This window comes from Trichomycterus rosablanca, chromosome 1, assembly GCF_030014385.1.
Source record: "Trichomycterus rosablanca isolate fTriRos1 chromosome 1, fTriRos1.hap1, whole genome shotgun sequence".
NCBI classification, from domain to species: Eukaryota; Metazoa; Chordata; class Actinopteri; order Siluriformes; family Trichomycteridae; genus Trichomycterus; species Trichomycterus rosablanca.
In genome coordinates, this window is record NC_085988.1 from 46,747,477 (window position 1) to 46,798,748 (window position 51,272).

At 39.9% G+C, this 51,272-nt stretch overlaps 2 protein-coding genes across 2 annotated transcripts; one reads left to right on the plus strand and one right to left on the minus strand.

Moving 5' to 3' along the window:
- The first annotated feature begins 19,353 nt into the window (after positions 1-19,353).
- oaz2a (ornithine decarboxylase antizyme 2a) lies at positions 19,354-32,743 on the plus strand. The gene is given in 6 exon segments (XM_062993624.1): positions 19,354-19,599; positions 24,367-24,433; positions 24,435-24,515; positions 25,453-25,625; positions 26,740-26,825; positions 30,009-32,743. Coding segments are annotated over 6 exon segments (642 nt in total). The 5' UTR covers positions 19,354-19,495; the 3' UTR covers positions 30,140-32,743.
- A 6,607-nt stretch (positions 32,744-39,350) lies between these two features.
- psma4 (proteasome 20S subunit alpha 4) lies at positions 39,351-49,523 on the minus strand. Its single transcript, XM_063003627.1, has 9 exons — positions 49,421-49,523; positions 48,890-48,937; positions 48,747-48,789; positions 46,364-46,526; positions 45,890-45,967; positions 45,663-45,751; positions 45,443-45,573; positions 40,715-40,838; positions 39,351-39,620 (listed from the first exon to the last, which is right to left on the minus strand). Exons 2-9 carry the CDS (start codon positions 48,890-48,892, stop codon positions 39,466-39,468), a joined length of 786 nt encoding a protein of 261 aa, XP_062859697.1. The 5' UTR covers positions 48,893-48,937; positions 49,421-49,523; the 3' UTR covers positions 39,351-39,465.
- Between the last annotated feature and the right edge of the window lie 1,749 nt (positions 49,524-51,272).

The following is a 51,272-nucleotide window of genomic DNA, read 5'->3' on the forward strand; positions in this document are numbered from 1 at the left end:
TCCATTTAAAATTGGGCATACATGGCAAAAAACGTTCAAATGGTCAAGAGGTCTGAATACTTTCTGAATCCACTGTACGTTGCACTTTATTTAGTACCAAGATTTAAAAAACAAATCATTTCTAGGTTATAAACAGTTTGATAAATAGCAACTAACAGGCACAGCTGTTGGAAAAAATATTGCTTGTATGAAATGTAGCTCATTCTGCCAAGCTCTCAAATACATTTAGAGCTGTGGCAGTATTACACATGGTACGTTTGTTTTCAATTTAGAAGTTAGGGTTCAATCTTGACATCCGTACAAACAACAGCTGGTCTTGGACTCATCTTAACCAATACCTAAAAAACCACTGACTCCAGTGGCCAGATTTAACAGTCCATGCTTAAAAAAAACATTGCAGGCATTCCTATCCATCATTCACACCAGTTACAGCTTTTTTCCAGTGCTGAACAAGGCATGCTGAACCAGTTATTTGTTTTGCCCAAACTCATTCATGCATATATTGCCTCATCAGTGCAACTATGGCAAGAATTCCCTCTGCTCTGCACAAATCTGTTCCTCTCTAAAACCTGTTGTTGTGAAGCTTGGCCTGCCAGGATTGTGTAGGTCCTGAGCTCTAACACTGTATTATTTCAATAAAGAATAAACCACTATTCTTCAGGCATAACTACAATAGCTTCAAGCTTTGTTTCATAAAATTCGAGATTAAATCTGTAACCCATGTTACCCTAGGACTATTTAACCACCCCAGCTTATGTGAAAAGTGAGTGAGTGAGTAAGTGAGTGAGTGAGTGAGTAGAAATTCATTAAAATATTGGCATGGTAAAACGTAGCAAACAACATTTTGATACCAGCATAATCACAGATTTTGAGTTTACTAATAAACATTGTGGGTGGATCGGTGGGTAGCACTGTCGCCTCACAGCAAGAAGGTCCTGGATTCGACCCCCAGGTAGAGCGGTCCTTTCTGTGTGGAGTTTGCATGTTCTCCCCGTGTCTGCATGGGTTTCCTCCGAGAGCTCAGGTTTCCTCCCACAGTCCAAAAACATGCAGTCAAGTTAACTGGAGACACTGAATTGCCCTATAGGTGAATGGGTGTGTGTATGTGTGTCTGCCCTGCGATGGACTGGCGCCCTGTCCAGGGTGTTACTGTGTGCCTTGCACCCATTGAAAAGCTGGGGTAGGCTCCAGCACCCCCCGCGACCCTAATTGGATAAGCGGTTATGAAAGTGAATGAGTGAGTAATAAACATTGTATTAGAATGGCATTGTTTACAAATACAGGAAAAGATACTTAATTCATAAATCATCTAATACACAAAAACTTGTAGAAATTGTAGCTAGCACATTGGTTCTGCAGTGTTCAGCCTATGTTGTGCTAATAGCTGGTTAATGCTTGTTGCCAGTCAGCATGCTTTAAGTAATGCTTTAGAAGTACCATGTTTTATCCAATTTAAGTTGATAAATAAGTTGGATCAAACAGGCATGATAAGGTGAAGCAGAGTGCCTTATTGTTAGGACTTAATTGTGTGTTTAATTTCACGGACCTCATTTTTCAAAAATCACAGATTTTACAGATAAATTACAGATAAATTACACTCATACATTGAATGATAGAATAAATTGAAGCTACAATACATAAAACAGCTACCTTAATAGTTAAATGTAAACTAGAACATCCAGCAACAATCTCAAATACGAAAATACTCATCTGTGTTTTGAAACACCCCTCTGTATCCACAGAATTGGTTGGGTGTTTTCCAAACTCAGTTACCTGAGTCGTGTTTTTAGCTGCTTTAGACTTTGATTGCTAACTGAATTGCCGTAGGATTGCTGGTGTAACAGACTTTTCTGTGGTGTAGTGTGCTGACAATGTTTGATGTTTGTGTTTATGTGTTTATGTGTTGAGTGCATTTTGTCCCTTTGCGAATTCCATAATCAATAGAAAACTGTGCTTCTCTATACACGTGATCATCCCTCTGTAGTCTGTGCTGCACCTCAAAAGAACAAGCCAGTAAAGTATTATGCTCCATATAGTTTGTCTATGTAGAGTTACTTATTGTAAGAGAATGAGGCTTCTGGCAGGAAGTGTATTAAAGATGACAACAATAGGAATGTCTGGGTTAACACTAGTTGTTTTACAGAATAAAGCAGTTCCACTGAGGAACACTGGGTAAAGAACCCTTATAGTTAAAGCAAAAAATATATAAATAATATACTATAAAAAGGGAGCTGTATGAAACAAACGAGTGTCATGGTTGGGGATGAGGAGTGACTAGCTGTACAAGCTACAAAATATTAAATGTTAAACAGTTATGTTATACATAACATTCATTATCTGATCTGCCAGAGATGTCTATTTTAGGACCCCTCTCACAAACAACTATAAAAACAGATGCCATCAGTCAAGGGCTTGAATGAAATCAGAGAACCCCATGACGATAAGGTTATGACACAGCGGGACAAACACGTACACACTGTCCCACTGCCAGCGTCAATCCTGTGCTAGAGGAAAGAGATTAACAAACAGCAACGTAAACAATAAGAGCTGTCATCGTGGGAGTCTATCCAGGGGAAACGGAATCATGGGAAAATGAACCTCGTTTTTGTTAAAAAGGGTTTCCAGGTTCACCAAAATGACTGAGTCATAAAGGCCTGGGTTTCCACACCCGCCTCAGCATTGTAGTGTGCTCCTGTATTTGTGTATGTGTGTGAAAAGCTTCCAGTGATTCTACATTGTTTTTCAGCTTCCCCACGTCTTTCTTCAAGGCTCTGTTCTGGTTTGTGATGTTTTCAACTGGAAGTGTACTACAAACCCTCCGGCTCAGGCCGTTGTTCCCATGACCTCGTGCCCTTCCGCTAGCTTCTCAGGCCACCGAGGGCCCAGCCTTCCATTACTTTCCCCTGCTGCACTGCATCAGCACAGGATATCACACGGTATTTTTACAAACACACACACAGAGCTGAACCCCTGCTACGCCGCAAAAAGTAGTTTCATCAATATTTAGTCAAAAGTGTTTACATTTTATTATTAAGATCAGTGTAAATATAGATAAGACACTGCTGGGAAATGATACATTTAGAAATCACAGGGAAAAACAAAATCTGTGGAATGATACTAAACAAGATCTAATTGATATGGGAAAATAATTTTGGGCCCCATTTCTGGTGCAAAAATTGATTCCATGATCACTAGAGTGGAGCAGCACTTTGACAGTGCATGAGCGGTGGATGCCTTCATGTCTTAGATTAGTAGTTGTCATATGCAATGCTACACTTTGCAAATTACTCATGACCATGTTTCAATCAAGCTAGATAGTGCTCCACTTCATTTCATTTGTTAATAAACATCCATTCCAGCTTTTCAGGCCTTCAACACATTCCATAAGATGTTGGGACCGGGGCAATTTAGGGCTAGTAATGGGGTGAAAAAACTAAATAATTATGTGATTCCAAACAGGTGATGTCAACAGGTGATTGTAATCATGGTTTGGTACAAAAGCAGCATCCAGGAAAGGTTGAGTCTTTGATGAGAAAAGGTAATCAGAGGATCTCCAGTCTGTCAACAAATGTGTGAGAAAATGATTGAAATGTTTAAAAACAATGTACCTCAAAGAAAGATTGGAAGGGATTTGCATATTTCTCCCTCTACAGTGCATAATATCATTAAACAAGTCAAGGAATCGGGAGGAATTTCAGTGCATAAAGACCAAGGGCGCAAGCTTAAGCTGAACGCCCGTGATCTTTGATCCCTCAAATGGCACTGGATCAAGAACCGCCACTCAACAACAGCTAATATAACCACATGGGCAAGGGATTACTTTGGCAAACCTTTGTCAAGCTCTACAATACAGAGTTACAAACTTTACTGTGCAAAAAAGAAGAAGAGATATTAACCATGTCCAGAAGCGGCGTCGACTTCTCTGGGCTCGAATGCATCTAGGATGGACCATCACACACTGTTTTTGGAAAAAATGGATGTTGTGTGCTCCAGACCAAAGACGAAAAGGACCATCCAGACTGTTATCAGCAACAAGTCTAAAAGCCAGGATCTGTCATGGTATGGGGCTGTGTCAGTGCCCCTGGCAAAGGTCATTTACACTTCAGCAGGCAGCATTAATGCAGAAAAGTACATTGAGATCTTAGAGCAACATATGCTGCCTTCAAGACGTCATCTTTTCCAGGGACGTCCATGCATTTTTCAACAAGACAATGCACATTACAAAGGCATGGCTGTGGAAGAAAAGGGTACAGGTACTGGACTGGCCTGCCTGCAGTCCTGACCTGTCCCCAATAGAGAATGTGTGGAGAATTTTAAAATGAAAAATGAGTTAATGACGATCCCGTACTGTTGCACATCTTAAGACGTTTTTGCAGGATGAATGGGACAAAATAAAAGCTGAAACACTAAATCACTTGGTATCCTCGGTGCCAAAACGTCTTTTAAGTGTGGTGAAAAGGAATGGTAACATTACAAAGTGGTGAAGTGTACATTTTCAACATCATAAGTAACCTCTTTAAGCTGATTAGGTTAACCATGGGTCTAAACACTAGTCTCAATGCAGGAAAACATCCTAAACAGGGCCCCAATTCATGCCATTTTATCACACAGATATTCATTCCCAAATGACGTTTTTGATTGTATGATGTGAATTGACAACTCTGAAGTTCCCCTTCAGTTAAAAACAAGCAGGCTCGTCTAATGTTCTTTTTAAGGTGCTCGTATCAGCTGTTCGTCTGTTTTAACAATGTGTTCTCTGTCTCACCTTAGCCTGTCATGGAAAGGCTCAAGTTTAATCTGCTATATGAACAATCCACGTGTGTAAAGCTGAGACTGCAGCGGTCGAAGTGGACAGATCGTGCTTGCGGTGGGATCGTATGAACAAGGTCAACATGCAGTTGCACTTTAGTGAAACCCAAGCACTGCATCAGGTAGCCGTGGATCACAGGGTCAGGCCTGCTGCTCTCATGGCATCTCACAAGAGATAAAATAGTAAATCCTGCAAATATTACTGGGAATGGTTAAATTTGCATTTATTCTTGTGAGCTCCCACTTAACATGAAATAAATGAGATTTTAAGCACCGGTAAAAAAAAAAAAAATGTCTCTGTAATTCCTCTGTAATAGCTTGACTCAACACTACAGTTTGACCTGACTAAGCAGTTTTATAAGCTTCCCTAATGGCCTATCAAAGTGCTCTCAGAGCAACATGTCAAGGTTACATAACAAAGCCACAAGCCAAGAGCTGAAATCCTCCTTTCTAGAAATCAGGGCAAACCAGGACCATAGGCAATATGGCTGGGGATCAGTGGTGCATGACCTAATCTGTCACGACTAGCAAGGCACAAATTTGTTTTAAAATAATGTTGCATTATACAAATTACTACAATAGGGGTAAACAGTAATGTTGGTGCACTTTAGAACTTCAGTTCAGTATCATTACCAGTCCACAAAGTATAATATAGCTGGGCTTTTGGCTATGAGCTACAGACATTACATAAAGCCTAATAATTACTAACCTCATAACACTGTTATAAGCATAAGCTAAAACAAAAAAAACCTTCTCCAGACTACAACCCAACACGACAATTTTTACTTTTAATTCTCCTATTTGGGAGTTGAGTAAGAAAGTATGCTCTTAGGTATTGCAGTATCAGCTGCATTTCATTTATTGACTTTAATTACCTGTTTGTCTTATTTAGCTACACAAAGCATTTTTGTGTACCAGCTAGTTAAAAGACAGTCATGTGCCAGTGTAAAATGCAGCTGGTGGCTTCACACATTTGCTTGGCCGCAAAACTCCTCAGCCACCTAGAGCGTGGTGCTGGTGGAAAAGGTCACCAGTATGCACAGGGAAATGAAGTATATCCAAATTCGGACAATGCAAAAAAGCATTGCAATGCTTGGTGAATTTAGATGATGTCCTCACTTAAGGATTTCATAAGGATTGGGGCGCTCAGGTGGCGCAGCGGTAAAACACGCTAGCACACCAGAGCTGACATTTCAAACTAGTCGGTTCGAATCTCAGCTCTGCTATCCGGCAGGCTGGGGCCTACATGAACAACGATTGGGAGCCGGACTCATAACTAATGCAATTACGACCCCTGCTGGCTGATTGATGGCGCCTGCACAGGGACGAGGGATAATGTGATCAAGGTGTGTCTCTCTGTACACAAAGCTGATCTGCATATAAACTCACCTTGTGCAGGTGAAAAGATGCAGTCGGCTACTGCACATGTCGGTGGGGAGTGTGTTAGTCATGACTCTCCTAAACCAGGGCGGAGATCAACATCAGTAGAGAGGAAGCATAATACAATTGGGTAATTGGATACGCTAAAATCAGGAGAAAGAGGGGAGAGAATGCATAAACAAAAATAATAATAATTCAAAAAGGATTTCATAAGGTTTTATAAGAGATATAATAGATATTTATTTTAAAGAGCTAAACAGCACAATGACATCCTTAGTAAGGACCAAATGTAACACTTTTTGCCCCTTTTTCCATTGTACGAAGGCCTACAGTACAATACAATACACATCCAAATGCAGAGCTATTTATGCTGTTCCTGGTACACTAATGTCCATTTCCAGCTGTACAAGGGTATTTCACAGTGCCGCTTTGCTGACCTCTGGTAACCCATGTATTGCATTCTTTGTGAAATTGTTTTAAAAACATTTTAATTTTGAATGCTAGACCTGAGGCGTCGTTGCACTTTCTGTTCTAATAACACAATGATGTGAGCTAGCACTTCATCCGCTGACCAATACCAGTTCTTTTCTAAAGCTCTAATGCACTTATCAATAAAAATCTATTGCAGTTAGTTTTTAAATATGGCACTTGCACCGTCTACTCTCAACTCTGTGAGTACTGAGTTTGACTAATCAGTGGTCCATTTTATCAGCTCCACTTACCATATAGGAGCACTTTGTAGTTCTACAATTACTGACTGTAGTCCATCTATTTCTCCATATATCTTTTTAGCCTGCTTTCACCCTGTTCTTCAATGGTCAGGAGCCCCACAGGACCACCACAGAGCAGGTATTATTTGGGTGGTGGATCATTCTCAGCACTGCAGTGACACTGACATGGTGGTGGTGTGTTAGTGTGTGTTGTGCTGGTATGAGTGGATCAGACACAGCAGTGCTGCTGGAGTTTTTAAATACCGTGTCCACTCACTGTCCACTCTATTAGACACTCCTACCTAGTTGGTCCACCTTGTAGATGTAAAGTCAGAGACGATCACTCATCTATTGCTGCTGTTTGAGTTGGTCATCTTCTAGACCTTCATCAGTGGTCACAGGACGCTGCCCACGGGGTGCTGTTGGCTGGATATATTTTTGGTTGGTGGACTATTCTCAGTCCAGCAGTGACAGTGATGTGTTTAAAAACTCCATCAGCGCTGCTGTGTCTTATCGTCTCATACCAGCACAACACACACTAACACACCACCACCATGTCAGTGTCACTGTAGTGCTGAGAATGATCCACCACCCAAATAATACCTGCTCTGTAGTGGTCCTGGGGGAGTCCTGACCATTGAAGAACAGCATGAAGGGGGGCTAACAAAGCATGCAGAGAAACAGATAAACTACAGTCAGTAACTGTAGAACTACAAAGTGCTTCTATATGGTAAGTGGAGCTGATAATATGGACAGTGAGTGTAGAAACAAGGAGGTGGTTTTAATGGTCTGGCTGATCGGTGTATATGGTCAGCTCTAGTCTGCTTTGTTCCTTGCCTAGAAGGGTAACCAAATTCAACACAGTTATTTGGGTACAATATGGGTCACTTGACCACTAAATGTGGAATCACAGATTTAAAAACATTCTGTACACAACATACCATACAGCATTGTGCAATAGAAAATGGGCATTTGTGTCCCACAGGAAGCGTAACACTGTTTGGGGACGTTCAAAACAAATTACTTGACAAAGCGTTTAAAGATTTACATCATTTTGAAAGGCCAGGACAGTCACAGAACAATAGCTAGTAAAATGCTAAATATATGAGTAACATATCTGTTAAATGTTGTTTTCCTCTGCTTGTGTACCCTGTGTGTGGTCCAGCATGGAAAATTTGAGCCTGAGCTTCAGGTGGCAATCAGCTTAAGGCTTTATGTTTTAACACACGGATTAAATACACCCCAGGTTCTTAACTTAGTGACAGTTTTAATCTTGTAGCAGTGACTTTTTTACCTTATATTATAAAGCTACCATTGATACCATTGTTTTCATATAAGGCTTTCTAGAAGTGGCACATAAATTCACAGTACAAACAAAAACAAGCAAAGGAATTCTTAAAGCACTTTACATAACATACATATCACTCACAATGCGAAGTAGTTTTATCAGAAGTGGCTTGGAGTGGTTATAATAACCTGCTTTTGTAGTCTTAAAGTCTTATTAATCCTTTAGGATTTCCACTGGAATTAGGGGCAGAGCTTGCCTCTTTAGTATATGGGTAATTTAGAAAGTGAGGTACAGAAACAGAATAGCACCTTAGTAACTAACAACATAACATGTTCATGTTAACACAGTCAAAAGGGCACTCTGCACAAGCTATCCACCCATGCACAATTCCCATTACAGTACACCCCTGAGTTACCATATTTTTCAACTTAATGTACACACAAATTTCGGATTACGAACAGAAATTCGTGAAACATGTGTCACGAACAAGTTGACTCCAACCATCCCTCTCTCTCTCTCTCTCTCTCTCTCTCTCTCTTTATATATACAGTATATATATATATATATACAGTGCCTTGCAAAAGTATTCAGCCCCCTTGAACTTTTCAACCTTTTGCCACATTTCAGGCTTCAAACATAACGATATGAAATTGTAATTTTTTGTGAAGAATCAACAACAAGTGGGACACAATCGTGAAGTGGAACGAAATTTATTGGATATTTTAAACTTTTTTTAGAAATAAAAAACTAAAAAGTGGGGCGTGCAATATTATTCAGCCCCTTTACTTTCAGTGCAGCAAACTCACTCCAGAAGTTCAGTGAGGATCTCTGAATGATCCAATGTTGACCTAAATGACTGATGGTGATAAATAGAATCCACCTGTGTGTAATCAAGTCTCCGTATAAATGCACCTGCTCTGTGACAGTCTCAGAGTTGTTTAAAGCGCAGAGAGCATCATGAAGACCAAGGAACACACCAGGCAGGTCCGAGATACTGTTGTGGAGAAGTTTAAAGCCGGATTTGGATACAAAAAGATTTCCCAAGCTTTAAACATCTCAAGGAGCACTGTGCAAGCGATCATATTGAAATGGAAGGAGTATCAGACCACTGCAAATCTACCAAGACCCGGCCGTCCCTCTAAACTTTCAGCTCAAACAAGGAGAAGACTGATCAGAGATGCAGCCAAGAGGCCCATGATCACTCTGAATGAACTGCAGAGATCTACAGCTGAGGTGGGAGACTCTGTCCATAGGACACAATCAGTCGTACACTGCACAAATCTGGCCTTTATGGAAGAGTGGCAAGAAGAAAGCCATTTCTCAAAGATATCTATAAAAAGTCACCTGGGAGACACACCAAACATGTGGAAGAAGGTGCTCTGGTCAGATGAAACCAAAATCGAACTTTTTGGCCACAATGCAAAACGTTATGTTTGGCGTAAAAGCAACACAGCTCATCACCCTGAACACACCATCCCCACTGTCAAACATGGTGGTGGCAGCATCATGGTTTGGGCCTGCTTTTCTTCAGCAGGGACAGGGAAGATGGTTAAAATTGATGGGAAGATGGATGGAGCCAAATACAGGACCATTCTGGAAGAAAACCTGTTGCAGTCTGCAAAAGACCTGAGACTGGGACGGAGATTTATCTTCCAACAAGACAATGATCCAAAACATAAAGCAAAATCTACAATGGAATGGTTCACAAATAAACGTATCCAGGTGTTAGAATGGCCAAGTCAAAGTCCAGACCTGAATCCCATCGAGAATCTGTGGAAAGAGCTGAAAACTGCTGTTCACAAACGCCCCCACTTTTCAGTTTTTTATTTCTAAAAAAAGTTTAAAATATCCAATAAATTTCGTTCCACTTCACGATTGTGTCCCACTTGTTGTTGATTCTTCACAAAAAATTACAATTTCATATCGTTATGTTTGAAGCCTGAAATGTGGCAAAAGGTTGAAAAGTTCAAGGGGGCTGAATACTTTTGCAAGGCACTGTACATCTACTGTGGTATGAGTGGATCAGACACAGCAGTGCTGCTGGAGTTTTTAATTAACGTGTCCACTCACTGTCCACTCTATTAGACACTCATACCTAGTTGGTCCACCTTGTAGATGTAAAGTCAGAGACGATCGCTCATCTATTGCTACTGTTTGAGTTGGTCATCTTCTAGACCTTCATCAGTGGTCACAGGACGCTGCCCATGGGGCACTGTTGGCTAGATATTTTTGGTTAGTGGACTATTCTCAGTCCAGCAGTGACAGTGAGGTGTTTAAAAACTCCAGCAGCGCTGCTGTGTCTGATCCACTCATACCAGCACAACACACACTAACACACCACCACCATGTCAGTGTCACTGCAGTGCTGAGAATGATCCACCATCTAAATTATACCTACTCTGTAGTGGTCCTGGGGGAGTCCTGACCATTGAAGAACAGGGATGAAAGCAGGCTAAAAAAGTATGTAGAGAAACAGATGGACAACAGTCAATAATTGTTGAACTACAAAGTGCTTCTATATGGTAAGTGGAGCTGATAAAATGGACAGTGAGCGTAGAAACAAGGAGGTGGTTTTAATGTTATGGCTGTATATTGCTCCCCTCAGCATTAATGTTAAAGTTACCCATGCAATTGGCACTAACACATCCCCCACACCAAGATAGACTTTTAGCATGATGAGCACAACATGCAATACAATCTGAAAGGTCGACTCAGCACAACACACGTTTTCACTTTGCAGTGTTTATGGATTTTCTTAACCTATGGCTTTATTTTGTGAAAAAGTCTCAGCTTGCATTTGTAAATGCAGTGGTGAACTATGTTTACTAACATAGGTTTTCTGAAGTGATTCCAAACCATGTGGTTCTACTCATTACAGTAACATGTTAGCTTCTGAAGCAGTACCATCTGAGGGATTAAGATCTCTGTTGGCCTGTTTGCTCATGCATATCTGTGGACAGTTCTAAAACAGGTGTTCCTAATCATTCTACACACTGCATGGTTTTACAATGTCCCCGTCCAAACTTCTGCAGGCATCAAATTAGAAATTAACATAGAAAAACTAAAAAAGTTGACATGTTGATTCTTTTCTTTGAACTATTTTCAACTAAATACCTGTTAAACCTGTTATTACAGCTTTTTTTTTTTTATATTTTAGTATTTTCCTTACTGTTCCAAACTTTCAGGTTGAATTCAGGTTATGTTTATTATTCCAAAATCAACCACTGAAGACATGACGTCAGTGAAATTCCAGGCAGTGCTTTTGGTCATTCTACTGCAGTGATAATGTCTGATCTTTACTCCTCAATTTCTGTTTGCTGTGATTACCTGATCCTGTAAATATACATTTCCCGGACATGAGAGCAAGCCAGAAGGGAAGAGATACAATGGGTTCTTTAATTAGATGAAGTCAAAGAAATGTCGTATAAGAGAAGACACGTACCCTGCATGTCAGCCTCATTTGCTAGCTGGCAGCTCTACTTAGTCAGTGTGGGTGTTGCGACATATGGTGGAGTAAATACAATGGGAAAATGGACAGGTCTAAATTGGGAACAAAGTTAAGCAAAGGCTAAATATTTGTCAGTTGCCAATTTTTGTGGTACTTCATTTGTGGATTTGTTGTTTTTCGTGGTTAGATTTCTCAATAATTCTCAGTGTATTGTTGTTTCATCAACAATTCTGGAACTAATGGTGAATGTGTACATATGAAAACCACAGAAACAGCACACTTCAAAAAAGAGGATGTTTTCATTGTACTTCAGCCCTTTTTTTTAAGTGTGTTGTTTATGAGGCAACACGGTGGCTCAGTTGGTAACATTGTTGCCTCACAGCAAGAAGGTCTTGGGTTCTATTTCCAGGTTGGTTGGTCTGGGTTTGCATGTTCTCCCCGTATCTGTGTAGGTTTTCTCCAGGAGCTCCAGTTTCCTCCCACAGTCCAAAGACATGCAAGTGAGGTGAATTAGAGATACAAAATTGACCATGAACGTGTTTGACATTAAACTTGAGAACTGATGAATCTTGTGTAACGAGTAACTACCGATTCTGTCATGAATGTAACCAAAGTGTGTAAACCATGACGTTAAAATCCTAATAAATAAATAATTGTTGTTTATGATCTCGTTTCATCTAGGAAAAACATGCCTGAACACACACCTTCAGTATCTAGTTTCCTGTGCTTTGTTTCTAAACTAGAACTGCTGAATATTTCATCCCGAAAGGTTAGTCCGGGTGCCATCAGCAGACAAGAGGTTGTGTTTCCAAAACTGAATAGTAGAAGCATGCCAGGCCAAGGCAAGAATGCAGCTCCATAAAATGATGCTCCCATTCCCATTTATAACAAAGGTGTTCTAAAGATTATGCACATAACCCTTTATACAACCCATTCACAACTGATTTGCTAAATGACTGCCAGTTATTTATATTTGTTCTATATTCACTGATCAGCCATAACATTAAAACCACCTCCTTGTTTCTACACTCACTGTCCATTTTATCAGCTCCACTTACCATATAGAAGCACTTTGTAATTCTACAATTACTGACTGTAGTCCATCTATTTCTCTACATACCTTTTTAGCCTGCTCGATGGTCAGGACCCCCACAGGACCACCACAGAGCAGATATTATTTAAGTGGTGGATCATTCTCAGCACTGCAGTGACAATAACATGGTGGTGGTGTGTTGTGCTGGTATGAGTGGATCAGACACCGCACCGTATGAGATGATCACTGCTCTATTAGTGCTGTTTGAGTTGGTCATCTTCTAGACCTTCATTAGTGGTCACAGGACGCTGTCCATGGGGCGCTGTTGGCTGGATATTTTAGGTTGGTGGACTATTCTCAGTACAGCAGTGACAGTGAGGTGTTGAAAAACTCGATCAACGTTGCTGTGTCTTATTCACTCATACCAGCACAACACACACTAACACACAACCACCATGTCAGCTGCAGTGCTGAGAATCATCCACCACCCAAATAATACCTACTCTGTAGTGGTCCTGGGAGAGTCCTGACCATTGAAGAACAGCATGAAAGGGGGCTAACAAAGCATGCAGAGAAACAGATGGACTACAGTCAGTAATTGTAGAACTACAAAGTGCTTCTATATGGCCAGTGGAGCTGATAAAATGGACAGTGGAGGTGGTTTTCTTGTTCTCTGTTGCTTTCAGGTTGTCCTGCACATCTTTCTAAGTGACTGTTGGCTTCTCTCAAGTATTCACTGTGTCAATATGGGTGATTAAGTGTGGCTTGATGGGTAAAATAGCAAATCCATTCAACAACAAATCCTCAATACAATCAAGTGTGCAAATATCTAAGGGTCTGAATAGTTTCTGAAACCACTGTATATTATTTGAATATATTGTCTAAATACTAAATAGGGCAGTTGTAGCCTAGTAGTTAAGGTACTGGACCAGTAATCAAAAGGTTGCCGGTTCAAACCCCCCACTGCCAGGTTGCCACTGTTGGGCCCTTGAGCAAGGCCATTAACTCTCAATTGCTTAGATTGTATACTGTCACAACTGTAAGTCGCTTTGGATAAAAGCGTCTGCTAAATGCCGAAAATATAAATATATAAATATACTGTCTAATATATTTATTAATAGTTTTTACTTCATACTTTTATGTTGATAGTTATAAGTCTTTAAGACTTTCAAATTCACATTATGTAAAAACATATTTAAGGTATGCTCAAATGAAATCTGATCCAAACATATTATTTTGAGCTGAAACCGTGTCTCATGCTGATAAACAATGGTTCCAGTTTCTATGGGAAATCTGTAGCAAACATACAATTAGTGCATTTATTTTTTTAAAGATTAGTTTCAGGTTGGGTAAACAATATTATCCAGGCTTATGTTTAAATCCACAACTTTCCCAATGAATAATATTGTTATAAATGACTGCAAAGCACTACCTGCTCACTATATTGTCTCAGTGTATGTAAGGGCTGAATGTCCATTGTGTATTACTCATGCTTAGTGGTTTCTTGTTTCTAGTGGCTGTTCTTCAGGCAGTAAAAGCTTCGACTGGAGAAACCACAGCAAGGGTGTGACCAGCCGCTGTGGCAACAATACACGTGCTTTTAATTGATGGCAAACTCAGACTGACAAACATGTTTATCTGTTTCTAAAAGAGAATAAGGTTTATCAAAACAGCCTGATTATAATCACTGTCATGGCTACATGGGTTTTTGAATGAAAAGAAATGTGATGTATTGATTTCCAGTCTTTCTAAGGAGTTATTCCTCTATTCCGCTTCAGGACCTGACAGGGTGCAGTCACATGTAGAATACATATTTTTGGGATATGTACATGCACAGATAGTATCCAAATGATAAAAAGGAAAAGCATACCAGTGAAATGTATTCATGCAGCCTTAATTTAAAGAATCTGTCTGGAAAAAATGACAGTGCTTACATTTGAAGGGAATGCTGAGACTCGCCAACAGATTCTACTTGGTGTTTTAAGAGTCTATTAGGGTCACTGTGCACCTTGCTTCTGCCCTACCATGATCAGATAACCAGCCTGGTATCCTGTTACTAATCTGTTCATTCACATGGCAGAGGGCCTTTTTTATCTCCAGGCTTACATAAGCAATTTCCTGGCACTTAAACAGAGCAAACAAAACAAACTACTTACCTCTTTAATTCTGCCAACTGTAGAGGAAGTACTGTGGTGTGAAAAATGTATTTTGCTTATTTCTGTACATTTGTCACATAGATTAAACAACTAAACAAATCATATCACACAAAGAGAATTTGGGAAAAGACACAACATATTTTGAAAAAAATATCTATATTATAGTTATCCAACACCTATATCACAATATGTTATATTCACTGGCCTGCCAGTACTCATACACTGAACCAGGAGTTCCCAGAGCTAGCCAAGCTTAAAAAGACTCCTTCTTTTACTTGACGGCTTCCCTCACCACTGGTGTCCACCAATGGGTTCTTGGGTTGCCCCATGACAGCCACACACAAGCTTTATGTAGCCACTTCCACAGTGGAGGTCTTGAACAGGATCCATTCAGACTCCATGTCCCCTACCTTCTCTGTAAATGAGAGCTGAAATCAGTCCAGACAGTCTTCTGCCAGCCTTCCTAGCAAAACCTCACTATATGTTTGGGCCTACCTGGCAGTCTGTCTCGCAGTTTTCCCCGCCATGTAATCCAACTCACCACCAGCTGGTGATCAGTTGACAGCTCAGCCACTCTCTGCCCGAGTGTCCAGAACATACGGCTTAACGTCAGCAGACATGACACAAAGTCAATCATCACCTTTGACCAACAGTGCACTTATGAGCAATCGTGTGTTTAACCATAGTGTTTTTAATAGACAAAAAATGACTAGCACAGAAGTCCAATACCATCCTGCCACTTGGAATTAGATCAGGCAGGCCATTCCTACCAATCACTCCCCTCCAAGTTTCCCAGTCATTGAAGCCCCCCAGCAAAACAATGAATGCAGTGCATAGATTTCCTCCCCAGCACTCCACCCACTATCTCCAAGAAGGCTGAATATTCTGAACAGCTCTACAGGTAGGGGGAGAGGTATGTACCAGACCATAGTGGTAAACAGTGATTTGAGCCATAAAGCAAAGCTCTCAGTTTACTGGTCAACCTACTGTATGTACCCTCACCTATGGTCATGGTCTTTGAGTGATGGCCGAAAGAATGAGATTGTGGATACAAGCAGCCAGAGCAGAGTTTTCTCTTGCTGGTTGCTGGGCATACTCTCCATGATTGAGTGAGGAGCTCAGCAAACTAGCCCTCTAGTTCTTAGCCTTAATGATTTTCTTTAGTAACTTCTCTGACTGAAGAATGTTGTTTAAACTTCTCTGTGGTGTCAGGTAGGACATACTGTAAATCTCAGAAAAGTGGAAATCCCCTTAAAATCCTTAATGAAACTGTGGGGGAGTCCAGTTGCTTGATGACACAGCTGACACTAGAACTCGGATCTCAGTGGAGGTATGTTAGCACATATGACCACTGTACCACCCAAGCAAACCAGTGCGGCTGTTTTTCATTGACTTTAATGTAACATTGGACAAAAACATCCAATAATACATCAATTTACAATTATAGCTAAGTGTCAGCTAAACAAGGTTAAAAAGACACTTTTGCATATAAATAATGTAAGAACCTTCTTGCTGTGAAGTGACAGTGCCACTGACTGAGCCACTGTGCCGTCTCACCAACTGAATTGTATTTTTTAAATATAAACTCATTTTTATAAAATGTAGTTTCTATGCCTTATGCCTTTAACACACAGAGTTGTGTTTACCACTGTGTTACATCTCCACCGTGTTGCAGATTTGCAAGTGAAATTTTTGCTTGATACAAGCCCCTAGTTGCTCAACAGTCCACGCTCCCCGTTGTCTGATTGTCATTTTCATTATACCTATGAAGCAACGCTGTTGTTGTGTGTACAGAATAATTTTGGATAGAATAAGGCATTGTCTTACTGAAATAACCATGGACTTCCTAGGAAAATATGTCACATTGATGGCAGCATGTGTCCCTCTAAAATTCCAATACATGTCTTTGCATCAAAGCCATGGGCAGTGATGCACGTCCATGACAGATGTTCACCATTTCATCATTTGCTAATAAATGTCTAGATATTCCTTTTCAACTTTGGCAGAGAGAAATTGATGTGTAAAGGACCTCAAGCCCATGTTTCCACTGTCTTTTGGTCCATCTTAGATGTGTTCAAGCCCAGAAAACGAGGTGGTGTTTGTGCATTAAACAGATGTTTGGCTTTCTCTTTGTGTAATAAAGTTTCAGATCACATTTCTTGATGCTGTGGTGAACTGTGTTAAGAGACAGTGTTTTTTCAAAGTACTCCTAAGCCCATGTGGCTATATTTTATCACAATAGCATGGTGGTGCCTGGTCTTGCTCTACACTGACTGAGATTTCTTTGAATTCCCTGAATCTGTTCACAATATTATGTATGGTAGACAGTGAAAGACCTTAATTATTTAGTGAGCCACAACGCATCTTTGTTCGCAAAGACTGAATCTTTAGTAAATTCTCAATTTATAGCACCTTTACAATACCTTTACCTATTACCACTTGTGGGACAAATACACAATATTGAAGTACCATTCAAATGCAAATCTGAAAATAATTTGACTGGCCCAGAAATTTGTTAGACCCACTCTCATTTTTTTTTCTATGCAAAATGCAAATATGCTGGATTCTTATGCAAAAGACAATGTTGCACAAGAACAAAACATGCTCTGCTACAAATATTTAATGATGCCAAAAGAAGTGAGAGTAGTGAATGTAAAAGAGATGGTTTCCAAGAATAGAAACATGTACTGTGGTTTGACAAATTTCTCTTTCAAATTGTTTTTGTAAATAATAGGCATCATGTTCTCTCGCTCAAGAAGGAAAAGGACCATTCTGCTTGTTACCAATAGAAAGTTCAACAGACAGCATCTGTGATAGTATGGGGTGTGTAAGTACTAGTGGCGTCTGTCACTGGCACATCTATGAAAGCACTGAGAATGCTGAGGGACACTTAAAATTTTTGCGGCGTATGCTGCTATCTAGACCATCTTTTTGAGGGATGTTCCTGCTTGTTTTAGCAAAACAATGACAAGCCACATTCTACAAGTATTTATTTTCCCAATTTTCAATCTAGTTGTATTCAATTACCCTATTGCATTATGCTTCCTCTGTACTGATGCTGATCTCCACCCTGGTTGAAAAGAGCCAAGACTAACACACGCCCCCTCCGACACCTGTGCAGTAGCCGACAGCATCTTTTCACCTACACGAGGCGAGTTCATATGCGGATCAGCTTTGTGTACAGAGAGACAAAGCCTAATCACTGCATTATTCCTCAACTCTGTGCAGGCGCCATCAATCAGCCAGCAGAGGTCGCAATTGCATCAGTTACAAGGTCCCAACCGGCACCCCCTAGAACAACAGCCAATCGTTGTTCATGTAGGCGCCCACAAATTCGAGTTCGAAATGTCAGCTCTGGTGTGGTAGCGTGTCTTACCGCTGCGCCACCTGAGCGCCTCTACATGTATTGTGATGAGTGCCGGTGCTTGACTGGCCTGCATGTAGTCCTAACCTGTCTCCTATTAAAAACTTATAGTGCATTATACTCCAGACTGTTGAGCAGTGTTTATTTATACAAGAATTTTAAAAAAATCCAGTCTCACAACTATAATTGGTGTCCAGAGTTCCCAAACGATTACAGAAACGGTGATAAATCACAGTTGTAAACATGCATCAGTCCATTTTTTTTTTTGGAGCATGTTGAATCCATTAAATATGAAATCATTGTATACATACAGTATATGTACAACAATACTCCATTAAGTTAATTTGTTAACATAATACTGTTTTTTAGTTAAATACAGAGTTTGTCAGGTATTTTCTAGCATCTTAGCTGCCTGTAACAAGGCTGTAATCACAACATATAGATTTATATATATATTGATATTTAAATCAAAATGCCCCCCCATATAGTGATGTACACCTATCAGCCATAACATTAAAACCACCTCCTTGTTTCTACAATCACTATCCATTTTATCAGCTCCGCTTACCATATAGAAGCACTTTGTAGTTCTACAATTATTGACTGTAGTCCATCTGTTTCTCTGCATGCTTTGTTAGCCCCCTTTCATGCTGTTCTTCAATGGTCAGGACTCTCCCAGGACCACCACAGAGCAGGTATTATTTAGGTGGTGGATGATTCTCAGCACTGCAGTGACACTGACATGGTGGTGGTGTGTTAGTGTGTGTTGTGCTGGTATGAATGGATCAGACACAGCAGCGCTGCTGGAGTTTTTAAATACCGTGTCCACTCACTGTCCACTCTATTAGACACTCCTACCTAGTTGATCCACCTTGTAGAGGTAAAGTCAGAGACGATCGCTCATCTATTGCTGCTGTTTGAGTTGCTCATCTTCTAGACCTTCATCAGGGGCGCTGTTAACTGGATATTTTAGGTTGGTAAACTATTCTCAGTCCAGCAGTGACAGTGAGGTGTTTAAAAGCTCCATCAGCACTGCTGTGTCTGAACAATATGACATTTTTTTTATTATGAACAATAAACTATAAACCACCACACATCTAAACCTTAAGTGAAACTTACCTGCTCCTTTTCTGGATTTTTCTATTTTCCCATAATGCATTGCGGTGTGCTTTAAAAGCGCACGCAGCGTCCGTTCAGCTCATTCTGAGAGTGCGCTGCGAAGAGAGTGAAAGAAACATCGGTTATATTTTATAAATAGCTCTTCTGTACAGCAAACAACATTCAGCCGAGTTGTGATTAGTCTACGAATGGTGAATTATTCTGTGGAGTTGCTGCTAAATAGTTATTGTTTTGGTTGTCATAGTAAAACAGCAGTTACCTGTGAGGAGAATATGCGCGATACAGAAGAGAGGTAAGAACCGACTGTTTACTTGTTATTACTAGTCTGTTTTTTATACTATGCTAAGCTATCAAACAGTTCTGTCATAGCGTTTTTATTATTGTTGGTGTCGTCGTCGTTTGCTGTGCTCAAACTGCAAAGTCTAAGCACTGACCGTTTCGTTTTGTTTAGTTTATTAACAGCAGCATTAGTTTAATATTAATATTTGTTTTGAATACGTATGCAATTATTATTTTTTTAAACTGCAGTTGAATTATTGTACAGCGGGTGTTTGACATATGTTGGTAAGCTCGGCCTTGCTGTTGTTGTTTTCCTGCTGACCAAATAATATCACAGTACAGGACGTCTGACTTTTGTATGCACATTGTATGCAGAATGCATACTCACCAAATAATAAAAAGTCAAATTTTATTAAGAAAGCTGTTTCAACTGTTTTAAAAATAGCTGAAACACGAAGGATTGCATTACAATATAAAACACCCGTTCTGTAATCCATCGTTGGATCTGTTGGTGCTAATGTTTTGGAACGTATAGTCTTGGAGATGCACATCATGTGAGAATATATTGCATTGTGTTGGATGCAACACAAAGATGGGTTTGTTTTATGGGGTTTATTCTGTATTGGAGTCGCTTTCGGTTTAATCACTCTCAAGCAGGAAGAGCTCTGCCCTGACTGACCACTGCAAAGATGCACAGCTAATACAATCATATCCATCCCAAAGTGTCGTTTTTCACCCTGTATCATGTTTGCTTATAATTTCATTTGGCAGTCCTACAACTATGAATGAATACAGTCCAAGCAAGTGATGGTAAGCACCATGCTCAGGGGTCCAACAGTGGCAGTGTGGCTGTGGTGGGGCTTGAATTAGGGACCATCTAAATCTCCCAGTTGCTCAAAGTCTGCAGGATCACAGCTATGGTTTTGCATTGTTCCCAGAAAGTGGGCTAGTTTGTTTGGTATGGTTCTATCACCTGAACAACTGGCCTCTCTCTTGGTGGGTTAGATTTTATGTAACCCAGCAGCTGGCCTGCGATTTCTACTTTGTTTGGTGCTACCTGTAGAAACCAATCGTTTTGCATTGTTTGCATTTGAATGACCTAGAATCTATTAATAGATGTGACTGTTCTGTTCTGTTTTCTCTTAAACTGATAATCACTTTCGGAAATTCTTAATCTCTTCATTTAGACAGTATCTAAATTCGACAAAGATTACATAAGTAATTAGATTTAGTGATTTAATTTTGTAACACAAGATAGTAAGAGCCATTGAAATCAAGCTAAAACTGCCAGATTATTTATTTAGGCTATGAGTTTTATTATTTAATTAGGTTGATTACAATTTTACCCTAAAGGTTTGAGCCTTTAGGCATTTTACACCGAACACTCACTTTAAACTTTTGAGCATTTCAGATTTTACCGCTTTCTTTTTGGGGCCAACAATATTTAACACAGATATGGTTTAAAATAAAACATGGTTGGCTGGTGTCTTGTCTGTATGGTAAACAGTTCCAGTCCAATGTGCTAGCCTGCCACAGCTAGGAAGTCGAGCTCTCAAGTTTGAATCTCAGATGTGCTAACAAACAGGCCCAGCTGGCAGTGTCTGAGGGAGGGGGGTTGATGGGGCTCCTCATTGCTGCTGCAAATGCAAGCCTCTGCTGTCTGGCCAAAACATCTGCATTATGTCTTTCGATACACAATACAGCTCTTTTGTGAGACTCCACTTCTGGCAGGTAAATGAAGCAGCCTGTGTCTGCATGTTGTAAGGAGTTTATGATGGTCTGCAGCTTTCCTCGGTCAGGTGGGGGTGGTGCAAGCAGCAGAGAAATTGGAAAAGACTAGATTGGGAGAAAAAGGGGACAAATGCACAAAAATTAAACATTTTATCATAGGTAAGAGCTTGTCAACCACATTGGTCCAGCAGAGCTCCATTTTCCTGAAAACTCTTGGTTTCCTGTTTTGAAACTAAACTTTTTCCTGGCTGGCCAACTACCCCTCTCTCTCTCTAACTGTAGCCTGTGCTGATGTGGTATTTGAAGGCAATAATTACTGCACAAATAATGAAGCATATTGAGTGCATGTTGTGGTCTCTCAAGCAGACATCCTCTTTAAAAAAGTTCTCACAGTCTGTGAGTTCAGCCGTAAAAACATTTGCACATTTCTTTCCTTGTTTGTGCTTTATTAATTGTTGACTTACAAATGCCGTGTGTATATTCATGTGGATCAAGTGAGCTGCAGCTGTATTTGTGTAGTGTATAATAATGAAGCAAACTGGTTGGAATAAAATGGATTCTAGGTAAATAGTGCCTGAATTACTGTGGCGGTAAGCTCATTTGATTTTACTTTACATATTTTTTGGTTATTTTTTGGTTATAAATATGAGAACATAAACAGAGGCAAAGTTTGAAGCAAGTGTTTGGAAAAACCTGAGCTGGCATACTGAGAATAGCAGGGGTTAGAATGTCGTAGAGTGAAGAGTGCCTTTCAAAACAAGCTGACATTTAAGCCACAGCCACTTGCAGGTCTATAATGGGCAACATGGAAAAAAACTGATAATTGTCACAAACATTTGACCACTTTAAAGACTGTTTTTCATTAGTCATGACTTAAAGATGCAAAGATCACAGATGTAATTATATGTTAACAACAGTTTGTTCTTAACAACAGTAGTTTTTTTACATCATAGTTGAGATACAAGTAAGTGTTACAGGGCAGAAATGCAAAGGATAATGAGTTTGTTTTCCACTTCATCAATCTCTTCTGGCATCTTTTCAAGCAACTGGATCACAGCCAGTGTGTAGGTCATCAACCATTGCTGTTACACTGGCTTACTAAATAAACAGCTTTATAACCCATGTGGTGACACATTATAGGATTGTGCCCTTAGCTGTGAATTAGAATGTGACCCTGTTTATCTTTTCTGTGTACCAGGGTCCAATGACTTATTTACTGGCTCTGAAACCCAGAGCTGTAACCCAAACCAACAGCCAGGCTGCTATTTCGAGACGTGTCTATAGATCACGCGCTTACTTGCTGGGTGTGTATCTAAACCAAGCACCGGCCCAGCTCTTATTTCCTTTTAACAGCTAAGCGTGAGATGTGTGTCTGGTGGAAAGTGAAATGTCTGGGTCCCTGCTAAGCTGAAAAGCTCTGGCGCTGGATCAGATTATTCTTGTCCACAGTAAGCATTAGGAGAGAAAGAACTACAGCAGAACTCTCTTAACTGATTGAGCTGTATATTTACCAATAACAGTTCTGCATTTATTCTAAGGAAATATGCCAGTAGGGTTGTTTTTATATTGGAATAATATTTTTATATAGTAGTATGCAGTTTAGGTTGTGGTTTGAGAAAAGGGTAAGGTGATGATGACTTTCAGTATTGGTTTACACTTCATTTCCTGGTCTTGGGGGTGGTTGTGTTGTTCCTTCCTGAATTAAACATATTTCATCTTTTAGTGCATCTTACAGTGGAGTTATAGTGCAGCTTTGATTTTCACTAACCTTAATGCATACAGACTATATTTAATTCATTTATCCATTATGTTTTGTCTGTTGGAATCAATTAACTATTTCCAGGTGATGCAGACTTTAAGAAACAGGTTAACATGGCTCAGTGCAATAAAACGAAAGATTTTTTACACTGTTTGTTAATACCACTTCTTACTATTAAAAGAATATCATAAACATTTATCAGTTTGTTAGGCTTTATTCCATTATTAACCCAATAAGATAATACCTAATGCTGAGTGATGCACCAAAACAGTCCAGTCAGACAGCTGTTCTAAATAATAAAGTTTTTAGAAATTTAGTAGGTCATTCATGTCTTAGTAGGGACTAAGAACTTCCCACGGTTGAACAATAAAATGTTTGTTTAGGACCTCTTTTAGATGCACCACTAAACAAACACATCACATCCTTATAATGTCGCTTCCTGTTGGAGCATTTAGCAAAAGGAAACAATAACAATAACAGACTTTTGTAGCTTACTAAAGCTTTTTATCTGAGGCCTCTTGTAAAGGCTGCTGCCCTGTTCTGGTGTGATCTGGTGTAGAAGCAGCCTTAATTACTTTCTTTACCTGATCAGCATGAAAAAGTAAGGGGTTGGTTGAAAGAACCTGAAAGAGTTTTGGAGCTACACGAGAGGCAGCATAAACCAAGTGCAGAGTCACTGATTCCTTCATGTAGTTTGCATGACGAGCTACTTGCATAAATAAAGGATTGCATGGTGTTGCTGATTTGAGAAGTTGCTATAGGGATAACGAAGGAAGGATGCAGGGAGGTGTTTCTCCTTGGAGAAGGAGAGAGAGATGTGTTGCTGCTGCAAGAGCTATTTGTGGCCTCACAGTATTGCATCACAGGCATCCGTCACTGTACCACAGTCATAGAAAACAGTGTCTTGGTAAAAGTCAGTACAAACAGTTTAGGTCTTGCTTATCTTATGAAGCAGTGAAGCCTAACTAGCTGGTGGGGGTTTTATTTACGTCATGGTTTAATTCATAAATATTCTTTTAGGAAGAAGAAGGTCAGATGTTGATGCTGATAACTTGTCTTTTGATATTGGTGTTTGGTGATGTTATAATTGAACATGTCTGTTTACTAAGCTTCAAGTTGGTGGGTTCTTTCTCTTTAAATAGCTAGTACATAAGCCTTAAGTCCATGATGGCTTAATTCCATTCATGATGCAAGATACAATATAAGTAGAGTAAATGCTGGACATAACACTGTAGTAAGTTTAATCTCATGAGTTACAATGACTACAACAATGACTCTTTTTTTTTCTAGCTCTTCTCTGGTGGGCTCCACACTCCACTGCTCAAGGCAGCAGGCTCCAGGGCCTCTGTGGTGCTCCTGATGCCCCTCACCCACTAACGAAGATCCCGGGTGGGCGAGGGACTGAAAGGGATCTCCCTCTCAGTGTATTACTTCACAAGGTAAGAGCGCACATTGTCCAGCTACTGCCACCAACCGATTGTTTGGCATGCATGAGGTGCACTTAGAAATAATAGTTTGTTTGCACAAGGTTCATATTCTAAAGCTGTAATGGCTAAACCACTATTTGGTAATGTCTTCCATTACCATAGGTAACATGATCAGAAAAAAATCTGACCTAATGTATATAAAATTGTCCAAGAATCAGCTGCACATCTGGAGTGCAGAATGAAGTGGAGTGCAGCCATTCTGTGGAATTCCCGACAGCTTACCTCTCCTCCAATGTAGTAATAGCAGGTGACACAGTCCTGTTATTTACTCATTGAAAATCCACTAATAATAGTTTAATGTTCCTAGCCCTAAGACATTATCCACTTAGCAGACGTACTTAAAGGGTAAATCATTTGTCACCCCAAAGACGTTCATACACATCTACTAGAGGCAAATATAGTGTAAATGGGCCAGAGAACCAAGGTCTAATAGGTGAGGTGGTATTACTCCCATGCAAAGACTTAGCTGATGTCAGGAACACGCAAAATGTGGTGGGTTTTGATGCTTTATAAGGCACAATATTTTCAGCAGAACATGCTAGTGTTAAAGCTGCACAAGTGTAAATATTTATGCATGGCAATAAATGTTACTGATTCCTGTGCTTACCATGTGACAGGCTTGGGCTAGAATCACAGTGCTCTTGTACACCTGCGACTGACACACAAACACCTATCTACACATACCCACACTAGCTGTAAAAGGGTATTTTCTGTCCAAAACAATTAAACAAGTTTGCTACTGGGTGGGATCTTTCAGCATCATTCAACCACTGAAATCAACACAAATCAAGTATTGATATTGCTTTATACTTTGAATCCATTCATAATTGTATTTAGCACCGCTTTGAGTAAATATTTGTCTAACAAAGCAACTGCTGTCTCCATTTAGGATAACAGGTTGACAGTGACTCGATCAGGGGTGGTCAATGGGTCATCTCCGGTCCTGCATTTCCAGTACCAGCTAAGCGAGCGGCGATTCTCCTGCTGGGACACGGTGCTGGCAGCCAACTGCCTTTATCTGGAGCTTCCCAATGGAGCTCTGCCAGAGGGCAGCAAAGAGGGGTAAGTGCAGTACTACTGCTATTAATTTGAAACCATCTGTTTACTGCAGTTAAAATGTCAGTGCTCAAAAAACTATCCAGAATGCAGTATCAATATCAGCACAAGTATTAAGAGTTGTTTGGAGTATTATTATTCCTTTAGTATACAAAGCATGTAATCTTGTATGCAGCTGTGCTTTATTTTACATTTAATGGGAGAAATGATTGCTGGTATATCCTTGACCTTTTCACATATTCTTTTCATCCTGATTTGTAGTCAGGGATACTGTAACTTTAGGATGGAAGAGAAACTAACTGCAAGCTAATAAATAATGGCTACTAAAGCATAAATTTTTTGGCACATTTTTACATCGATTGCCCTTCACGTAACTTGGGAATGGCACTAAGGGTGCACTGATGTTTATGTCCCCAAGGGCTAGGTTCCTGTTATGCATTTGTATTTGTGAGCCCTGCCCAGGATTCCACCCCCTGGAACTCGGACATTGCTTTTACCAGCAGCTTGGCTCTTACCATCAAGTCAATAAAGCATTATTTCTACGTATTGTCATGCGTTGGTTGTATGGTCCATTAATGCATCAGTCTAATTGAATTCAACAACATCAATGCCTTTCTAATGGAAGCTAAAAATATCTTTGCAACCTCACCCTAAGACAGAAGGAAATAACTGTTCATACCGTAAATCAGACAAAAAGATTTAATAATGTAATGTTTTAATCTCGTCAAGGCAGCAAATCCATCCTCAAGTTTGGCAAAACTGGCTGTTTGTTGTGTCAGTAACAATAATGATCTCAGTAACAGGGTCTATGTTTATTTAGCAGACTGTGTTGCCATGCCAGCCAAAATACTATGCCAGCCCTCAAAGCAGCTACCTGTTATGCATCTGTGTCCGCAGGCATATCAATACTAGTTAATGAGAATCCGCTTATTAGAAGACCAGTCATACATGCAGGATGACCTTTGCTGAGGTGTATTGTTGATTGTATTTAGGACTGCTAGACTCCAAGCAGAGCTAACAGTGAGTGAAGAGCTAAATTGGCCTGCTGCAGCCGCCTCTGCATTATGTAAGTAAGTGATTATGTAAAAGTGCGTCATCATGGTGTGTCTCTGTGCTTCAGGCTTACCAGCCTGCTGGAGTTTGCAGAGGAGAGCCTGAAAGTCAACTCTGTGTTCCTATGCTTCAACAAATCCAGGGAGGATCGATGTAAGTCATTACTAAGCTAATGGGACACTTGTTTTTTTTGAATCACTTTGTATAGTAATGGAAACAAATAGTTAGATAATTTGAGCACTTGAGGTGAAGCCTCCTTATAAATTAGTAACATGACTTACATTTGTACATAGGTTCTTTGGTTAATCTGTGGACACTGTCCAAACTGAGCTTTAATACTACAATGTGCAGTTTGGATGTTCTACAAGGTTCTGCTATATTGTATGTAGTGATAATGGGTTGTAATTTTGGCTCAGATTTAACCAGAACCCAAAACATCACATCTAGGGAAATGTCAGCAACAAGCAATGACTGTAGATGAAAATAATGTGTGAATGTTTAGTAATCTTAATTTAGTCTGCTGCCTAGTTTTTGCCACCAAGTGAAATACATTACATAAGTCAGATGAAAAATAAGTGGTGCTAAGTTTTTTGAATATTTTAACATTAGAGGGTTTGAATATTTGAACATCCATTAATTATAAGCATCCCTATTCCACAGTAGCAATGGCTTTTTGATACTCATATAAATAGAGCCAATTTAATTGCACCCATTACAAAGTACATTTACTGCTGTGAAAAAGTATTCCTCTATTTTTGCTCATTTGTCACATTTTAATGTTTCAGATCTTCAAAATTTAATATAAAATAAAGACAATATGAGTAAACACGAAATTCAGCTTTTAAAATGATTATTCTATTTACTGAAGATTTACTCAAACCTATATCACCCATCTTCCAAAAAAGCCACCTGTGACTCATTAGTCCAGAATATTTTTACAAAAGTCTTGATTGTCATCTAGATGTTTTTGGCAAATGCAAGATGAGCTGTTGTGTTCCTTTTGGACAGTAGTGGTTTGTGCCTTGCAACTCTCCCATGGATGCCAATTTTTGCCTAGTATTTGCCTAGTATTTTTATAACTGGGAAATCATGTACCTTAATCTTAACTGAAGCAAGTGAGGCTATGTCTGGATCTTACTGTGACAACTTGACAACTATTTGTGCATAATGGCTCACACTGGGGTTTGCTGGAGTCCCAGAGCTTTAGCAATGGCCTTGTAGCCCTTTGCCTTTAAGTGCCTTTAAGATTCAACAGGTAGGGCAGTGATTGTGTGAAATTGAGCCCAGTTGTGAATTGAGTTTGGTCACCTGATTGATTTAGTTTCATTTGGATTATTTTGTGTAATATCAAAAGTAGTCTGATGATCTGAAACATACAGTGACAAATATGTAAAAATAGAAGAAATTGGGAAAGAACAAATACCTCTTTACATCTCAATATGCATTACTGACATTTGCTGTGTTATAGACTGATCAGCCATAACATTAAAACCACCTCCTTGTTTCTACACTCACTGTCCATTTAATCAGCTCCACTTATCATATAGGAGCACTTTCACCCTGTTCTTTAATGGTCAGGACCACCACAGGGCAGGTATTATTTAGGTGGTGGATGATTCTCAGCACTGCAGTGACACTGACATGGTGGTGGTGTGTTAGTGTGTGTTGTGCTGGTATGAGTGACACAGCACACAGTATCAGACACAGCAGCGCTGCTGGAGTTTTTAAATACCGTGTCCACTCACTGTTCACCCTATTAGACAATCCTACCTAGTTGGTTTGCCTTGTAGATGTAAAGTCAGAGAGGATCGCTCATCTATTGCTGCTGTTTGGTCATCTTCTAGACCAGGGGTCCTCAAACTTTTTAACTTAAGGGCCGGATTACTGTTCTTCATTGTTTCGGGGGGCCGGACCGCAGATGAAATAGTAAACACACCCCAAAAAAAGCTATTTACTATGTATACTGGATGTATTGTCTGCTGTGTATAACTGTAGTATAATTTTACTTCATAATGATAATGCAGACATTTTATTTATTTTAATCATTTCCATTATCCCAACTCATACAGTGTTTCCCCAAAAATCAGTGTGAACTGTGACTCTGCTGTTGCCTGACGAGACAGTAAGCATCAGGTTCCATATTTGTTACTGCCAGTCATAATAGGTAAAAAGTGTTGATGAATGAGTCTGAATCTGGTTGGAGATTGAAGGTGTTTAAACTTCGATAAAGTCTGCTCACAGGTACAGTGGTACCTCGGTATACGTCCTTAATCCGTTCCAGATCCTTGGATTCATACCAAACAGGACGTATACCAAACAAATTCTTCCCATTAGAAATAAAGGGAAAATGATTAATCCGTTCCCATGAAAAAAAATCCTATTGTTATTGGCATATTATACGTTGATGGGGTTGTATAAAATAATGTATAAAACAGATAGTTCCGGTCCTAAAATCTGATTGGCTGAGCCGCGTTCGAAGCCGCTGTAAAATCACCGATATAAGCGCACCTGTCACCACCTCACATCATTCCATATTAATACGCCACTGAAAAGAAAAAGTACAAACTTGGTTGAACACTATTTTAAGTCATGTACTATACATGGAAATGATATTCACACAATCACGATACGCACAATCACTCCTCTCGCCGAACCCACCATGCTTGGAGCGCCACCCGTTGGATCGCTGCCGTATAATCCACGGAGACTCCAGGTGGCCGTTTTTTGTTTTTTTCTGTTATTTTTTTCCCGCTATAATACTGTGAGTTTAAAGATGAACAGGGGCCAGACAACATGTATTGCTACTGTGGTTAAAGGGGCCGGTCAAATGAAAGCATCGGGCCGTAGTTTGATGACCCCTGTTCTAGACCTTCACCAATGGTCACAGGATGCTGCCTACGGGGTGCTGTTGGCTAGATATTTTTGGTTGGTGGACTATTCTCAGTCCAGCAGTGACAGTGAGGTGTTTAAAAACTCCATCAGCATTGCTGTGTCTTATCCACTCATACCATCACAACACACACTAACACACCACCACTGTGTCACTGCAGTGCTGAGAATGACCCACCACCTAAATAATACCTACTCTGTGGTGGTCCTGGGAGAGTCCTGACCATTGAAGAACAACACGAAAGGGGGCTAATAAAGCATGCAGAGAAACAGATGGACTACAGTCAGTAATTGATAAAATGGACAGTGAGTGTGGAAACAAGGAGGTGGTTTTAATGTTATGGCTGATCGTTGTCATTCACTAAAACCTGTTGTTTCCATCGTTGTACACTAATAAACCAATTCATTATAAATGATCAATAAACCAATTTTATTCATGTTTTTCAGTGTCCATCACAAAGACTTTCCACTACATGGGTTTTGAGATTGTGAAGCCGGATCATCCTCTGGTGCCGGCCCGGCCCGATCTCTTCTTTATGGTCTACTCTATGGACAACAGCAACTCCGATGAAGAATGAGCTCCGACTGCTGCATTGCTATAAAATGCTCCCCACATCCCAACTAGGCCTTCTAGCTCTTCATCCAGTCCTCCTACCTTAAACACTCGCCTTTACTCCATTCTTAACAAAGACAGACTTTTAAGTGGGGGCTGTAGAAGTAGGAATGGAGAAAAAGGGTGGAACCAGGACTGAGTCCCTGACTGGCACAGTTATTCTCTATTATGCCTTTGATTGGTTCCTGTCTTCTTTCTTTCTGCTGGGAGATGGTTGGTGCTATAAGTGACATACAATAGCTGTTATGTTAGGTTGCACCAAATATATAAAGGTCTTATACGTTCATGCTCTACGTTAGGCAGAACATGACAAGTCGGAATTACAGTCACACAAGGGAAATCATTTAATAGATTGTAAGCTGTTCTCTGTACGGTTTCATTCTCTAGGGTTACAGTACATCACAGGACTGATTCTTGTTACAGTTATATTATAGTGTTTAACAATCCTCTTTGGGTTTTTTGTTGGTCACCATTCTTTACTCTGCACATCTTATTAGAAACAGAAAATGTGAAAACAGTGTCTATCTATAAAGTGGTTAAGAATTCAGGTTTTTGGGAGGTTATATTAAACTTTTGGTGTTTTATGCTTGCACCTTTGTTCCAGACCTGAGTCTGTATGTACCCCAGCGTTGATACAAATATTTTCTAACCTGGCTGCGATCCTGGGTTAAGACATACGTTACATTTATGGCATTTAGCATACGCTTTTATCCAAAGTGACCAGCAAGTGATGGTTAAGGGCCTTGCTCAAGGGTTCAACAGTGGCAACCTGGCTGTGGTGGGATTTGAACTAGCCATCTTCCAGTTATTAGTCCAGTACCCTAACTGCCTGGTGCGTTTAAAATCTGTGGTCTGAGCTTTGCCTTAAATGTGGACTGTACATGCCCCACTTAAGGCCATGAATAGATTAAGGTGGGTCAATTTCTATTGTATTGTATTGGGGAATGTGACACAGTGGGGGTCTGAAATATTATGAACAAAATCCTATTTATTTCTTTAAGGCTCGCACCAGTCAGCAGATGTGCATCACAATTCTCCAACGCTAGGTAGTCACAAGATTAACTTTCACCAGGTAAATGGTTTACTGGGTTAACTGAGTTGACCTTTCAAAGATCGACTGTGCCCGGCTGAGATTAAATTATTACCCAGCTTACTTTAAAAGAACTTATACTGCATTAAAAGCATTCAGCGAAAGCTTTTACGAGTAGAGAAACTAGGCGAAGGTTAGTTTTCACAAGTACTTGGTGACTGTCTTTCAGTCGTTATATAGTCATTATGGTTTAGTCGTCATCAACCAATCTTGATGGATCTCTGTTGATCAGGAGGCTGGTTTACATGGTAAAGGTCTTTAATGTTTGTGCTTTTTACTGATGAAGGGTGTAGAGCTAGCAGTTTGTTGCCGACATAGCAAGCTGTGCAAGTCGCTGAATCGTTAGCACCCTAAAAAGCGTTGTGAATTTAGGCTGAGTGTTAAAAATAAACTGTAGGAAAACAGCTTTAAGCTAATTGCATTAATGATTAATTTCTTCTACCCTCTCTGGCTCTACAGTAGCCATTATGGCTTAATAAACTAAATAATGTATTATTGTGATTCGGAAAGCAATTCAGAGGTTCAAATTCATTTGAGAATCGAGTCAAATTTGGTTTGAGTGCACGTGTATGTCACAAGCAGTTTAATCATATTGAAGAAATTCAAGCACTTATTTTTATAGCATTCCTTACTTGTTCTTTGAATTCAACCGAAACACCCTTTAGCCTTTTATTGCCTCCTTTTCTGCACTCCAGTGCAGGCAGCCAGAAGGATAAATTAATAAAGCTCCACTGTGGGCTTTTAAGACGAGCACTTTAGCTGTATACGTGTAATTCAAGCAGATGTGCTTTCTGGGTTAATCACACAGTTGTAACCCACACTTTAAAGATTTTATTTTCTTGGTCAGGGTCACGGCAGGTCCGGTTCCAAGTGGTGCAGGAATACCCTAAAAAGGGTGTTAATCCATTGCAGGGCTTCAGCCAACACCGCTCCTTCCCTCCCATCCAACCGATGGCACTTCTGATTCGAACTTCAGTGTAATAGACAGCTGCGCCACCCCAGCGCCCACATAAAAGATGTCATTTACAGTTGCCAAAGTAATAGCCCCCACTTTAAGTTCCACATGACCCACACAGTCTTTTAACCTAGAGTAGCACCATGTGGGCTGACCTGCCACTGTCAGTAATGTTAGATACTGAAATACATTCCCCATTGCTAGAGCTTTCTGAAAATAGCTAAACCTTTGGTGGCAAAGTACAAGCTGTGTTAAAGCTTCATCTGTGGATGCACAACTGCTGGGGATTTTAGGTTCTGCATGTGTATATAAACCGTACATTTCTGTATTTACCTTTGAGCCATGGTAATAAGCTGTTACAGGACGTTTCCTTTTCTTCTTCTGAGATTTTATTTTTGTGTATTTGTTGTTTCTAGGTTAAGATCTTGTTTACAGTGTAAAACATTAACAATCATTTAATGAGTATCCATACATGTATATCTACATTCTTTATTTTTTGTCTGAATAAAATGGTAAATCAGTGACTTTGAGTTTTGTTTTTAACCTTTATACATAATCCCTTTTTAATTGGTGTAGTGTGTTTATCTACGCTGAATTATTTTATAAAGCCATAAACATGTAGACATGACAATGCAATGCAAAATACCCCATTATGTGCACCTAACCTAAAACATTGAAATAAGGCTCTTTGGGTTTTTCTTTTTACCTCAGGGTTGCCTCTTTACCATGATAGGAATTGTGGTGGATAAGCTGCTATTTTGCAACATTACACAAAAAGCCAGAATACCAAAGACATGTCACTACAAGCTCTCAAAGATTCAGAGTAGCCAGTGTACATGCTGGCATGTTTTGGTAGGTGGGAGGAAACCTAGGTTTGAAGCCAGGTTCTCAGTAGACTGGTGCTGTATGTCACCCACACTATCTGTTGTATTACTGCCTTCATCTATTTATTTATATATTTTTATATTGGAGTGGCATGTTGGGTAGCACTGTCACCTCACAGCAAGAAGGTCCTGGGTTCGATTCCCATGACTGTGTTTGACATTAAACTTGAACCCAACATGTGTAAAACATGACGTTAAAATTCTAGTAAATTAATTAATAAATAAATGTATTTTTATAATTAAATTTTAGTATAGGGCAGCACAGCATTAAAGCTGGTAGAGTGTGTGTGCTGCACAGCAACATGGGTCCTGGGATCTGCCTGTGGTTATTGTTTTGATGTTTTGCATATTTTTTCCTGTCCCTTCTTCCTCTGCTAAGTGTAGTTTCCACCCAGCTCCTAAAACATGTAAAAGGTGGATTAACTACTTTGCTTGGAAAATACAGGTGTGTATGGTTTGAATTACATGGTGAATTGGGGGTCTTTTACTTTTAATTAATACTTTTAGTTAATGATGTTAACATTCAATATAATTGATATATAATCCAATATAATGAATATAATCCAATATAATTGGAAACTCAAAAAGCAATAGTTACATTGACATACAGTGTTTTCTCAGGCTTAAATAACTGCAGCCTTAATGAAGATGCAACCAATAATGGGAGTAAATGCAGGCAGATGAGACAAGAAATGGTATGGTCCACTAAAGGGGTGTCAGAAGTTGGATTCTTCCAGGCATGAATATGGAAGATAAACAGTGGGGGAAATAAGTATTTGATCCCCTGCTGATTTTGTAAGTTTACCCCCTTACAAAGACTTGAACAGTCTATAATTTTTATGGAAGGTTTATTTTAACAGAGAGAGACAGAATATGAACAAAAAATTAATTTGTATTTAATTAAGGGAAATAAGTATTTGATCCCCTACCAACCAGCAAGAATTCTGACCCCCACAGACCGGTTATGTGCCCATGAGGCACACAAATTAGTCCTGTCCCTGTATAAAAGACTCCTGTCACAGAATCAGTTTCTTCCATTCAAATCTCTCGACCACCATGGGCAAGACCAAAGAGCTATCAAAGGACGTCAGGGACAAGATTGTAGACCTGCACAAGGCTGGAATGGGCTACAAGACCATCAGCAAGAAGCTTGGTGAGAAAGAGACCACTGTTGGTGCGATAATTCGAAAATGGAAGAAATACAAGATCACAGTCAATCACCCTCACTCTGGAGCTCCATGCAAGATCTCACCTGGTGGGGTAAGAATGATTCTGAGAAAGGTGAGGTCAGTCCAGAATTACACGGGAGGAGCTTGTCAATGATCTCAAGGGAGCTGGGAGCCCAGTCACCAAGAAAACCATTAGTTACACACTTCGCCGTAATGGATTGAGATCCTGCAGTGCCCGCAAAGTCCCTTTGCTCAAGAAGGCTCATGTACAGGCCCGTCTGAAGTTTGCCAATGAACACCTGAATGATTCAGAGAAAGCTTGGGAGAATGTGATATGGTCAGATGAGACCAAAATTGAGCTCTTTGGCATCAACTCCACTCGCCGTGTTTGGAGGCAAAGAAATGCCCGGTGGGGATGGTGTTCTTGGGGTCATATCCAGCATTTCTCTGCTCCCAGCTCCCTTGAGATCATTGACAAGCTCCTCCCGTGTAATTCTGGACTGACCTCACCTTTCTCAGAATCATTCTTACCCCACCAGGTGAGATCTTGCATGGAGCTCCAGAGCGAGGGCGATTGACTGTGATCTTGTATTTCTTCCATTTTCGAATGATCGCACCAACAGTGGTCTCTTTCTCACCAAGCTTCTTGCTAATGGTCTTGTAGCCCATTCCAGCCTTGTGCAGGTCTACAATCTTGTCCCTGACGTCCTTTGATAGCTCTTTGGTCTTGCCCATGGTGGTCGAGAGATTTGAACGGAAGAAACTGATTCTGTGACAGGAGTCTTTTATACAGGGACAGGACTAATTTGTGTGCCTCATGGGCACATAACCGGTCTGTGGGGGTCAGAATTCTTGCTGGTTGGTAGGGGATCAAATACTTATTTCCCCTAATTAAATACAAATTAATTTATAACTTTTATTTAATGTTTTTTTTCTGGATTTTTTGTTGATATTCTGTCTCTCTCTGTTAAAATAAACCTTCCATAAAAATTATAGACTGTTCAAGTCTTTGTAAGGGGGTAAACTTACAAAATCAGCAGGGGATCAAATACTTATTTCCCCCACTGTATAAGTCGACCCCCTAATTGTCGCTATATAATTCACACTCCTCAGGTGTTCTTTAAACTTAATTTATACAACTACTTTAGTGGTTTTAAATGTGACTGTTAAGAAAGTAGAAGATACACAAAGATGTTATAGCTAAAGGAATGTACTGGGGAACTCATTCTTCCTGGGTATTCAGGCTGTGACGGATAGTGGTGGTAAATTCGGTTCATTTTATGGACTCGGGTTAATCGGGGTCACTCAGTATTGTGATCCGGTTCACTTGAGTCATTTGTACTGACATCTTGATTGCGATTGATTAACTGCATGAAAATGCATCAAATATCTCTTGTCTTCCATGCACTCATCTTCTGTAAATAAATCCTTCTCTCTTAATTCTCTTGGCACCTCACACTTCTCTTGTCAGTGACAAGTTGACACTTTGTTCTAAGTGGAATCTTGATCATGGGGATAAGGACAAGGAGGGGGGAGTGGGGGGTGGATTCACCTACCAATTAGATGGGTATATTAATGGATCAAGGGTTCAACCCTGCTTGACCCAGTCAGGCAGCCACAGTGGCACCGAAACAGTCAATAAATTACCATGGGGGCTATGATACTCCTGAAGTGATACAGTCCTAAAGTAGCCTGTAAGCATTTGCATTTTAATAATATAACTATATTTTGTTGTTTTGCTTACAAGAAAATATGCTGCATTACTAATTTATACCACTACTACTGATAATAATAATAATAATATTAGCATGTGCTTAAAATCAGCCACATAACAAACACCAGTGTGTTTAACCGCTTGTTTATTGGAATATTTAACTTATTACTTAGATTCACGGACTGGAGTGAAGTCGGTTCAGCCAAATCACAGTCTGCAGTGTTTCCGGCTAACTGAGACCTCGGACTCGTGATTCCTGATTCAGTACGAAGATTCGAATCATTAACCCGGGTGATTCAGGAACCGCGCAGCTCTAGTGACGGAGTCTCTAATCTTTTGGCGAGAACTGGTCAGACATCTGTGTTGGTGCAACTCATGGTCTACTGATCCTTCCCGCTATTTTCGGAGAGCTAGACGAGAGCACATCTGCGTCGAGTGCCTTCCACACCAAATACTTAACCTTTTATGTGTTAGCGGTCATTAAAGAGAGTATGGCATTCTGACCAGGTCGGGAGGCAGCTAGGCAATGTGCTGCTGTGATGCAGTCATGTGTTTAACTTGACTTAACCATCCAGAGCACTTAGCTGTACGTCACATTCTCAGAACTCATTGCTAGGATACTTTGTAAGCTTTGGTGCAGCCGACTAAAAAACCTACACAGTTAGCACAGAGCACCATTTCTGACCGTAATTTTTCATTGGCCTTATGTAACACACTGCTCTGTGGCTGTGAAGGTCGAGCAATTCTCAGAATCCCTGTTTAAATGAGATAGAAAGAGTCGGCGACTAGTGTCCACTCACTGGATGTTATGTCTGAGGAGACCGTTCATCATTAGTACATTTACTTTTCCACTGCATGTTACATTTTCCAATCTGTGATCACATTGTTAAGTGGCTCATTCTGTACCTAAGTCCTGGGTTACATTTGGTGAACCCTGCTTGACCAGGGACCCTGCGTACCAAAACAGGCTGTGTAAGTGGAGGTACAAACAGTGCAGACTGAATCACTGGAATGAGACAATACAAGCACCGTATTTAAAACCAAACTGCAATATTTTTTAAAGTAGTTTTGTGGGAGAAGACATTTTAAAGACCAAACATAGGATGAAGAAAATAAAACACCAAAACAACCACAGTGAGGCAAACCAAAAACTGTCCTGTTGTAACTCCTGTTGTTTAGTAACCTTGGTGCATTTGCCTTCAGCGTCACCATCAGCAAACTCCTGCTTTCATAGGTTCCCTTGTGTAATTAGAAGCAGCCAATAGTGCATTAGGTACGGTACGGAAAGTTCTAGGTTTGGATTCACACTCGTATTGTACTTCAGGGTATAGTGCAATGGTAAAGGGCTATAATACTACTTCTAAATGACATTATATAGTATAATCTGGATGTAATGGTATATAAAAGGTACATATAACAGCATCTCCAACAACACAGTTATCCTTGTTGTTCATTCACTGGGTCTGGTTGAAAGCCTAGTGAGCTTCTTACATAAACAGCATTTTATGTCATCCTACCTGCACTCCAAAGAAGAAGGCTGTCTGAATTCTTAGTTGCCTTAAAATGCTGCTTATTAAGGTGCCTTATTTTAAAGCTATAAACTGACTCAATAGCAAGGGATAATTGTACAAATATGGCGGACAAATGCGAAACAACTAATGTAAAATAAATTCTCGCCGCTCAGGTGGCGCAGCGGTAAAACACACGCTGTTCACCACAGCTGAAATCTTGCCGGCTAAAGGCTGAGCGGCTACATGAACAACGATTGGCCTGTTGTTCAGATAAGGGGCGGGATTAAGCCGGATGGGGACTCTCTCTCAGACTAGTGCGATTACGACCTCTGCTGGCTGGTTGGTGGCGCCTGCACGGAGATGGGAATGGACCGCACTGCACTCGTCAAGTGTAGGTGATAAGATGTTCGATTGATGTGCACGTGTCGGAGGGGGCGTGGAGCAGCCTCGTCCTCCCCAATCAGGAGCAGGGACCAGCATTAGTGAGAGGATGATTGACGGGTAGAAATTGGATGCGCTGAAGTGGGTTTATTTTTTTCAATAAAAAATAATAAATTATCATTGATGTTTAATTTGTATAAAAATGTAATTTTTGCAAATTTGGGCTCATTATTGACAATTTAACCATTTTTGGTACACAGAGGGAGATGTTAGCTGGCATGCTAGCGGGTTGTGTTGCCTCAGCCCATTGGTTTGAATGGCATGAGGCTGACTGTGTTAGCTTAGTAAGCAAAAACTGTGATGTAATCACCACGTCTAAATAACCTTATGAGTTCAGTAGTGACAGTATATGCAATTAAGGGTTAAGGGCCTTGCTCAAGGGCCCAACAGTGACAACCTGGCAGCAGTGGGGCTTGAACCAGCAACCTTTTGATTACTAGTCCAGCACCTTAACCACTAGGCTACAACTTATTCGAATTAGAATCTTCTCTACGTGGGCAGCTGCCTAGGTAGGAAGTAAGCAAGAAGGCAGCTCACTAGGTTTTCAGACAGACCCATTGTCTGTTTTGTGAACAATGTGTACATTGTACAATGCACTGGGCGAAACACATGGAACACCATGAACAGTTCACCAGTCTGTCACAGGGCACACATTCACACCTAGTTAGTAGCTCACATTAACCTGGCTGCATGTCTTTGGACTGTGGGAGAAAACCGGCACTCCCGAAGGAAACCCACACGGACAAAGCAAAAACATGCAAACTCCACACAGTAAGGACCATGACAGCTCCACCTGGGATTTAAACCCAGGACAGGGCTACCCATCAAGCCGTCATCATTCATTTGCTCCTAAGTTTGAACTATCTTAGCAATAAACCTATGGCTATTTATTATTGATGTTTCACTGTATTTTACTAAGTGCAGCATGCAAAAAGCAAATAAGAAGTGGAAAGGTAGCAGAAGTTATTGGAAGACGGTGGTATGCTGCTAACAAACCCTATTTTACATGGCTTTAGCAGCAACCTCAATTGTGAGAGTGAAGTTCTTGAGCTGCTGTCAGACAAAATTGTAGTAGCACTTTACTGATCACTGACACCTAAGTACTTTTGGTTAAGGAGCTACTGGTCAAGACCAGGCCAGAAACTGCCACCCTGAAATCAGTATTGCTTAAGAAATAACAGTAAACACACATGCTCAATTCTTCACTATATTTGAGAATGTTACTCAACAGCAGTATTAAAATATAGATGAAGTAGCTTCTGCACTGAATGCTTTTATATTTAATCTATTATTCAGTGACAATCTGTCCGTGATTTCTGCATGACTAATGCTCTTGCTGATCCAGGCTCACTTCCTGTGCAGCAAAGCAACTTTCAGAAATCTCTAGAGCTGCAATGACAGACCAGGACCCGTTACAGTGTTGTGTTGGGTTTATTAAAGAAAAAAAATCGACGTAGACACAGACTGAGTGAAACAATATGAATTCAAACCTTTTTAAATTTTATAGAAGAACAGCAAGTGCAGGTTTTATTTGTCTTTCTCTTTCTGTTCCTTCTCTTTCTTATCTTTTTCAGCCTTAGCCTCCTCTGCTTCATGCTTCTTGATCAGTTCTTCCACCTCTTTCAGTTTCAAAACCTTGATTTTGGTCTTACCATTCTCTCGTGTCAGGGTGGCGATCTCGACTAAACAAACAAGACAGAGGCGGGTCAGTGATAAAGAAAGTGGGGTTGTATTAAATATTAAATGTACTGGTTGGGGGAAGATTGCCACACCATATAGGTCATGCTGCATTTTTATCACTGCACAGTAATCCTTGGTGTGGTGCATTTTTCAATCAGTGATTGTACATTTAGTGATTTTGCTTCATTGCCAAGCAACCTGTCTACTATCTTTTTTTGACATTTTTCCCCAATTTTCCTCCCAGTCTAGTTGTATCCAATTACCCAATTGCATTACGCTTTCTCTCTGCCGATGCTGATCCCCACTGCTGATTGAGGAGAGCGAGACTGACACACACCCCCTCTGACGTGTGCAGTACCGACTGCATCTTTTCACCTGCACAAGAAGAGTTCATATGCAGATCAGCTTTGTGTATGAAGAGTCACACCCTGATCAACGCATTATCCCTAGACTCTGTGCAGGCACCATCAATCCACCAGTAGGTCGTAATCGCATCAGTTATGAGGTCCCTATCCAGGGAACGACGATTTCGAAATGTCAGCTTTGGTGTGCTAGTGTGTTTCACCGCTGCACCACCTGAGCAGCAGGCTAGCCCTTCTTCACCATGGACCAATCACACCTTATTAAAGTGGTGTAATAAAAAAAAGTGTATTTTGACTCTGGTGGAGAACAATGTCGCAGTCTCACCTTCAGCAAACTCTTCCTACATTTACAGCCTTGTGAAACTGAAAACCGACAGTGCCACATTAGGTATGGTTTAGATTGTTCTGGATATGTATACATACCATATTGTACTGTAGGGTACCATGCAATAGAAAAGGGCCATCACTGGTGGGTTTGAAATAAAACTACATTTCTATAGTGACATTTCAAAGCTAATAAATCCGTTTTAATATGGGATGATAAATGTTGGTCCAGTCAATTTCGTTCACAATAAAACTGGAAATGTTCACTTTCTGTAATGAACACAACAGAACTCTCATAAATGCAGTTCACACACAGGTGCTTAGAGGCTCAGGGTTCATATGGGGATAAAACCACAGCTGAGCACATTCTTTTCCACTACAGGATATCCATGTTGTGGGAGTATACACACCTTTCTCTGCAGAGAGCTTGCTGACGTCCATTGTCTTGTTGAGCACTTTGACGGCGAGGGCAAGCGCTGCTGAAAGCTTCATCTCTCCCTCTTTAAAGTCCTGCTTCAGCATTGACACAGCAGCCTATAACACAGCACACAAACCCAATGGTAAGCACATAATCAAATTGCTTCGGTTGTTTAATATCAAGAAGGAAATGGCTGAACTGCCAACAAGTAATAAGGGAGGAAAATGTCATCAGAATGTGTCTTTATAGCTTATCTAGATATACTGTAGCTTCTCTACTTAAAACTGAGCAGAACAGAACGTTCCCAAACATGCTGATGTCACTGCTGGCGCTCCGACACCCCCTAGCGGTCGAGATTGTAAGTGACTGGACATTGTGTACTGTATTTGTTAGACATTACATTGCTTTGGTTGGCTCTTATAATTTTACCTTAATTACAGTTTAATAGAAGCATCATCAAAGCCTTTTTGACCATAAAATGTAATTTGGTCAGTGCTTAAGCAGTGAATCATGTTAACCACATTACACAAATTTATAACATTTGTGAGCAGCCTTATGCACTACCTCACCACCATGGAGACCCAGGTTTGAATCACATTTTGCAGACGCATTTGGCCATGGAGGGCCAGATGGGGAGTAATTTCCTTGTCATAAGTGACAGAGGAACTCAGAGGGCATAACTTACTTCTCTGTGCGTGTTCAAGCTCTCTGTAGCAATCTGCCACTCTACAGCTTCACACACGGAGGAGAATGTGGATTTTGATTAGGTTTACCAATTCCGTATGTACATTTTGAGCAATACATTCCATAAAGATAATAGATAGACTAGATAATAGATAGAATAGATAGACTATTACTGGCTGTAGCCCATCTGTTGCTCTGTATACCCATTGCATAGACCAGCCAACCGCAGGGCATGCCAAGCAACCATCACAACCGCGATGTTCAAGTTTTTTTCTTTCTTTTTTCTTTTTTTTTGGTGCAGGGTCCATCTTGTTTTACGCTTACATTCGGGCGTAATAAATGTTAAATAAATTCATAATGAAAATGAGCTAAGAGTGTCATTTTCCAGCCACCTGTTCGCATCCGTTGCTGCTGAGTGTCGGGCTTTGTATTTTAAGATGGAAACAATGGCAACAGGAATTATTGGCAAGTTTATTAATGATCAAATTGAGTTCACACTCAGTAAATACTTGTAATTTAGACTATATTCAAACAGCCTTGGTGTACTAAAACACTTAATGACAGTTAATATGGAATTGCAGCCTGCAAATATTCTCTTGCTGGCTTGCTGGAATGATTTAAATGTATTTTTTCATTGAATAAAAATGTATTGAAACGAATAATAACTTTAAATGTAGTATATATTGTTATGTTAATAGTGGCTAATTTCAGTGCATTTTTAATGCACAACAACCAGGCTAGATTTCCTCTGCTCTCTAAAGTCGCATGCAAGTACATGTGTATTTGTGCAACGAGCACACCATCAGAGAGAGTTTTTAGTGCCGTCGGGAACATCGCTACCCCACTCAGATCCTCTCTGAAACCACATAAGGTGAACATGTTGGTTTTCTAGCGCGCAACAAGGACATGATAACGCAGGTTTAAGGTCTTATAGACTTTATTCTTTATTCTAAACGAAAGGTTTCGTTTTATTTATTTATTAATTTTTTTTTACCATATTTTGATTAGATGTGCATTTAAAATATTCGTTTCACAGTGTATACAGTGCCTTGCAAAAGTATTCAGCCCCCTTGAACTTTTCAACCTTTTGCCACATTTCAGGCTTCAAACATAACGATATGAAATTGTAATTTTTTGTGAAGAATCAACAACAAGTGGGACACAATCGTGAAGTAGAACGAAATGTATTGGATATTTTAAACTTTTTTTAGAAATAAAAAACTAAAAAGTGGGGCGTGCAATATTATTCAGCCCCTTTACTTTCAGTGCAGCAAACTCACTCCAGAAGTTCAGTGAGGATCCAATGATCCAATGTTGACCTAAATGACTGATGGTGATAAATAGAATCCACCTGTGTGTAATCAAGTCTCCGTATAAATGCACCTGCTCTGTGACAGTCTCAGAGTTCTGTTTAAAGCGCAGAGAGCATCACGAAGACCAAGGAACACACCAGGCAGGTCCGAGATACTGTTGTGGAGAAGTTTAAAGCCGGATTTGGATACAAAAAGATTTCCCAAGCTTTAAACATCTCAAGGAGCACTGTGCAAGCGATCATATTGAAATGGAAGGAGTATCAGACCACTGCAAATCTACCAAGACCCGGCCGTCCCTCTAAACTTTCAGCTCAAACAAGGAGAAGACTGATCAGAGATGCAGCCAAGAGGCCCATGATCACTCTGAATGAACTGCAGAGATCTACAGCTGAGGTGGCAGACTCTGTCCATAGGACACAATCAGTCGTACACTGCACAAATCTGGCCTTTATGGAAGAGTGGCAAGAAGAAAGCCATTTCTCAAAGATATCTATAAAAAGTCACCTGGGAGACACACCAAACATGTGGAAGAAGGTGCTCTGGTCAGATGAAACCAAAATCGAACTTTTTGGCCACAATGCAAAACGTTATGTTTGGCGTAAAAGCAACACAGCTCATCACCCTGAACACACCATCCCCACTGTCAAACATGGTGGTGGCAGCATCATGGTTTGGGCCTGCTTTTCTTCAGCAGGGACAGGGAAGATGGTTAAAATTGATGGGAAGATGGATGGAGCCAAATACAGGACCATTCTGGAAGAAAACCTGTTGCAGTCTGCAAAAGACCTGAGACTGGGACGGAGATTTATCTTCCAACAAGACAATGATCCAAAACATAAAGCAAAATCTACAATGGAATGGTTCACAAATAAACGTATCCAGGTGTTAGAATGGCCAAGTCAAAGTCCAGACCTGAATCCCATCGAGAATCTGTGGAAAGAGCTGAAAACTGCTGTTCACAAACGCTCTCCATCCAACCTCACTGAGCTCGAGCTGTTTTGCAAGGAAGAATGGGCAAAAATTTCTGTCTCTCGATGTGCAAAACTGATAGAGACATACCCCAAGCGACTTGCAGCTGTAATCGCAGCAAAAGGTGGCGCTACAAAGTATTAACGCAAGGGGGCCGAATAATATTGCACGCCCCCACTTTTCAGTTTTTTATTTCTAAAAAAAGTTTAAAATATCCAATAAATTTCGTTCCACTTCACGATTGTGTCCCACTTGTTGTTGATTCTTCACAAAAAATTACAATTTCATATCGTTATGTTTGAAGCCTGAAATGTGGCAAAAGGTTGAAAAGTTCAAGGGGGCTGAATACTTTTGCAAGGCACTGTATCTAGCCTAGAAGCTAAATTTAAACCTTTTTTTAATAGAGAAAAGCTGTGCACTTATTGCGCATCCCTGCTCTGTTCTGTATTTAACAATAAACACGCATTTGATTTGTCTTAAATCTGTCTCATCTTTGTCATTAAAAAGCAATAATATACCGAATTATAGCCAAACAATAAAGCTTGTTTATATAGCTCTAAAATCCAGATAAATTAAGTAATTTTCAAAAACAACAAAAAATGGCGGTAATACCACATACCGTGGTGTTAAGCCACGCTAAATACCGAAAGGGGAAATTCTTTCACCACGACAGCCCTACCCATTGACCAGATATTGTTTGGGTGGTGGATTATTCTTAGCACTGCAATGATAACAGCATGGTGATAAGAAGGTAGGCTGTGTTGTTCTGGTATGAGTGTATCAGCTGCAGTGGCAAATCTGGGAGTTTGAAATACTGTTTACACTTACTTGCCTCTTTATTCGGACACATACCCTGTTAGCAAATGTAGCTACAGACAACAAGCTGAATCATAGACTCATCTGACCACACACATTCCACGGTCTTTCGGACTTGGAGGCGTTAAGTTTCAGGTGTTAAGTGACAATGGTTTTATGAAGTATTGTTAAGCCCATGTGGCTATGTTTATCACAGTAGCAAAGGTGACACCCTTTCAACAGTGATGTTCTGCTTTGTCTTACACAGACTGTGATATTTCCAGATTCCCTGAATCTTTTTACAATATTATGAACAGTGGATGGTAAAAGACTAAATTTTTTTGCAATCTTGCATTGAGAAATTTTCTTTTTGAACTGACCAGCAATAATCTCCTTAAGTTTGGCACGAACTGGTGAGCCAAAACCCATCATTGCTTGTAAGGACTTATCTTGAGGTGAATCCTCCACCTGGTACTAATTTACCTTCTTATTGTGAAATGGTGTAAAACTTTTCATTCCTACTTTGCCTCCATCCCAGCTTTCTTGGAATGTGTTGTAGGTATCAAATTCTAAATGTGTTTCTATTACAATATAGATATACTTTATTTGTCATATATACATATACATGTGTACAGTACAATGAAATTCTTTCTTCGCATATCCCAGCTTGTTTGGAAGCTGGGGTCAGCCATCATACGGCACCCCTGGAGCAGACAGGGTTAAGGGTCTTGCTCAAGGACCCAAGGACCCAACAGTGGCTGCATAGCAGAGCCTGGATTTGAACCGCCAATCTTCCGGTTGATAGCCCAAAGCTCTACCCACTAGGCTACCACTGTCCCTGTAATGTGATCAGTGAAAACACTGTTTTCATTTTAATTTTATCAGTTAAATCTAGCTAAAGAGCCAGGTACTATGCTGCTTCTTAAAAAATAATTATGGTATACAAATGATATTCTTACTGCACTGTTGTTGCCGATGCAGGTAGCCTTCCAGCCTCCGTAGTTTCCACTGGGGTCACTCTGGTAGAGCTGAAAGCCATAGTGCTTATCCCAGCCCATATACAGCAGTGATACACCAAATGGCCTTTTACCTACACACACACACAAATCTTCCATCTACAAAATTCCTATAATCATAGATTCTTATGAAAAGTAAAGGTATCATGCAGTGTTATGGTACCTCCAAACTGTGTGTAAGCTTGTTTGATGTCACACAGAGCTGTGACCAGTTGTTCACAAGGAATTGGCTCCTGGTACTGAAGAAGATACCTGTATAAAAACACATGAATAATAAAACATTTAAAACTTGAATGAAATCATGGCTGTTTTCTATGTTGGATTATCTGTATTTATCTGTGGGTTAAAGAAAACAAGCCTTTGTGGAATCTTTTCACTAGATTCTCTTACCTCTGAGCAATTAGCCTGAGTTCATTAGTGAGGACATTGGCATCAGATGTGATTCCAGCTACGCTGCATGCCATGTCTCTGCAAGAAAACACAATGAGGTTACTATAGTGCTAGAAAACCTTAATTTTAGTTTACTCTAAACCTAATGCTTTCGTATGACATCTTGTCTGACAAATTAAATGCCTTATGTAGCAGAAATGAGCATTTACATTTACGTGTTTAGCATTTAGCAGACGCGTTCATCCAAAGCGACTTACAATTGAGAAAGCGACACTTCAAGCAATTGAGGGTTAAGGGCCTTGCTCAAGAGCCCAACAGTGGCAACCTGGCAGATGCGGGGCTTAAACAAGTGACCTTCCAGTTACTAGTCCTGTACCTTAACCACTGAGCTACCACTGCCGTTAGAGTGCCCGTCTCTGTGCAAATCTAGTTCGAGTAGAAGCCAACGAAGTTATAAGATTTTGACATCCTTACTCATTGAGTTTGTAGATCTTCTCTGAGAAAAACACTTCATCCAGCAGCTTGTGGATGTTTCTTCTCTCTGCTGCCAGCAACACACCATCATTGGCTAAAATTCCTAAGCATGTTCCAGCGTGGCCAATAGCTTCCATAGCATATTCTACCTGATACAGGCGCCCTGTTAAGAGACAGAAGAAACTGTTAACTAGGATGTTTTAACCATTCAAACTTGCAAACTTCTTAGTTTCCTAGAACTGGGAGCACTATTAAACATTGTGGGTGAAAAGTTTATTAACAAGAACACAAGGCAATAAAATGTTTATGTTTTGTACTGTTATCAATCAATCTTCATTAGTTAGTGACTGGCCTTGTATTGCAATTTACATTTGAAATTAGTAAAATTTTTCATTGAACCCATTGTTCTGGGTTCTGCATAGCTTCAGGGTCCTAGGGACCTGTGTTTAAACCTTGCCTCAGCTCTCTAGCAATAAAGGTTTTTTTTACTCCAGTTTTCTTCCACCTTTCTTTCTTTATTTATTAGGATATTAACGTCATGTTTTACATACTTCGGTTACATTCATGACAGAAATGGTTGTTACTCGTTACTCAAGATTCATCAGTCCACAAGTTTAATGTCAAACACAGTCATGGACAATTGCGTATCTCCAATTCACCTCACTTGCATGTCTTTGGACTGTGGGAGGAAACCGAAGTTCCCGGAGGAAACCCACAGAGACACGGGGAAAACATGCAAACTCCACAAAGAAAGGACCCAGACTGCCCCACCTGGGGATTGAACCCAGGACCTTCTTGCTGTGAGTCGACAGTGCTACCTACTGAGCCACCGTGCCACCCTCTTCCACATTTCAAAACTATGCAAAAGGTGGAATGGTTGCTCTATGTTAACTAGGGCTGGGTATCGCCACTAATTTCCTGGATCGATTCGATTCCGATTCACAAGGTCCCGATTCGATTCGATCTTCGATCTTCGATTTTCGATTCAATTTCGATTCAACACATTTAGGCATATTTGAGTTACATTAACAGGTTTTGTTTAAATATGTAAAGATGTTCAGAGAACGAATGTGATAATTGTACAAAGAACATTTATTATTAAAAATATTTGTGTATTTTGTTTACATAAATAATTAATCCAAAACAGAAAACAGTAACATTCAACAGCCAGGTGTATGTTTACATTACATTTACAATGTTGTAGCATGTCAGACAAATGAAATAATAATAAAAAATGAATGTTACTGTTTTCTTTCATTTGTCTGACATGCTACAACATTGTAAATGTAATGTAAACATACACCTGGCTGTTGAACAGCTTATGCCAAGTTTACACTACACGACACTGATTAACACATGGTCACTGTAATGTTCACACTACACGACTGATCGGCGATGGGGAGTTTTACACTACACCATCCATCACCAGGGGGAATCACAGGCGAGCTTCTCTGGTCTCCAAAACTACGTTTTGTCACGAAAACACACGTGAGAAGTGATGAAAGGTTTAATGATACCACGTCCAAACATGCACATCAACAAGTAGCGAGCAATCAAAGTTTGTGCGCTGATGAAATAAATGAATCTGAGTGGATTTGGCAACACGAGCAGCATGGATCGTTCTGTAGTGAGTTGGAGGTTAATAAATATTTTGTTTTGTAGAGAACGATCAGGTCAGAAATACTGTAAAACTCGTGTGCTGATGTATTCTAATAGAAACTATATTGCGCTCCACCACCTGTTTCCAACCTCTCCCCTGTGTTTCCCCTCGCTGTTTCTCACATTGATTGAGAGCCGAGTTTTGATCGCAGAGCGAACACAGAGTTCCTCCCGAATCCAGAGCCGAGCGAAAATCAGTGCAAAAAGTTGTGTAGTGGTCATAACTTGAGCTTCTGCCATGCTAAACTGATGTGCAGGTCAGATCTCGTTGCATGAAAAAACAGGGGCTGGTCACGCGAAATTAAAGGAGGTAACAATAGTAATAGATTTCCGTGTGCACCGTAAAAAGGGGTGTATTTAAAAAATCGATCTCGCATTTATATGAATCGATATCGGATCGTTCAAATAAAGATCGATTAAAATCGAAAAATCGATTTTATAAACCCACCCCTAATGTTAACCTAGGTAGAAGTAAATAAAGGGTTAAGTGTGTAATGGCATAACATAAACTGATTTAACATTTTAGCCACATGGCGTTTCCAGGTGGTGCTGGAGCAACCACGACCCTGATCAGAATAAATATTGTTGACATTTCTCTGGTCTGAGAGCAAACACCTGCTACTCTGATCGTTCCGAACTACCACAAGATTTTTCACAACACCTCTTGTAGTGATCTGACCACCTAAAACGTGATCGAATAAAAACGTTGTTGAATGATACTTACCCTCAGGAGAAAAGATGGTGGTCCGGGAGTCATATCTTCTAGACTATAATAAAAACGTACACGTTATTAGTATTCACAACGCAGTATAAGCACATTTAACCATATAAACGTAAATAAATAACAATGCGTTTGAATGAGTTTACCATTGTGCCTTAACTTGTGAATCAGCATGCACAGAAAACGACCAGCACCTGTCAGAAGTAAAAAATCGTCCTGAGATTAATTAGGAATAAACTTGACTCACTGACTACATCAACGGAAACCAATGTGAAACAGAAAGTACCCAGGGAAGCTAAGTGGCTAATGTCTCAGAAAGCATAGCTAACCCGCCACAGTAAACAGTAAACACAGTAAATGTAATACCAGGCTTTTAAACACATTTATGACTGTGTAAAACACATTTAGCTGTCTAACCTTCTTGTGTTCAATTTAGAAAGCCAACAACAATGTCTGACTTGTAAACAAGTCAATGTAGTTAGCATTAGCCTTAGCACGCTCAGTCAATAAATGAGAGGCGAGCATGAAGCAGCAAGTTTCGTGCTGCTACAAGAACACTAAATAACGTAAAACAAATGACAAACAATTGCACATTTATAACTGTAATAGATTTAAGCGTACTACGTTGAGTTAATAAGCCATGTTTGGATGAATTAGGCTGAATTAAAGTCAAATACCTGTAACGAGAGCAGTAGAGACGCTGCGCTACCGGCTGCTGAAGCTTCACTTACAGAGGAACAGCAGCAGCGTTCACACCGCCATTACCAGTCACAGCGCCTCTAAGCGGCCCAGTGTATACTCACCTAAACTCCTTAACCACCATTTATTCATTCATTGTCTGTTTTACCACCAATTTATCCTGGTCAGGGTCGCGGTGGATCCAATTTATTCAAATTTATTGGGCAAAAGCCAGGAAACACCCCAGGCAAGTCACCAGTCTATCACAGGGCAGACACACTCACACACGGTGATTTTTTAAAAATCTCCAGTTGGCCTGACCGCATATCTTTGGATCAACTTACCTAAAGGAAGCCTACATGGACACAGGGAGAACATGCGGACCCTGTACGACCTGGCACCACAAAGATGTGGTATAATGGAGATTAGTGCAGGACTCCTGTGTGCAGTGATGTATAAAGTACCGGAAGGCCATACTTGAGTAAAAGTACAAGTATCTTACCAGAAATTTACTTTGATGGAAGTAAAAGTCACCTTTTAGAATATTACTTAAGTAAAAGTCTAAAAGTATCTGATGTTTAATGTACTTAAGTATCAAAAGTAATTTGATATGAAATGTACTTAAGTATTAAAAGTAGAAGTAAAAGTAAATGCTGTTAGTATAAATGGAAGCGGTCATTTTAAATATAAAGATTGTTCTTTTAAGCCTGTAAACCACCTTAACAATTAACCTGTTTTCTTCCTTTCATATGAACATGATTTGTGCCAATTCATGATCATAATCTACTGTTGACATCACCTGTTTGAAATCATGACATTATTTAGTTGTTTTTTTTTAACTCATTACTAGCCCTAAATGTTCCTGTTCCAACGTTTTTAGAATGTGAGTTGATGTAAATGTAAGAAACACTGCATCTATTTTATTTGCATTTTCTATACTGTCCCATTTTTTTATTTGAGTAGTATATTTCAATAACAAAAAAATAATTTTGGCATAATTAATTTAAAGCAAAACTCAAGAGTTTAACAAAACGTGCGGCACTTTTATCCCTTTAATGATCTGTTCAACCATTAATTTAAATCAAAATATTTGAGTAAAATAAGCTGTATTTAAATAATCTTTTTTGGGCTGTATCTACTCACTGAATGGCATGTATTAAACTAAAAAAATATTGGTATTCTTACTTTAAGAAAACACAATTTCTAACTAGAAGCCAACAGCTGAAAAATCATGAATAATAAGTTGGATAAGTTGAGTTCTTGTTGTGATCATTAAAGGGTTAAAGATGTGCTGCATGTTCCTCAGCACCATGAATCTCTCCTCTACTGGTCTAATACAGAAGTTATCTGAGGAAATATTTGTCCGTAGGTGAGTTTTAAAAAATAATGGACGTGTCTTCATGAGTTTTGCAGTCAATGAATTTCAAACAAATTTAGTGAAACGTTTTATTTGTGGTTCGAATGTAATCGGTAAAAATGGTAGGTAGATATCTGAACAATGTTAATGCTAATAATATGAAAAAAACGCTGATGCTGCAGCTTTACTTTGTTAATCATTGTTAACTTACATCAGTGTGTTGGACGGGGAGCTTCTGAAATGTCCATATTTGCATGTCTTTGGGTGAACGACGCACTTTTAGAAAACTCCGATAGCTTTTAGAGAACGTTTGCACATGCGCATTAATGTGCTTAACCACCGTCTAACTTACAGACGCAGATTCACCAAACCAGCGTGCAGTCCGTCACACATCTCACATCATTTAACTTTCATTTTGTAGTAACGAGTAACGAATTTACATACAGCAAATGTAACGGAGTAAAAGTACACCATTTCTTTAGAAAATGTAGTGG

Excerpts from the sequence above, each read along its gene's own strand:
- psma4 (XM_063003627.1), bottom strand. Across the intron at positions 45,752-45,889 it reads CTCAGGCTAATTGCTCAGAG|GTATCTTCTTCAGTACCAGG; the intron begins GTAAGAGAATCT and ends GTTTTTATACAG. Across the intron at positions 45,574-45,662 it reads AGCTTACACACAGTTTGGAG|GTAAAAGGCCATTTGGTGTA; the intron begins GTACCATAACAC and ends GTGTGTGTGTAG.